This window comes from Cucumis melo, chromosome 3 (genome assembly GCF_025177605.1).
Source record: "Cucumis melo cultivar AY chromosome 3, USDA_Cmelo_AY_1.0, whole genome shotgun sequence".
Lineage (NCBI taxonomy): Eukaryota > Viridiplantae > Streptophyta > Magnoliopsida > Cucurbitales > Cucurbitaceae > Cucumis > Cucumis melo.
In genome coordinates, this window is record NC_066859.1 from 6,540,852 (window position 1) to 6,612,940 (window position 72,089).

At 34.5% G+C, this 72,089-nt stretch overlaps 2 protein-coding genes and 2 long non-coding RNA genes across 5 annotated transcripts; 1 reads left to right on the top strand and 3 right to left on the bottom strand.

The window, feature by feature from the left end:
* Positions 1–6,967: 6,967 nt before the first annotated feature.
* LOC127148588 (uncharacterized) lies at positions 6,968–11,455 on the bottom strand. The gene is made up of 4 exons (XR_007819690.1): positions 11,206–11,455; positions 9,791–9,854; positions 7,793–9,268; positions 6,968–7,178 (listed from the first exon to the last, which is right to left on the bottom strand). It is a non-coding gene; the product is annotated as an uncharacterized LOC127148588 (long non-coding RNA).
* A 17,050-nt stretch (positions 11,456–28,505) lies between these two features.
* On the bottom strand, positions 28,506–35,528 carry LOC127148566 (uncharacterized). Of its 2 annotated transcripts, none has more exons than XR_007819659.1 (2): positions 29,536–30,541; positions 28,506–28,750 (listed from the first exon to the last, which is right to left on the bottom strand). XR_007819659.1 is itself a non-coding variant. In XM_051082650.1 (2 exons), exon 1 carries the CDS (start codon positions 35,341–35,343, stop codon positions 34,486–34,488), a length of 858 nt encoding a protein of 285 aa, XP_050938607.1. In that variant the 5' UTR covers positions 35,344–35,528; the 3' UTR covers positions 28,506–28,750; positions 34,109–34,485. The 2 variants fall into 2 exon arrangements, 1 of the variants encoding a protein (XP_050938607.1); XM_051082650.1 differs by lacking the exon at positions 29,536–30,541 and adding an exon at positions 34,109–35,528.
* Positions 35,529–35,650: 122 nt separating this feature from the next.
* On the bottom strand, positions 35,651–37,686 carry LOC127148567 (uncharacterized). The gene is made up of 2 exons (XR_007819660.1): positions 36,681–37,686; positions 35,651–35,895 (listed from the first exon to the last, which is right to left on the bottom strand). It is a non-coding gene; the product is annotated as an uncharacterized LOC127148567 (long non-coding RNA).
* Positions 37,687–40,095: 2,409 nt separating this feature from the next.
* Positions 40,096–43,509, top strand: LOC103485672 (putative wall-associated receptor kinase-like 16). The gene is made up of 3 exons (XM_008443371.3): positions 40,096–41,046; positions 41,767–41,937; positions 42,248–43,509. Exons 1-3 carry the CDS (start codon positions 40,182–40,184, stop codon positions 43,291–43,293), a joined length of 2,082 nt encoding a protein of 693 aa, XP_008441593.2. The 5' UTR covers positions 40,096–40,181; the 3' UTR covers positions 43,294–43,509.
* Positions 43,510–72,089: the final 28,580 nt, after the last annotated feature.

Sequence of the window (72,089 nt, forward strand, 5' to 3'; positions counted from 1 at the left end):
CATCACAATTTAATTTTTCTAATTGTCTCGATCTGGTGTAATAAAAGTAATCTGCATATTTAAAATTCTGTCGGCTATTTTTCACCTTTGCCACTATATCAAAAAGCAGAATAAAATTAAATAGAAAAAGGGATAAAAAGGAGACTTTCACTTGTACTGTTGTCTCCTACTTTTATCCTTTTCCACGCAAGTTTCAGTTTTTCTATCTTATTCCTTCTTTAATTTTCTCCTCTCTCTACCTAATTTAAAGTTGTTTAATTGTGTAAACGTGCATCCATTTATAACCACATCCGAAACCAAAAATTAATGCATAATATTTGAATAATGATTTTTCAAAATGGAAAAACATTTACATGATATGATATTGAATAATTTTGAAAATGAAAAAGCTCACACGTACATAAATAGATTTTTTCAAATTTATTTGGTACACGATCGTTTATATTTTATCGATTAGATTTAGATAGCAAAATCTAAATTTTCTTTTTTCAAGATTTTTTGACACACAATCGTTTACATTCAATACATGATCGTTTAGATTTGGTAGTTTATATTTGGCTATTTTTGTACACAATCGTTTATATTTTGGTACGATCATGTACTAGTACCCAACATTTTTCAAGATCTTTTATATTTTGTAAACATAAATAACAATTTGAAAGAAAATAAAAGAAAAATAGATCTCAATTTCAAACTAAATAACAATTTTAACAATTCCAATAAAACTAGTACAATATTCATAGACATTTCTTACTCACTTGAGTGACAACCCCAACAAAATAACATTTCCATTTCAAGTAATTGAATGATTTCTATGAGTTTTTATTACGGTATTTGCTAATGATTTGCTTCTCATTCCAAGAGCCCCTTGTAGATTTCAAGGTTGAGAGTCATTTTTTTTAAGTAAGATTAATTGTTATGTAACCAACATCTATGAGTTTGCCAATTTTATTTTGAATTTTTGAATTGTGTACTTATTTTCTAGAAGATAAGGAGTACAAAGATTGAAAGGAAGAAAAAAATTGTACCAGATGAACATGTTTTGGTGAATTCGTGATTCAAAGTCTTTTATTGATATTTTGTAGCATACTTTTAAGATATGTTTGTGTTGATGATTGTGAACTTTGCTTTGTTTGATTATTTTTAGTTTAATGAATCCTTTGATCTATATAGTAAATTATGGAACTACAAACTTTATTATCTTTGCTAATATCCATGGACAATATTTTATTTCTATTTATTGTTGTCTGTACGAGTCCAATTTGAGTTAATCTTCTGCTTTCATACATTTAAAATCTAGATTTTTCACAGCAATCTTTCGATTTTTCTCTCTCAGGTTGTTCAAAGAAGAAACTTAATTATTGAAGATTGATTTTACAGATGAAGAAGAAGAAAAGAAGAAGATTAAGATGGAGGGAAGAAGATGATGAAGATTCAGAAGAACACACAAAATTTAGAGTGGTTAAGCAAAAATGCCCACATCCACTTAGAATGAGGTATTCCTTTTGTTTTGCTTTTCAAGTTTTGTAAAGATTTTAGGAATGAAACTCCTACCTCTCAATCTCTTTTATATGCAGAAATTTAAAGAGGAAACAACTGTTGGATTAGTTTCGAGGTTACAATAGAAGTAGGTAATTTTTTAAAAATTATTTTTATACAACATCAGATTACAAATGGTCAACTTTGAATATTTTTTATACAGCATATGCTAGAGGTTCTAATGGACCTAATGGTCAACTTTGAATATTTTTTCATGTATTCTATCCAAGTGAAATTGTTGACAATAGCTTAAGTTTTGTGTTCTCAATCCAACCCACGTCATTATTTTTTCTATTTAGAATAACTTAAGTTTTTTTAATTAGCAAACAATGGACGGGTCCTTTGAGCTAACCCGTAACATGCATGCTCTGTTACAGATCCTAAAGCTTTGTCATGCATTTGAATTAGTGCTCAGTTCTATTACTTCCTCGTGAATGTTCTTTTTTATTATCTATCTTGATTTTTAATTCATGAAAATATTTGATAGCTTTGTGTGTTTTGATAATTGGAAACATCATGTTGGGTTGTTTTTGGTTTAATGAGTTTTTATCAACATTTCCTTTAGGATGGAAGTTCATATCAACTATCTTTAGGTACGGTCTTTTTCCCTTTATGATAAGATAACAACGAAAAGGAAAAAAAGGCATTGAGACCTTATAAAATGGAAGTTGGTTTGGATTTGAATTTTCTGTCCTCTCTCTTATTGTATCTTTTTATCCATTTTATAAGGTCTTCTATAGCATGCGTATATGAATGTGTTGCAGTTAAATGAACTGAATGTAAACCTTTCTTATATTCTTATCTTGATGTGTACAGTCATACTTAAAATTTTATTTTGTTTTCTTACTAGGTTTTGCAAGAATCCATTGGAGTAGTAAAACCATATTTGCGGCAACTAATTGATTTATAGGTCTTTTTGTAGGTTTGGTAGCCAAATTTAGCTTGTTCGTACCAAAACATATATGTTCATTGCTTCATTGTACAAACACTTTACGAACAATTGTACATATATTAAAGTACATATTAAAGTGTTCACTATTTCTTTCCATATGGGTGTGTTGTATAGTACTTTGTGATTGTATTGGTGTGTAATGGCAGGGTGGCAAGAAAAACAATCATTCAATAAAAAAAATAGGGCAAGAAAAATAGGGACTAAAAATACAATTATGATATTCGAATCTAAAAAAAAACTATCATCGAAAACGTTTTTTTGATAGTTAATTAAAGTCATGGTAGGTGAAATGATGACTGTAATAAGTGTTGTAAATGAAATAATGACATTAATATCTGTCAAACAAGATTAATAATGACACATATTCTCTGTCATACAATATAAATAATGACAGTTATTATCTGTCATAAATAAAAGTAATGACAGTTATTATCTATTATTAAATTTAAATAATTACAGTTATAATCTATCATAAAATAAAAAATTCGTGATATTTATTTCTTGTCATGAAAAATGCATTTCGAGACAGTTTTGTAGAACTGTCATAAAATATTTTTCATGATTGCCACATCAATGACTATAAATAACTGTCACGAAATCTTTTTGCGATGGTATTTAACTGTCATCGTAGACCCTTTTTCTACTAGTGCAATAATGTTGTTCCTATCAATAACATTTAGATTGTTGAAGATCTCTCTCGACAGATGTTTTACACCCTCTTGGTTTCATGGTTCTACAAATTTTGAGAATTGGTGATATTGAAGCCCAACTATCAGACAAAAATCTCTTAAAGTAAAGTGCACTTTATGTTGTTCTAGATATGGAACACTAATTGTTCGTCATTGATATCTTTTTTAGATAGCGTACTTATTAAATGAACAAATAGTTGTCCTTGAAACGTACTTAGCCCAAAGTCTATAAAATATCCAAAAGCTCAACTTCTAAACGTGTTGTGTTTTTCTGTTGGGAGTGTTTTTAGCAAATTTTCTATGATTTCAATATTTTGATAGTGGTGAACTTTGAAACCGTGAAGCAAAATGTCCTGTTAAAGCATATTGTGACAGTTTATTAGATGTAATGAATATATATATGCATGCATTTGGGTAAAGTTAAGTACAATTTGTATGGTCTACTATAGTTCCAACAAAATACACCCTACTTTAACTTTGGTTGTCCCGAACAAACAGAAAATATATTTTACACACATCCATGAAACAAGCAAGGGATTCATACAGTAGCAAAGAGTAAGATTTCATCCAATCATGCTCAAGATTTTTGATGTTCTAAAAAGTTTAGCTAAGGTTTTTTACTCGTGCCTTAACAATTTATTGAAACCAAAGCAAAAAATCGTTCAAACATTCAAAAGATGCAATCAATCAATTGAGATATGATTTTAACGAAATTTATCCAGTGAGGTCATGTTCAGTTTTAAGATTAACTCGTACTTTGTTTTACTTAAGTAAAGGATAGGCTTCCTTCGTAGGGTTCGTACACACTAATTACATCGGATAACCCTAACTGATCACGAAGGAAATCCTATCGTTTGACTCATTCGTACGAAAATACTCTATCTTTTTATTTTTTTTATTTATTTACTTTGCGAGCTTTTCTACGCATTTGTTTGCTCTAACCTCACCTTTTTTATCCAACCAATTTGCATTGCCACTTTTTTTCTTGGACATAGTTTTCTTTTTATAGGTATCAAGCTTTTACTTTGCACCCGTCACACTAATCCTATTCTACAATTCACCTATTTAGATTCTAAACTTGACCGTCCTTTCGTAGTGAATTTAAGCACGTACCATTTTCTAAAGACTTCTAGGTTTGTTATAACTTGGCAAAAAGTTCACTCTTCAATGAAATGAAAAGATATAAAAGTTTTAAATCGACCTCAATGTCATAAAAACTCTTCATCCTATTTGAGAGATCAATTAGTTAGGCTAAGAAGAAGTGTATAATCGACATTCATCATAAGACACTTAGCAAACAAGAAAGGAGTGTCCATGCAAATACAAATCATTGTATTCAAACATTCGATACAAATCATGCAATATTTCTTTAGAAAGCAAAACCATGTGTCAAGTAGGTCATAGAGATATGAAGCAAATATTTTTACCAAAGAAATATCCACAAAACTGAGCTTAGTGCTCAATAGTAATCAGTCATGCTTTTTCTAAACTAGCAACAAAAAGAGCTAAGTCGTATGGTAAGGAAATAATTTCTTTTTAAAGTTTGGCCTACTTTTTACTGATACTCTTGTTTCAACATGCAAGTAAGTAAGCTAGCTAATGCTATAAACCCCACCCCCTACTTTTTTAAGATTTAAGTATGAGAATTAAAGATAACGGGAACAAAAAACTCCCTTGATTGGTAAGCTTGCATGGAAAAAAGCTCTTGAAAAATGAAGAAATTCTCTCAATTATGTGAAACTAAACTGAACTAAAAAACTAAAAATAAAAGATAAAATATAATTTAAAGAAAGTAGTTAAAAGATGTAAACATTTAAGGTTGGTTGCTCAATCGAGTTTTCACCGACTCGTCCAGGGTTGATGATGAGCGATTGGTTTCCTCCATTTATCTTTATTGTTGTTGTCTTTTCTTGCTTATGCTTTGAGTAGACATGGTTAGTAAAAGAAATAAGACAATCTATTTTATCAAAGATTAAAAGGTTAAGCAAACTAAAACAAGTCGAGGGTCTTCCGATGCTAGCATGTATTGGCGAAGATTTCTAGCGTCCAAAAACACTATTTCGATGTAAAGGATTTGAACTCAGGTGGAAAGGGGGTTGACAGTCAAAGTAACCACAGCTATTAATAAATATTAATAATTAAGTAGTTTTCTTTATATATATTATATAAAGACGATAAAGTTGAGCGGGAGCTCGAGCCCCCCTGGGCCTACGCTAAATCCGCCAGTGATGTCGAGATAACCCTTCTTTTGGTTGTAATTTGGCTAACGATGATAAAACATCGACACAACCTCGTCCCTGATGTGACGTCTATACGTCGGCAGTAGACCACCGTCGATGTCTCCTTTAGGAGTCGGGAAAAGGCTTCTCCCGATGTAGCAACAGAAAAATCTTCCTCGATGTATTGGAGAACACGTCGATGGAAGATCATCGATTCCAATGCTTTGGGTGCGTCGAGAGATATTTTAAATATATATTTTTTGTTTATTGAATTTTTCTTTTTTCAATTGTGCAGTATTATTTTCAATTCCAATTCGATTTAAATTTAGTACAATTGTAGAAAATAAGCAACAAATTACTGAATAATTATATAAAACACCAAATCAAAAATAAATATATTATAATTAAATGTTACATTGTTTAAGAATGTTTCAAAGAAATTACATAGAAAAGGAAAATTACATTTATCTCCTAATGGCCGTGGACACTATATTACAACAAGTCCACACCTTCAATGACAAAAAAGGAAATTTTGAATAATGCAAAGTAAACAACTTAAAAGTTGAAAAATACGTACTGTAAGTGCTCACACGAACACCCCACTGTGCCCGACTCATTTCTTCAATCATCTTCTTCATTTCTTCCATTTGTTGTGCGTGCAACTCCGACGTTCTTCTATGTTCTTCAATCATGTGTTTAGCTTTTTCAAGCTCGAGTCTTTGCTTTTCAATCAGAACTTTAGCTTCTTTGATCTCTCTAGATTGTGAAATTAGGTCAAAGAACTGCTAGTACAACTCTTACGGGATATAGGCTTGGGTCCGCAACGAAAACCTTCTGAATAGCTCGATCGTCTACTCAAAACAATTTCGTATATCTCGTCCTTAGGGATTGGCTAAAAACCCTCTGGGGTGGGTTTGGGACTAGAGTTACCGTTATCGAGTGATCATCAAATTATTCTTGTAATGGTATGTGTGTATGTAGATAGTATCATAAGTAAGTGTGCATATATATTTATTTATTTATGGGTCATAAATCCCGTTAGAGAGAGTGTTGATCGACCACTTACTCGTTAATCATGTGTTTATTAATTGAATTATGCTCATTTTAGTACTTGCTGCTAAATTTTTTTGTCATCTAAGAGAGAGACGTTCCACGTAATTGAACAACCTAAGTTAAATTTTGTATTGGTATTTGTTATTGGTTTTTGGAATATGACAATATTTTTACACTACAAGAAATCTGGCCTTTAATGTCGATTTAAAACCGACATTAAAGGCCTTTAATGTCACTTGACGACCGACATCTTTGCGAGCGTTATTAAAGGCCTTCAATGTCGGTTATAAACCGAAATCTTTGAAGGTGTTATTGAATGCCTTTAATGTCGGTTGATCTTTAATGTCGGTGGATAACCGACATTAAAGATATGTCTTTAATGTCGTTTTTAAACCGACATTAAAGACACATTTAATGTCGTATTTACACTAGTTTTTATGATGGCAAAACCGACATTATTTGGTTTGAATTATATATAATAAAATACAATTAAATAAACAACCAACAATTGTAAGTGAAAACTCGAAAATATAAAGATAATATATATAAGATCGTGATTATTAACCCATGTATATGTACAACAGAAAGTTCCTCCACTAAATACATATTCATATTTGTGGATGTAGCAACCTCAAATTCAAGGACTAACAATTAAATATAGAACATCATTCACAAAAATGAATAAACATACAAAAGTACTCATCAAGCTGTTTCCATTCACGAAGCCTGCAATACAAGAATAGGTCAAATAATCAGACAACAACTTTCAGAATTCATCTTCAAAACTACCAAACAAACTATGTCTGAACGGTTTTTCTCATATTTCTTTAGAATCTACAAACTCAATTCAATAATAAAAAAAATGAAAATAAACACAAGCTAAAGGATATTCTCCTCCACAGATAAAGAACAACAATAATAAACATGAGTCTTCTTTGAAAGCATGAGTCTTCTTTGAAAGCATACATATGTGAAAGGAAATGCAGGGATTCTCACAAATGAAACAATAAATAAATAATAAAAGAATCATCCATATTAGTAATAATTAAGGAGTTGGATAATCTAAAACAAAGTATTACAAAACAGTTCACAACAAAGTATATATTTATGTACTAAGACTTCTTGCAACAGACTAAGGGACTCTGAAAATGCTAAACAACAGTGGAACGAGAGACCAAAAGATCGAGAATATTTTGAGAATTACAAAGAAACATGGGCAAAGTAAAGATATTTCTAAAACAAAAAATTTTAATTCAACTCAAGTACAGAAATGTTTTCAAGTTGAGAAACAGTATCATTATATCATCACTGTGCTTCATTTAGGATGTAAGAAAAATTACCAACAACGTCAAATTCGTAAGCCGAGATTCTACCAATCCTTTCCAAGAGCACAGGTCGTCGACATCAGCTGCTACAATATCAATTTGAAAATATTTTTTGTAGCTTTAAAAAAACATTGGTATTGTTGAGGAAATTTTAAAAGATTCAAATTAAAACTATTTCAAATACAGTTCTTGCCATGTTGTTTAGTTTGTTTAAGGTACATGTGACTGTCACAGTAACAACTTTAAACCCACCATGAGACTTTTGCTAAGTGAAGTGCTAAAATTAAGTGGCAAGGACCAAAGACTTCTTATAAAGTTCAACTGCCAAATCTGGAAGCATCAATGGAAGAAATAGAGTTAATGGATTTATGCAACAAAATACATAACAAGGATTGAAGATAACTTGCATTTACATAAGCAAACGCAAACGCAATGTGTAAAAATATGAAAGGAGGCAGATAGCTAGCAAAACAACCCATCTAAGACAATCGAGATTCAAAAAAGAGGAAGCACCTAAGGTTTCCAATAATTGATTACAACTTGAACTTCTTTGCACGATTCCTGCATCCGTACAAGCGATTTACTTTAGTTCTAACTCAAATTCCCCAGTCAAATGAATTCCAAGAGGATTAAAAGCTCTCGTTGTAATCGATACTTTTTCCCCAATATCCTTCAAAATTTCAAGAACCAAATGCCAAAAATACAAGACAATTTATCACAATTGAAAATCAAGAGGTTACTTGACAAACTATTCATCCTCTTGAGTTTCTCACTTGTACATCCAACGATTATTCAAAACTGTTAACCACATTAAGACGACCCCTTCAAAAAAAAATTCCATATGGAACAACCAAAATCAACTTATTATTGATGCATTTCCAATGCATAGCATACCAATCTTTTTTTAGCAACATCTTTTGGAAAACCAATTCTAATCACATGGTTGGATGGTTTCATTTTTGTGGAACCAAATATGCTGCCCATATTTCACCTGCGGGTGGTGGTGGTTCAACCCAATGCCCTGGTATACGGTTGCACAAAATTTCATAGGAACATTCAATTAACATAACTCTCCCACCTCTCTAGGCTATCAATGCATTCAAATATTTAAATATATACAATTACGAAGGGAAAATGAACATGGAAATCAAGAAGAAATTGTTTGAATAAATGGGATACAAGACACCTCACATCAATAATCCCCTCTTTCGGAGCAATCTTTCACTTGCCAAGATCCCATATATTTACACAACATATAATACAACATCCATCATGAAAGTGAAAGTGATATATTTAAACTAGAGAAGTGACAAATATTTTGAAACAACATCCATCATGGTGCATGAAGGGAAATAATCAAGGAGTGATTCCCAAATTACACATAAAACTATCTTCAGTATACCAATATATATTCTGCTTCCAGCTTCTCTCTAGTTTCATGAGAAACGAGGATGATACACTACTTCCTAGGACACATTACATAATAAAAAACTGCAGAAGAAAGAGAAGGGGCAACATTACCCATTGAAAACATCTTTAAATCATAAAGGAACACAAGGAGGAAGAAGAAGAGTGTACAGTAAAAGCCTGTGGGGGGTAATAAAGTGCTAAGCATCATAAAGATAATTTAAAGATGAGAAGAAACAACCACAAGCTACTTTATATGTTCCCAAAATTGATATGCGTTAGGAGCATATTAAGAGTATACATAAATAAAACTATAAAATAAGAGTACTTAGTTAGGGTTTTTTTTTTAATCCCTGCAAACAGAAAAACCCAACAAATATTTGAAAATAGGGGAATAGCCACCCCGATCTTGTGATATATTGCAGATAAACTAAATTACAAGCAAATATGAAAGTTCTTAGATCAAGAAATAAGAACAATGCAATAAAGAAAACAAAACTATCCATCTCTTTTGGAATTTACAACTTGTTGAAAATCACATATTAGATTAACATTCGAGCAAGTACTAGAAGATTATATTTAAAGAGGAAAATTGAATCAACCAACCTTGTAGTTCCATCGAGGTTTTGAAACTGAAGTGAGACCTGAAGGAAGAATTTCCTGGAAAGCTCTTTCACACAAAACACAAAAAAGTAAAAATACAAAAAGAAAGACTAGAATGCTAATCAAAATGGAAAATGAAAGGTGCACAAATTAGAGTGTCATATTCCTACAACAATTAAAGCATTAAATCTCCAAATGAGGAAAAAGAAAATACTCACAAAAAATGAAAATCGGTACCACTTCAACACCATATAAAAGAATCTACATACACAATGTAAACTCAAAAAATTGAAAGATTTCTTCTTACTGGTGCAACAAAAAAGTTAAAAATTTATTGAAATGGCTTGCTTATTTAGTTTGGTTCAAAATGGCTAGATTTGTTAAAATCTATGAATAACCATCTCCATTAGCAGAAGCTTGAAGTCTAAAACTTCACGTGAAGAGCAAAACTATATTAATTCATTATGCATTTGTGTGGGACTACTGAAATTAATGGCATGATGCCACATTCAGTTCTCATAAGCTTACTGTATAAAGAACAGCAATCTAATAAAATTAGACAATTCGTAATGCTAATCAGTTGAATTAGAGATTTGGGATTTATAAGAATGAACTATCATCTACCAAGCAATACAATAAATTACTAACAAATTTTTCAGGTGGCATACCATGGCAAAGAGTTTAATCAATCAAATGAATCATCACTTATCAAAGGTTAACAAATGAAAGGTTGCAAATAAGTGAACCATGATCCTATGACAACACATGAATATCAATCTTTGTGTCTTTTTTAGATATTTATTACAAAATCATATTGGACTAGGAAAACAAAACAAACATAAATGATACACCTTTCAAAGCTCATCCCAAAGTTTGTAGAGATTGGCATTGTGAGGACCATGAAGATTATAGCAAAACTCGTGTAACATTGTATCAAAAACTTGATTGAATGGAAAAAATATCCATCCCTATTTGGCCTTCGAAGCCTTTAACTTCACACGAATTCCACGTCCCACATTTAACCCTAAAAGTGTTGGATTTTTTGGGCTGCAAATTTCTCGACAAACATAATGCACAACAACAGAAATTCATTACTTCCTTAGTTCACAAGACTAAAAAAGCACAGGAATAAACCAAGAATAAACATTTTTTGGAATTTGACTTGGTTAAACAAATTTCTCCTGTCATCATTCCTTGCAACAAAAAAACTAAATGATATGAAAAATGATATATCTTCAGTTTTCATTTCAAACAACCATCAAGAATAATGCCAAAAATGAATAGATATAGAATCCAAGAGAAAATGCAAAAACAACAACAATCCTTCCATTATAAGCAACAAGAAACAAAGTGATGGAAACTTCAGACTAAAAAAAATAATAATAAATAAAAAAGAAAGTTGAGTGCCTTGTAAGTACATTATATTTACCAAAACTGCAAAAACCTTGACTCGTCATTTATGTTCGACGGTGTTGGCGAGCACAACGAAGGTCGACAGATTGTTCGATGACTACAAGCTACTACAGGCTGGGCACGAGGGATGATGATGGTGGGTTATACGACGATTGGGTATGGGTTGGATACAAGAGATTTCTTCTAGTGGTGGTGGCGGCGGTGGTGGCTATTTGGAGAATAGAGGGAAGAAAGTGAGATGAGACTGAGGAGAAGGAAAGAAATTAAGAGGGATTGTGTGGCTTGGAGAGAAAAGAGTAAAGTAAGAGAGAGAAACCATTGATTTTTTTACAAAATTAAAAAATTAAAAAAATTAAAAAAATAAAAATGAGCTTTAATGTTGCTTTTCAAAAAGAGGATGTTTAATGTCAGTTTTAAACTCACATTAAAGCTCACTCTTTAATGTCGGTTTAAAACTGACATTAAACATCCGCCTTTTGAAAACCGACATTAAAGCTTCGTTTTTATTTTTTTCACTCGACATCAAAGGTTAAATTTCTTCTAGTGTTAGAGACGATTTTTATAATATATTTTACGAGGATTACATTCCTAAAAAAGTTAATCAATGCTTAAATAAAATAGATTAGAGGAAGAGAGTATAGAAAGATTTAGAGGCTAAAATAATGAGAAAAATAATTATGGTGTATTAGGGAGTGATTTTGAGATAATAAAAACACTTTTTCTCTTGCCAAAATCGCTTTTTCTTAAAATAATAGTGTTCGACAAGAACTAAAACTGAATTTAGAAAATTCTAGATCATTACAAATTGATTTTTTATCAATTAGTTTATAGGTGTTTTTTGTTAATTGATTAAGTGAGAATCAACCCCAATATGGTTTATCTAATTCAATTCCTTTTTTCTTTTTTTTTTGTAAAATATTGTTGGTAAGTTATTTATGAATTATTTTTTTATTCTATGTACCAAAGATGACAGACATGTCTGTCATTAAATTGTTGATAAAATAAATAATTTATATGTTTTAAATTTTGTTACAATAGTTATTATAATCATTCACCTTACTCAAAATATCAATTTATATGTAAATATTTAACAATAAAAAAAATAAAAATCGATATTTAACATGGTTATTTAGTTACAAAATTATTTCTCAAATAAAAGAAAAAGTACAACTTTCGATTATGTAGCCTAATTTTTTTTTTCAAAATAACTTATTTTTTTTTTGTTTAAACTCATTTTTGTGAAAATCGTTTAAAATATACGTAATAACAGTTTTGAGTAGTTCTTAAACACTTTCATTTAAAAAAATATATATATTTTCTAAATTAAACACTTGAAAATGTAATCCAAACATACCATTAGTTGCATTCAGTTATCCTGAATTCTATTAAAGCACCCGACCATAATTTGTGTTCTTAGATACTGTAAATTTTTGTTTATATGCAATATATGAGAGAATGATTTGTAAGATTGCACTTGAGTATATATCCTTCAAATTAATAATAATTAATGTATGGGAGAAAATTTATGGGAGGGATAAAAGATAATAACGAGAGAAGGTTCTGTTCCAAAATTAGAAGATTGAAAATTTGAGAGCCAAATACACTAAGGACTTGGTTGGAAAATTTCAAATGAATCATGTTTATTTGTTACCGTCAAAAAAATGAATGACTTTCCCAAGATAACTTTTCTAACTACAATAATTGTATTTCTTAAATTATTTTAAATGATAAAATATTTTAAAATATTTTTAGAAAATATAACAAAACATCTAGCATATCTACAATGAATCGTAATAAACTATCATATTTTACTATATTTTATAAACATTTTGGTTCACTTTTGTTATATTTGAAAACAATTCTATTTAAAGTCCTTGAAGTACAGCCTATATGGCTTAGAAGTAAATTGCTTACGTAGCTTACTCCTATTGATTCTAATTATTTTCCATTAACAAATCATGGTTAAATTAAAGTTGCTTATATTAGTAAACTTCTTTTAACTTCCTCGGTTTTGTTTTTTGGTTGTTATCCTAATACAAAATTTAAAGGAGCTTTTTGAAAGATATAACAAATCAAAAAAATATTTATCCTGTAAAGAACAATTTTGAAAATTAAAAAAGTTCATAGGCCCATAATAGAAAATATGTACAATATAAAGGAATGAAATTCCAAAGCGGAAGCGTATGAACGCCGTGCAAGTGAAATTCAATTTGTAAAACCAACAAATTCAAAGAAAAACAATAAACAAAACTTAAGCATGCTTCTCATAGAGAAAAGGGTGAAAGTAAACTAAGCTTTGTAGAACCTTAAAGAATTCTTCTTCCAAGCTTTCAAGACACCACAAAATCTTCCTTGTTCTTCTCCAAGTAAAGAATCACATAGAGTTGTGGGCTTCTGTAATTTTGCTGAGGGAAGAAATTTTGAGAGAATGTTGTTTCCTTGGGAATACAAAGAGATCGATAGGATAGTGCTTTAATTTTTTTTTTTTTTTTTTTAAAAACAAATCTTAACCATTATTGATATGGAGGGGGAAGTTATTAAATAACTTCCTCCCTCTTTCCCACGTAAAATAACTCCCAAGAGAGTTATTCATTCTATTTATTTAAAAAATATTAATTAAATTAAATAAAATCAATATAAAATTTAATTAATATATATATTATATCTCATATAATATAAAGTTTATATTATATCATTTATAATATAAACAATGGTTTAGATCTCTCATATAATCTATAGTTCTAATATGAATCGAATCCATATTAATCTTAACCTATAGTTTATTTATGAATCTTATTCATATTATTATTATTTCGCTACTAGAAAAAGACCCTTTCTTGACGGTTGGTTTTTTCTTTTATTGACGGTTTTTGGTAAAAACGTCAAGGAATGGGTGGTTTAATAGGAAAACCGTCAAGAATTTTGATGAAAAAGCGGAGGGGAGCCAATTTTCAGAATTCTTGACGGTTTTAAACCGTCAAGCAATATGAACATTTTCTTGACTGTTATAAACTGTCAAGGATTATCTTCTAAATTCTTGACGTTTTTAAAACGTCAAGATTTATTATAAAATCGACATTCTTGACGTTTTTCAAACGTCAAATAATATGTAATTATACTTGACGTTTTAAAAACGTCAAGAAATATTGATTACATTCTTGATGTTTGATAAACATCAAGAAATATCGATTAAATTCTTGACGTTTTAAAACGTCAAGAATTTTAATTCAAAGGCGGAGACTGAGAAATTTTAAAATTTCTTGATATTTTTAAAACGTCAAGTAAGAGAATTTTACTTGACGTTTCAGAAACGTCAAGAATTACTAAATTAATTGAAAAAAATAAAAACTATTTTTTTTTAGAAAACTAAATTCTTTTAACTTTTTAAATAAAAATATAAAATATAAAAATATTTTTTTTATTTCTCTCATTCTATTAAATAAACTTATTAAGATAAATTTATTAAAATAAAGTTATCAAATAAACTTACTAAAATAAAATTATTAATACAAACCTATTAAAATAAAGATATTAATACAAACCTATTAAAATAAATTTATTAAAAATACTTATTAAAAGTTAATTTAATAAAATAAATTTATTAAAATAAATTTAGTAAAAATAAACTTATTAAAAAATAATTATTAAAAGAAATTTATTAAAATAATTAAATTATTTTATTAAAAAGAAATTTATTAAAATTTTGGCTTCAAACCTTTCATCTCCCCCTTTCTTTCCCAAAACCTTCAATCTCTCCATCTCTATCTCCATCTTCAGTCACTCTATCTTCAGCGGCCGTCCATTACAACCCACGCAAATGATCCACTGCCAGCCACCATAGACGCGTGGGTTTCAGACGACATCTCCAGACGCGACGGGCTTCGTCAGATGGCATATCGAGACGACGGTCTTCGTCAGATGACATCTCCACACGCGACGGGCTTTAGACGGTGACCTCGACAGGCTTTGAACTGTGAACCACGGTCTTCTGACGACGACCCACGGACTTCCGACGGCGACCCACGACCTTCCGATGGCGACCCACTGCAGTCCGACCGCTCCCATACTAACTCCGACCTACGATCAGATCAGAACATATATATCATTCTCATTAATAATACCAATAAGCCTCAAATTCTAAGAGGTTTTCTTTTATTTGGACTCCTTTTTAACTAGAGTACATGCTAATGTTTTTTGTTTGTATTGAAGAACAAAAGTGACTAAATAATGGTTCTCGCCCAACCTAATTTTTAACTTGTATTAAATAAGAAAAGAACGAGGATTCAGTTTTTTGTTAGAAGAAGGAAGGATAATTCTATGTACTTTGTTATACAAACCCGCCGCTGCACCTAATGAAAGTTATAGAAGTAGTAGTGAAGAAAAAGAAACCGCTTAAACATCACACACTACGTATACTTTTCTTTATTTTAAAGCTGTTTGTAATTTTCTTTTTTAATGATGTATAGATTCCAACTGCATCTTTGTTGAATTATCATACACCATAGAATCTGAAGAAGAAGGAAGTTCTAGAGCTGAGGAGTTTTGGCTTTTTTTCCAGGTTAATTCTCTCTTCTGCTTGTTTCTTCTTTTCCGGCTACCGGGACGGTGGCGACTTCTATGAGAATTTTGTTGTTTGTATTTCTTCCATCGAGATCTTCTTCGACTTTTTTTGTTTTTCTTTAATTAATGGGGTTTTTATTTAGGAATGAATGTTAGGTTTTCACGATGTGGGTGTTAATTGTTTGTGTATAATCATGTTTGTTGGTTGAAATTTTGTCTATTTAGGGTGAAATGGGTGTAGATTGCTGGCTTTTTGTTTATGTATTCGAGATAATTGTTGTTCTTTGGTTATTCTTTTTTGTTTATTGTAGTACGATTTTTTGGGCTTTTTTTTATTTGAGACTATGTATATTGAGGAACTAAAGGAGGAAGGAGAGTTATAGAGTGGGGAAGAGGGAAATTCAGGTGTTATTGTTAGTAATTTGGAGAATAGCATTTTAGTTCTTTCAGGTTCAAGAAGTACAACCCGACCAACTAAAGAGGATGATGATCTTCGGGGTTCCATAGCTGCCCCTACTCCAAGAACTGTCTCAAAATTATTGAATGTAAAATCAAGTGCACCTACGACTTGAGCCAAGCCATTGTCAGCTGCAATTTTTACTTTCCATTGTTTATTAGAGTGAAATTGGTCATTCCCTCCATAAGTTGTATCTTAACCTTGATTGCATTCATAGTTTGATCTATAATAGCATTCTTTATAGTGCAGCTTCCTTTGCTTTTCTTTTTTACTTTTGAAGGAATATGATTTTGACAATGGTCGATTCCATAAGGGGAGACAATTTCACGCTGTAATAAACTTTATTCTTTTTTCTTCTTCTTTTTAGATTATCAGAAACATTTTACTTGATATGCATCTCTCTATTTTTCTATTAAATTAATGTACTCAAAGTAGAGAAAATTAGATTTTTGCATCTAAAAGATAGCAAATTCCATTAAATTCCATCAGATTGACTGTTCCAATATTTTATGGTGTTTATAATCATTTATGTATTGAACTAAGTTTTAAATAAGTGGAATACTATTTAAAGAGTTAATATATGTCTTATTTGGGTGAAGTGATAAGGACAACTATAGAATTGAGCTGTGATTTCAGCAAAGATGTAGAGACTTTGTTACTTGAGTCTAAGGATTTCAATCCTATAATGCTGTAGGATTGAGAAAGAAAGCATGTCACTCTTCAATAATTGTTACCTATAAAAAAACAAAATAAAAAGTCTGGAAAGGCATAACATAAAACATATTATGCTGCCATATATTTTATTTGCCCTTTCCTTTACTTTTTGATTTCCCCCCTCTTTTTGTAGCTTCTCCATTTCTTATGCATCTGTTCAGTGTACAGATGTGATTCAACTCTTCTTAGTTCAATATAAGGCATGGTTGTAGTATAGTAAACCTCTATAAGGTATGTTGAAAACTGGAATCACTTTTTTGTTGTGTCCACTTGAGATTATATTGAAAATGAATAATTGAAAAACAAGCAATGTTGATATTAGTTAGATTTCATTTAAATATCATTGAAAATCTCTAGATTACTCTACAAAGTTCATTCACAGAGAGTATAACCATTGATGTGATTTAAAGGAATTTTTTTTCCTTTTGATCTTTTGATTATTATGAATTTCAACCTTCGATACTTAATTATCTGTTTTGTATTTTCAGTTCCTTTGATGTTTATGCTCTGTTGCTTTGGATGTTTCTTTAGCTTGTTTTTCTTTTGATGTTTAATTCTGGTGGTCTGGAAGCAACTCTAGGCATTAAATTCATTATGGTTGTTGGAGAATAGAAACTGTGATTTTATTTGTGTAGAATGATCAGCTTACTCTTTATAGTTGTTAGTTAATTTCTTTGACCGAATAAGTTTTGAACATACTTTGTTGTTGTGATGTTACCTACTTCTTGTAGATTGGCTCTGCAGTTGGTGGTACTTATTTTGGCTCATGAATTGGAGGTAGTAGAGGATGCAGAATGCAAGTTCATTTGAAGCAAGTTTCATTCAAGGTCATTGAGTTAGATGTTTTGTATATGAAAATATCGAACAAATATGTAAATTTTTCGAAATGTTGATACATAGATGGTAAAATGTTAATATATGTTAAAGTTTTGGAATTGTGCTAGTGCATATTTATGTTTGAAATGTCATGAACAATAAATTTCTTGACGGTTCGCAAATGTCATAAACAACGAAATTCTTGACGGTTCCAAAATGTGATGAAAAAGAATACTCTTGACGAGTACAAAATGTCATAAACAATCACTTTCTTGATGGTTATCAAATGTCATGAAAAATGCACTGTTAACGGTTTTAAAATGTCATGAATATTCGTATTGTTGACGGTTTTTGTCATTCTTAGTCACATTCTTGACTGTTCTAAACTGTCATTAAAACTTATAATCTTGACGGTTATAAACTGTCAACGTTAACAATTCTTGACGTTTTTTACAACTGTCAAGAAAATTGTCTTTCTTGACACTGGATTCAACGACGGTTTTTAAGCCGTCAAGAATAATCATTCTTGACAGTTTAAAACCGTCAGAAAAATCAACTTTTGTAGTAGTGTTTGTATCATATTCAAATATTAACTTCTCTCATAAAAACTTTACATTATAATGTATCAAATACATTATATTAATTGTATCATATACAATTTATTCCCTTTAATCAATTTGAACAATTCAAATTAAACCAAAATAAATTTGATTCTAATTTATCCTTATTGAGCTAACAAGGGGACCTTATGGACCTACAGATTGAAGCTCCAATGAAATGAGATTAATTAATTAAACTCTTTAATTAAATTAATCTCTATTCATTAACTATTAGTCATTCCACTAAAGACTAATACTTGCACTCTTCTTACTGTAGATATATTTTTGTGTCCATTAGATATAACCAATCAACAGTACAATGACCCTTCACAAATTGCTCGTAGGTATAGCTAGGCCAAAAATTACCATTTTGCCCCTGTAGTTACATCTAACTCCTTAAGTACCACTGATTCCTCTAATGAACAAGAATTATAGTTCTACTATAACTGAACTCCTCTCAGGCCAAGAGAGGGTGTGGCGCCACATTGTTCAAGCCTTGAAATCCGCCCTTAAGAGATCAATTTAGCTGTGTTCCCAGCTTTCCAATCAGACGAATCCCCAAAATGGTAAACATATTAAGTCGGCTACATAGGACACTCTCACCCATACAAATGAAAGGATCGCCTTCATAGGCAGAAGTTCACAACTCACTCAGGATTCAGGTCAAGTCACCTATAGTCATCTTGGTGAAATGTAGTCTCAACTAGTAACGGTGTTAATAACAGAGACTATTCGTTTCGTGGTTCGGTCTTATACAAACTCTTTGTATAGAACACCCTCGCTCTAATGTCTTGACATAAATGATTATGATCAAATCATTTGTAGCACTTTAGAACAATTATAACAACTACAATGTAGGCCATTCGTAGTGTCACCAGGATAAGGTATCAAGCCTTATCCATTTACTACAGACCATTTAGGTTATCACTTAAACATGATCCACTTGTATGTTTCCACATACATGTTTAGGTTACAGAAGATAACCTTGGATGTTAGTTTATTAGTTTTGTGGATTAATGCAACTAAATGTCAAATAAAATAAAACACTTTGTTTTATTAGATAAATAAAAAGTTTGTATAATATATATAATTACAAACTACAAGATCACGAGATTTAGGGCATAAACCCCAACAATCTCCCACTTGTCCTAAAGCTAGTGGGGTGTACAACATAAAAATTAAAATACTATAATAGTACCCAAAACAAGAAACTAGGGCATACAAAACGCACCCAGTAAATCTCCCACTTGCCCTAGATTAAATGTGGCATGTCACGTAGACCTAGACTCTCTAGGTGACCCTCAAACACCTTGGCCGTGAGGGGCTTTGTAAACATATCAGCAACATTGTCCGTCGAAGCTATCTATGTGACGATCACGTCCCCTCGATGCACTATCTCTCGAATCAAGTGATACTTGCGTTTAATATGCTTTCCACGCTTGTTGCTTCTAGGCTCCCTAGAATTAGTCAGAGCCCCACTGTTTTCACAGTAAATAGTAATTGGCTTTGATATGTTTGGAACTCATTCCAAATGAGTCAAGAATTTTCTAAGCCAAACAGCCTCTTTGACAGCTTCACAAGCTGCGACATACTCTGCCTCCATGGTGGAGTCAACAATACATCCTTGCTTTATACTTCTCCAAAGTATAGCTCCTCCGTTAAGAGTGAACACTGAACCTGAAGTAGATTTCGTAGAATCTCTATCAGTCTGAAAATTAGAGTCTGTGTATCCTGTAAGAGTCAAATCCTTAGAACCATACACAAGCATGTAGTCCCTCGTTCTCTTAGGATACTTGAGGATAGTTTTAACGGCAGTCCAATGAGCGAATCCTAGATTAGATTGATATCTACTGACTATCCCCACCACATAACAGATGTCAAGTCTAGTACATAACATCACATACATCAAGCTGCCAACAACTGATGCATATGGGATATGTCTCATTTCCTCAACCTCTTGAGGTGTCTTAGGACACTGTTCCTTAGACAAAGTAACTCCATGCCTGAAAGGTAGTAAGCTTCTCTTTGAGTTTTGCATTGAATATTTAACAACCATCTTGTCAATATACAATGTTTGAGACAAAGCTAGCGTTTTGTTCTTACGATCTGTAAAGATCTGAATACCCAGAACAAACTGTGCCTCTCCCAAATCTTTCATTTGAAATTGGGCTGCTAGCCATTGTTTGATGTCGGTTAGTAAACGTACATCATTTCCAATGAGAAGGATATCATCTACGTACAGAACTAAGAAAGCTACTGAATTATTGATGATTCTTTTGTAGACACAAGGCTCATCAACGATTTGATCAAATCCATAAGATTTTATTGCGGTATCAAATCTTATGTTCCAAGATCAAGAAGCTTGTTTCAATCTATAAATAGAACGATTAAGCTTGCAAACCTTTTTCTCTTGACCTGAGATTATGAATCCTTCTGGTTGTTGCATATAGATGGTCTCCTCAATATTGTCATTCAAAAAGGCAGTCTTAACATCCATTTGCCAAATCTCATAGTCAAAATATGCAGCAATGGACAAAAGTATTCGAATAGATTTTAACATGGCAACAGGAGAGAGTCTCCTCATAGTCAACTCCCTCAACTTGGGTATAACTCTTTGCCACTAGTATAGCTTTAAAAGTTTGTACCTTACCATCTGCACCTCTTTTTCTCTTGTAGATCCATTTACAACCTATAGGTTTTACCTCATCAGGTGGATCTACAAGATCCCAGACTGAATTGAAGTACATAGACTCCAATTCAAGATTCATAGCTTTGATCCACTCATCTTTATCCACATCGTCCATTGCCTTCTTAAAAGTCAATGGATCCTCAATGTTGCACCAGATATGACGGTTAAGGTTTCAATTAAACTCATATAACGAATGGGTAAGTTTGTAACCTTCTCACTTCGTCGAAGTTCCCTCAACGATTGAGGTTGATGTGTTCTAGTAGATGAACCGACATGAACAACTCTTGTTAATGCACTAGGCTCTTCAACAACTCTTGTTGAAGGTTCAGTAGTTTCATTGGAAAGTTCATTTAATACTATCTTATTACGCGGTTTGTGCTCCCTTATGTGGTCCTCTTCAAAAAATGTAGCATTTGTTGATACAAACACTTTATTATCTTTAGGATCATAGAAGTAACCACCTCTAGTTTCTTTGGGGTAGCCTACAAATAAACATAATTTTGAACGAGGTTCCAATTTCTTAGGGTTATTATCAAGCATGTGTGTTGGACAACCCCAGATTCTGAAACGACGTAAACTACCTTTACGACCATTCCATAATTTTAAAGGTGTTTTAGAAACACTTTTAGATGGAATACAATTAAAATATAGACTGTAGTTTGCACTGCATAACCCCAAAACAAATTAGGTAGTGAGCGTAACTCATCATAGACCGAACCATGTCCAATAAGGTTCGATTTCTCCTTTCTGATACACCATTCTGTTGAGGTGTACCAGGTGCTGAGAGTTGAGATACAATTCCACATTCCATCAAATAGTTTTGGAATTTCAAATCCATATACTCTCCACCTCGATCCAATCGAAATGTTTTAATAGTTTTACTTAATGCGTTTTCAACTTTAGCCTTGTATTCCTTGAACTTTTCAAGGGCTTCCGACTTATGTTGCATTAAATAAACATACTCATATCTTGAATAATCATCAATAAAAGTGATGAAATATTCAAATCCTCCTCTTGCTTTAACATTCATAAGACCACATAGATCTGAATGTACAAGTTCTAGGGGTTCTTTAGCCTTATGACCTTTTCCAGTAAAAGGTCTTTTGGTCATCTTACCTTCAAGGCATGCTCACATACAGGTAAAATGTTTTCTTCTAACTCACTTAGAAGTCCATTCTTTACTAATCTCTCAATCCTATTGAGATTTATGTGCCCTAATCTTAGGTGCCAAAGATGAGCATTTTCTTTTGGAGAAATTTTAAGTCTTTTATTTTGAGTCACTGCAGTTTTAAACATTTCAGTGTTAAGAAGGGCTTTAGATGTTAATGATCTTAACACATAAAGATTATTTTCTAACTTTGCAGAACAAATCTCAACACCATTTTTGCAAATAAACACTTTATTTACATTAAAATTTAACGAGTTCCTTTTTAAATCAGGAACAACATATACATTTTCTAATAAAAGAAAAGATTTCTGTAAACAAAGTCGAAGCCCTCCCACTGCAATCGCTGAGACGACATGCCCAGTTCCAACCCGCATCGTCATCTCTCAAGTCTCCAACTCCCGCCAGGTACTAAGTCTCTAAAATGAATAACAAACATGATTAGTGGCACCTAAATCTATTATCCAGGCTGAATCAATATCATTTTCCACTACACAAGTCTCTAACACTAGTAAATCATATTTACCTTGTTTGACCTTCTTCTTTTCTGCCAAGTACTTAGGACAGTTTCTCTTTCAATGTCCCTCTTGGTTGCAATGGAAACATATTTCCTTTGCAGCCTTGGCTTTCTTGCTCGTTTTAGTAGCAGCAGGGTTAGCTTTATTTTCTTGGCCACCCTTCTTCTTCTTCCACTTCTTATTGCCAGATAAAGAAGGCCCAGACTTAGTTCCAGAGGTCGAACCTCTATGGAACTTTCTTGTGGAAGTAGCAACATTTGCCTCTCCCTTCTGTCCCGTGATTTTCATCAAAGACTCAAAAGTCTGTAGCTCGTTGAGAAGGGTAGTAATGGTATAAGCAATTTTATTCATAACAGCATTGCTTCTAAATTGCAGGAAACTCTCTAGCAGAGATTCCAAAATAAAGCTAACTTGACTGGCTTCATCAATGACAACCCTATTCATTTCTGCCACGTTGAAATGAACCATCATATTGAGAACATGTTATCGCACTGAGGCTCCCTCATTCATATGAGCATTACAAATGTATTTTAGAGCATCATGCTTGATCTGATAAGAGGCCTGACCAAACATCTCCTGCAAGGAGTCCATAATCTCACGAGCAGTGAGCATTGATTCATGTTTCTTGGCCAATACTTCAGATAAGCTTGCCAAGATGTATGCTCGGGCTTTTTTATTTGCCTTGGCCCAGCGCTCATATGCTTAGCGAATAGTTCGAGTTGCATTAGCAGCTGGGACTTGAGGACACTCCTCAACTAGGACAAATCTAAGGTCATCGATGATTAGCACAGTGTTGATAGTATTTTTCCAAGATGCATAATTATTGCCATTAAGTTTATCAGCAGCCAGCATATTAAAAGTAGGACTCGTCATTATCAAATTGTTGAAAACATACAATTTATTTATTTTAGTTATAATAGCATTTTCCATAACCAATCAATTTAGCAAAATTTTAATATATCCTAAGTGATATCTATTTTGCAATGATGCTTCAACGAGGTAGGATAAGAACTTCCGTAGGGTGATTAATTATCCCTTCACTAAATTAAGACAATCTTAACTAAATATTACACCAGAATAACTCTTATTCCTATAATAGTTAGTCAAGAAATGATTAACTTACTTAAAAATTTCTTGTAAGTGTAACCCTTCATTTTAGATTCTAGAATTCCACCCAAATGAGTAATCTGTAGGGAAAAACCGATTGAAGCAAAAACTAAAGAAATCCTATCCATTTCTGGAGTTTGAGTAAAATCTAATGCAAACACCTTCCATAGGGGGGACACAAGCAGAGGTGCCTCAAGGTCGAGCTTGAGAATTTACTAGAAACTAATGAAAGAGACCGCGGGATGTGTTGACACACATCCCTCTCCCACTTACTATAAACACTATCTCCATTCACCTTGTTATTGACTTACACAAACACCACCCGTAGGGAGACACAAGCAAAGGTGCCTCGAGGCCGAGCATAAGTCTCACGGTGTGAATGTTTAAGGAGAAACATGAAAAGAAAAATGAAGTATCATATACTTCATTTCCTCCCACTTAGTGTTTTACTTAAAAATTAATTAACTTAGAAAATACGGCTAATTATTTATCTATGTCCATTGTTAAATTGGCCCAATATAACTCGGCCCAATATAACTCTTATATTGGATAGATTAACAATATATGATTATTGCTCATCAAACACTTTGATAAATATAATCATGTATTGCATGCTTATAAAAATGTTTGACTAGTTCACTTTTCAGGTCAGTTCCCAAGTAGGGGTGTTCCGTTACCGTCAGCTTAAGTACCCCAGCCTAGATAGAACCTTCCTTAGATAAAGATCCCTTATAGACAAATATTTTATAAATTTAATCTTTTATTGATATCATTTTAATCCTAGTAAAACGAGAAAAGATTAATCCTATTTCTAATCTCATTAGAAACATTATTCATTAAGGTCTAGGTGAATTAATATTAAACTATTTAAAACTAATTGTGACCTTATGTTAGTATGAAACTCTTTATTATAGATTTTATTTCTAAATTCATAACTTATAACACTTTTAAGAAAAGAAAATAATTAAAACCTATAAACATGCATTTCTAATGTCATTTAATAAATATAATAATTATATTCACTAAGTAATGACATGCTCAATGCATTTTCATTTTTATCACACAATAAAACAATTATATTAATGCAATGAAAATAAACACATCCATCAATCAAACTATATAATACAACATTTTATATTAAATATGATGATGCATAGATATATTAGTTATACATGCTATCATATAATATAACAATTATATTAAATATGATGCATGAGCATGCTTAGAAAATCATGCAACTAAAATATAACACTTATATTTAAGAATGATGCATGATAACTATAATCCTAAGGTGGGATTTTAAACTATATGAAAAAGAAAAAAAAAACGAAAAACTGCAAGATCTGGAATTCAAAGCCACGACCTCCGGCAACAATGGTGGATGACAAGTCGCTGCACCAAAAAACAAAACACGATGCTTCGAAGACGTGCGTAAAACATATATTTGTTTTTTGTTTTTATAACAAACTCTGCTGCAACTCTGTACAGATTTGAATCTCTACAAAACTGGAAAAAATCCTCCGTAATTCCTCCGATAATCGTCCATCTTCTCAGCAACACTTGCCTCAAACGACACGGACTTATAGACTCGATTATAGAATTAAAATGACCAAAACAACAATCCCTTACATCAATCAAATTAATGAAAAACTGTAATCTAAGGTGCCAAAATTGAAAACATCTATTTTGCAAAACCCACATTGAACGATGTAGAGAGAAAAAAAATACCAACCTTTTTTTGAATTTGACTTCAAAAATTCAAAAAAAAAATCACGATTTGGCTCTGACACCAATTGAAGGAATGAAATTCCACTGCAGAAGCGTATAAACGCCGTGCAAGTTAAATTCAATTTGTAAAACCAATAAATTCAAAGAAAAACAATAAACAAAACTTAAGCATGCTTCTCATGGAGGAAAAGGTGAAAATAAACTAACCTTTGTAGAACCTTAAAGAATTCTTCTTCCAAGCTTTCAAGACACCACAAAATCTTCTATGTTATTCTCCAAGTATAGAATCACAGAGAGTTGTGGGGTTTTGTAATTTTGGTGAGGGAAGGAATTTTAAGAGAATGTTGTTTCCTTTGGAATACAGAGATCGATAAGATAGTGCCTTAAAAAAAAATTCTTTTTTTTTTCTTTTTAAAAAAAATCTTAACCCTTATTGATAATGGAGGGGGAAGTTATCAAAATAACTTCCTCCCTCTTTCCCACGTAGAATAACTCCCAAGAGAGTTATTCATTCTATTTATTTTAAAAAAATATTAATTAAATTAAATAAAATGAATATAAAATTTATATAATATATATATTATATCTCATATAATATAAACTTTATATTATATCTCATATAATATAAACTTTATATTATATCATATATAATATAACCAATGGTTTCGATCTCTCATATAATCTATAGTTCTAATATGAATCGAATCCATATTAATTTTAACCTATAGTTTATTTATGAATCTTATTCATATTATTATTATTTGGATCATATTCAAATATTAACTTCTCTCATATAAACTTTACATTATAATGTATCAAATACATTATATTAATTGTATCATATACAATTTATTCCCTTTAATCAATTTGAACAATTCAAATTAAACCAAAATAAATTTGATTCTCATTTATCCTTATTGAGCTAACAAGGGGACCTTATGGACTGATAGATTGAAGCTCCAATGAAAAGAGATTAATTAATTAAACTCTTTATTAAATTAATCTCTATTTATTAACTAATAGTCATTCCACTAAAGACTAATAGTTGCACTCTTCTTACTGTAGATATATTTTTGTGTCTGTTAGATATAACCAATCAACAGTCCAATGACCCTTCACTAATTGCTCGTAAGTACAACTAGGCCAAAAATTACCGTTTTGCCCCTATAATTACATGTAACTCCTTAAGTACCACTTATTCCTGTAATGAACAATAATTATAGTCCTACTATAACTGAACTCCTCTCAGGCCAAGAGAGGGTGTGGCGCCACATTGTTCAAGCCCTGAAATCAGCCCTAAAAAGAACAATTTCTCTACTTGCTCTATCTATAGAGAATGAGTAAATTTCTTCTTATGTAGTTGTGTTCCCAGCTCCCCAATTAGACGAATCCCTAAAATGGTAGGCATATTGAGTCGGCTACATAGGCCACTCTTACCCATACAAATCAAAGGATGACCTTCATAGGCAGAAGTTCACAACTCACTCAAGATTCAAGACAAGTCACCTATAGCCATCTTGATGAAATATAGTCTCAACTAGTAACGGTGTTAATAAGAGAGACTATTCATTTCATGGTCTGGTCTTATACAAACTCTTTGTATAGAATACCTCTGCTCTAATGTCTCAACATAAATGATTAGGACCAAATCATTCGTAGCATTTTAGAACAATTTTAACAACTACAAAGCAGGTCGTATTCGTAGTGTCACCATGATAAGGTATCCAGCCTTATCCATACAGACCATTTAGGTTATCACTTAATCAGGATCAACTTGTATGTTTCCACATACATGTTTAGGTTACAGAAGATAACCTTGGATGTTAGTTTATTGGTTTTGTGGATTAATGCAACTAAATGTCAAATAAAATAAAACACTTTATTTTATTAGATAAATAAAAAGTTTGTATAATATATACAATTTCAAACTACAAGACCATGAGATTTAGGGCATCAACCCCAACACAAAAAGCACCTCAGTCAACATGCAATTAATCGGCTACACGCCTGCATGTAATTCTTGTTCTAAACGATCATGATACGCGATCATGTAAAAAATGATACATGATCGTGTAGGTAGTATCAACACGGTGTAGTTTTTGTTAATGATGGAAAAAATGGTTCAAATATAAAAGATCATGTTGACAACACTAAATGATCATGTTGACCATCGTAAACGATTGTTTAGATCATATCTACAGGATTATGTCATTCTTTTGAAATGATGAAAAAATGACTTCAAATCTAAATGATCGTGTTGACCATACTAAATGATCGTGTTGACTAGGTAAACGATCATTTAGATCATATCTACACGATCGTGTAGTTCTTTTCAAATGATTAGAAAAGGGACAAATCTAAACGGTTGTGTTGACTAGGTAAGCGATCATTTAGATCATACTAAAGTGATATTTAAACGATTTTGATATTTTGAAAGAGGAGTGGGAAGAAAGAAAGATAATATGAAGAGAGAAAGAAAAATGAAGTTGAATAAAACTAGAAGAAAGAAATTTTGGAAGAGGAGTTGAAGAAATCGGGTAGAGAAGATGAATAAATTGCAAAGAAAAAGAAAGAGAAGTGACGAATTGTTCGCAATATCAACGACAAACATAAAATTAATGAATATATTTTACAGGCTTCATGAGCTTTTTTGTTTTTATTACACAGACCACAAATATTTTGGTGTTTTGTTACATTTTTTAAAATTACCCAAACTTGAAATATTTTTAGGGAAATTTTTATAAATATAATAAACTGGCAAAATATTTATGGTCTGTATAACAAAGCCCATATAGTTAATCATTCATTAAATATTCTAGGTTTGCCATTCCGTTATATCATCTTTCTTGTTTGTCTGTCTTCACCTCTTCTGTAACGACCCGACTCTTTATGCTGAATCGAAGAGGTTACTAAATCTAGGATCAGTGTTTAAGTCATAAAATCTGGTGTAAATAAATGCAAAGAAATCTAGCAAATTTATTTATGAAAGATAGTTAAAGTAACATGTAGAAATACGAGTTAAGTTTAAAATCCCTAAGCGGGCCCTATCTACATAAAGATGGTAAATAATGAAAGTACTCGAACTCAAGTGCGAAAATCTGAAATAAAGGTAAGCGGAAGCGGTAGCCCCTATGGCCCTTCACGGTCTCACTTCGAGTCGCTCGCCAGTTTGCCCTTGCCCTTACCTCGTCCTCTACCTGAAAACATGAAATGAAGAGAATGAGTATAAAAATACTCAGTAAGGGACCCACTACTAGTCCCACTAGGTGCCTGTTAACATTCCTATCGAGTCCTGAAACTAGTACCCAATCTCTGGCACGCTCCCGAACACGTGCAACATGCGCCCCGTAGGGACATAACTCTGGTCTTCGGTGTCCAGGGGACACTTAGGACCGTCGGGATGCGAGGACCCCGTCGAGTCGCTCGAGTCATATCTATAGTCATGCTGGACTGGCGCCCCGTCGAGCCTAACAGTCCTAAATAGGTGGTGATCCCGAAGGACACCCATGCAGGTACGACTCAGATAGGAGAAGTTAACAGATACCCCAATCCCAACATACATATGCATACGTCATCAAATTATCATCAGAAAATAACCACCATCTCATCCCCCACTACAGCTATCATCAAACAGTCACTAATAGTCCTCATTATACAGTCACCCACGTCATAAGCCCATCAGTCTTATCATACAGTCACATACATCATAAGTCCATCAGTCCTATCATACAGTCACATACATCGTAAGTCCATCAATCTTACCATACAGTCACATACATCATAAGTCCATCAGTCTTATCATACAGTCACATATGGTTCGAGGGTTCTCATTACTATAATATTATGCCGAAGTATGGCCATGTCATTCGTCAGATCATGATAAAATATTATCATACATCGTAAGCCCAACCATCATCGTATGTCACTGAAGGAACATGCAACATCAAATTCTCACATGGGGCTAGTAGTAGAAATCTCTTACCTCGAGATGTTGCTAGATGAGTTCCTACTGAGGAAGTCCTAAGCTGCAGCAGCTATTTGGTCCAATTTGCTTCTTGAGGAAAGTAATTAAATTAATTAAATTTCCAAATTAACTCATTTAATTACTGGGCAGGCTAGGGAATTTGGAAATTACCAAAAATTTAGGTGGAAGGAGCCAAAACAGGCTTGGCGGCTCGACTGGAAGAAGACAGGACCGGCTCGGCTTGGCGTAGGCGCGGCTCGGCTCGGTACAGGGACTTCGCGTGCGGCTCGGCTTGCTACAGGGAGGGGGCGCGGCTCGGCTACGCGGAACGCACGGCGCGGCGCGGCTGCACGCGGGGAGAGCTGGGCACGTGTGGCGCGGACGCGGGTTTCGGTTTCGGGCGCGCGGGCGGTTCCGGGTTCGGACGCGCGGGTGGTGGTTCCGGGTTCGGTTTCGTCCGTCGGCTGGAGGCAGGCGCGTTCGCGGCTTCGGTGCGGCTCGGGTGTAGGCGCGTTCGCGGCTCCGATTTGCAGACGCGTTCGGCTGGCGACGCGGCTTCGACGTGGAGATGGATCTCGGCTTCGGGACGCGACGAGTTTCGGCTGATCTGCCTCGGATCGAAGCGGCGCGAGGGGTGGCTTCGGCTTCCAGTCGTCTTGCAGACGCGTGAATGGACGGCTTCGACTCGGCTTCGGCGTGCGAGGAAGCTTGGACGAATTCTGGCGCGGCTGTGCGTGTGGCGTGGGTAGGCGGCTAGGGTTTCGCGACGGCGGCGGCGGCGGTGGCTCGCGGCGGCGGCGGCGGCGCGGCTAGGGTTTTCTTCTCTCCCTCTTCTCTTTTCTTTTCCTTTTCTTTTCCTTTTCTTTTCCTTTTCTTTTCCTATTTATAAAATAATTTCCCTCTTTTCTCTTCTTTGATTAATTCCAAGTTTCACCCTTCTCTCTCTAAAATTTCACCCAATTTCTCAACAAATCCCTCCTTTCCCTCAACTTTTAAATACGTATAAAAATCTTAAATACCAAGATAATTTCATTTGGGGTTTACTTAATACTTTAAAAAGAAAAATCCAAATCTTAATGATATAAGTTCCATTATTTAATTATAAATAAATAAATAAAATAAAATAAAAAAAAAATACTAAGAAAAATGGATACAAGATCATTGGGGCGTTACATACTTCCCCCCTTAGAAAGCTTTCGTCCTCGAAAGCTCTAATCCTCGAACATTTCTGGGTACTGGGCCTTTATGTCCTCTTCTCTCTCCCACGTGGCCTCTCCAACTCCATGGTTCTGCCAGAGGACTTTGACTAGTGGAATATCTCGACTACGAAGCTTCTTGACCTCTCTTGCCAAGATCTCGACAGGCTGCTCCTCGTAGCTCAAGTTCTCACTGACCTGTAGGGGCTCGAAGTCCACGATGTGCGTCGGGTCTGCGACATACCTCCTCAACATGGAGACATGGAATACGTCATGCACTGCTGAGAGGGATGGGGGCAAGGCCAAACGATAAGCCACAGGGCCAATCCGTTCCAGTATCTCAAATGGCCCCACGAAACGTGGACTCAACTTCCCCTTCTTCTCGAACCTCAGAACGCCCTTCATCGGTGCTACCTTCAAAAAGACCATATCTCCCACTTCAAACTCGAGGTCCTTACGTCGTACATCAGCGTAACTCTTCTGTCTGCTCTGTGCGGTCAGCATACGAGCTCGGATCTTCTGTATGGCTGCATTGGTAGTCTGCACTAACTCGGGGCCTAGCATCCTCTGCTCTCCAACCTCGCCCCAGCAGACAGGGGATCTACAGCACTTGCCATACAGAGCCTCAAACGGAGCCATACCAATGGTAGCCTGGTAACTGTTATTATAGGCGAACTCCATTAGATGCAGGTGGGAGTCCCAACTTCCTGAAAACTCTAGCACACAGGCCCGCAGCATATCCTCCAAAATCTGGTTCAGTCTCTCTGTCTGACCATCAGTCTGAGGGTGGAATGCCGTGCTGAAGTCCAGCCTCGTACCTAATGCAAGTTGGAGCCCTTGCCAAAATTTCGAAGTGAAACGGGCATCCCTGTCTGAAACGATGGATACTGGTACTCCGTGCAGTCTTACTATTTCCGTCATGTATAACTGCCCCCACTTGCTGGCAGTGTACGTGGATTTCCCTGGCACGAAGTGGGCTGTCTTCGTGAGTCTGTCGACCACAACCCAGATCACCGTGTAGCCCTTCATGGTCTTGGGCAGTCCCGTGATAAAGTCCATCGACACACTCTCCCACTTCCACCCTAGCACACTCAAGGGTTGCAACAACCCTGCTGGATGCTGCCTAGGTGCCTTCACCTGCTGGCACACCAAGCACCTACTGACGAACTCTGCTACATCCCTCTTCATGCCCCTCCACCAATAGACACTCCTTAAGTCCTGGTACATCTTCGTACTCCCAGGGTGCATGGTAAACGGGGAACTGTGAGCCTCAGTCAAAAGCTCTGTCTTAACTGCGCTGTCTTCCGGCACACACAGGCGTCCCTCAAACATAAGGCCATCATCAGAGGATATAGAGAACTCTTCACCTTGCTCCGTCTCTACCATACGACGTTTCTCTGCCAAGTAAGGATCACTCAGCTGAGCAGCAATGATCTTTTGCCTCAAGGTTGGCTGAACTGTCAACTGAGCCAACTGTGCGGCAACCTCACCTACTGAGACTGCAATCTCGGCTCTCTCCAAATCCCTGAGTAAGGGGGTCTGCTTCGTGATTAGCGCTGCTGAATGTGCAACCTTCCTACTCAGCGCGTCAGCCACTACATTTGCTTTGCCTGGATGGTACAGGATCTCGCAGTCGTAGTCCTTCACCAACTCGAGCCACCTCCTCTGCCTCATGTTCAACTCCTTCTGAGTGAAGAAATACTTCAGGCTCTTGTGGTCGGTGTAAATCTGAATCTTCTCACCGTACAGATAGTGCCTCCATATCTTCAGTGCAAAGACTACAGCTGCCAACTCCAAGTCGTGGGTAGGGTAGTTCCGCTCATGATTCTTCAACTGGCGTGAGGCATACGCAACTACCTTACCTTGCTGCATCAGGACACCTCCCAGTCCTTTCTTAGAGGCATCACTATAGATCACAAAACTTCCCGACCCATCAGGCACTGTCAGGACTGGTGCCGTCACTAGCTTCTGCTTAAGCTCTTGGAAACTACTCTCACATGCTGGGCTCCAGACAAAAGGGGTTCCCTTCCTGGTCAACTGGGTCAATGGGCTGGCTATGCGTGAGAAGTCTCCTACAAACCTCCTGTAGTATCCTGCCAGACCCAGAAAACTGCGAATCTCACTGACTGTAGACGGTCGAGGCCAGTTGGTCACCGCTTCGACCTTAGCTGGGTCCACCGAGACTCCCTCACTGGAAACCACGTGCCCTAAAAATGTCACCTTCTTTAACCAGAACTCACACTTGGAGAACTTGGCGTATAGCTTATGAGCTCGAAGGGTCTCCAAGACTTGGTGCAAGTGCTCTTCGTGTTCGGCCTCAGTCTTGGAATAGATCAAGATATCGTCAATGAAGACTATGACGAATTGGTCTAGAAAGTCCTTAAACACCCTGTTCATCAAATCCATGAACACTGCAGGGGCATTAGTTAAACCAAAGGACATCACTATGAATTCGTAGTGTCCGTACCTCGAACGAAAGGCCGTCTTGGGAATATCACCGTCCCTAATCCTCAACTGGTGATAGCCTGATCGCAGGTCGATCTTGGAAAAGACGGTGGCCCCCTGCAACTGGTCGAACAGGTCCTCGATTCTGGGTAAGGGGTAGCGGTTCTTAACTGTCACCTTGTTCAATTCTCGGTAGTCAATGCAAAGGCGCATCGACCCATCCTTCTTCTTCACGAACAACACTGGGGCTCCCCAAGGTGATACACTGGGCCGGATAAAGCCCTTGTCCAAAAGCTCCTGTAACTGGACTTTCAACTCCTTTAACTCGGCTGGGGCCATTCTGTAAGGAGCTCTAGAGATAGGGGCGGTGCCGGGCTCTAACTCAATGGCGAAGTCTACCTCCCTGGGAGGCGGAAGTCCTGGGAGTTCGTCGGGGAAAACGTCAGGGTACTCCCTTACTACTGGTTCGGAAGATAGGGAAACTTCTGGTTCTGCCATATCTACTACGTTCGCCAAGATACCCCAAGTACCCTGGCTAAGTAGCTTACTCGCCTTCATTGCTGAGATGACCTTGGGTATACCTACCATGCCTGCTCCTCTAAACTTAAACTTATCCCCGGAAGGAGGGTTAAAGACTACTTCCTTATTAAAACAGTCTATGGTTGCATGGTTAGTTGACAACCAATCCATGCCTAAAATTACATCGAAATCTTGCATATCTAGCACCAGTAAAGTTACATTCAAGGTATGGTTTGCTATTTCTACCCAACATGCCCTTATTTTTTCCTTAGACAAAAGGACCTCTCCAGAAGGAGTAGAGACAGACAAGGCACTACCCAACGGTTCTACTTCTAAACCCGCATGCTTGACAAAAATAGAGGATATAAATGAATGCGATGACCCCGAGTCAAATAGTACCAAAGCATAATGCCCCAAGATTGGGAGCGTACCTGTCACCACCGTACTAGCTCGCTCGGCCTCCTGCCGGTTCGTGGCAAAGACTCTCCCTTGCTGGGGAGCAGAAGGCTGACGTGGCGTCGTCTCTAAGGGTTTCCGAGGACACGCATCAGCGGTGTGCCCCGGCTGCCTGCACCTGAAGCAGACTCCACTCCCAGCTAAACATTGTCCTCCATGGACCTTCCCACAGGTAGTACAAGTGGGTAGCTCTCTCAAAGTTCTCCCAGCTGCTGCCAGCTCCCGACGGTGTCTCTGGAAGACACCTCCTGACCTCGGAGTCCGCTGTGGTATTACGTCGGGCTGCGCCTCCGCCTTCCTCTTCTGTCCCGAGGCTGACCCTGTGCCGACAACCTTAGATTGATCAGCTCTCTCATGCAGGCTCAGATCCAGTGCTATGCGTAGAGCATCCGCATGAGTGGTTGGTCGAAGAGCTCGTACAAAAACCCTGGAGGTCTAACCTGAGGCCATTAACAAATCTCTCAGTCCTGGCGGCCTCATCCCTTACCGCATCAGGGGCAAAACGGGACAACAGGTCGAACTCGGCATCATACTGTTCCACGCTCAGTTTGCCTTGCTCCAAGTTTAGGAACTCTTGGAGCTTGGCGTGCTTCACGTTGGCAGAGAAGAACTTAGCATAAAAGCTCTCCCTGAATTGCTCCCATGTGATCTTGCTGGCATCTCCTCCCAGCGCCCTCTCAGCAGTCTCCCACCAGGCAGTCCCCCTATCCTCCAAACAGAAAGCTGCACACTGCACCTTCTGGTCTTCTGGGCACTTCATGTACCTGAAGATCGTCTCTATGGATGTCAACCACAGCTGGGCTCTAAAGGGGTTGTCCAAGGATCCGTCGAAAGTCTTCGGGTTGTACTTCCTAAAATCCCTCAAGTGCTTGGCCTCAGCTGACAGTTGTACTGGCACCGGCTGAGCTTCCACCGGGGCTGGAGGGATGACGGGCTGGTCCTGAACAGGGGCTGGAGGGACTACAGGCTGGTCCTGAACAGGGGCGGCCTGGTTCTGCTGAGCAGCGAGGAACGGCGCTAGAGCAGCTTGCAGCATGGCCTGGTAACACTGCTCCATTGCGGCGAGATCCGCCTGAGTGACCGGTGCATTAGGGTTGACTGGTACGTCGGGGTTGACTGGCGGCGCGGCAGGTTGCTCCGCCGGTTGGCCACGACCGGCTCCTCTGCCTCCCCTGCCACCTCCTCGACGTGCACCTCTACGTGGCGGCATTCTTCCTAAAATTCACCAACAAATTTTTCACCACTAGAGCTCAATATTCTCTCTCTAAGTCTAATCTAATCAGGCAACATTATAATCTTAATATTTGTAAAGCTTTAGGCATACCTGGCGAGTGACGAAGGACCGTATAGCCATAGGGTGAGGTAAAATCAAAACAAAATGACTTACATCATAAGTCAGTCTACAGGACCTAAAACACTGCGCTCTGATACCAACTGTAACGACCCGACTCTTTATGCTGAATCGAAGAGGTTACTAAATCTAGGATCAGTGTTTAAGTCATAAAATCTGGTGTAAATAAATGCAAAGAAATCTAGCAAATTTATTTATGAAAGATAGTTAAAGTAACATGTAGAAATACGAGTTAAGTTTAAAATCCCTAAGCGGGCCCTATCTACATAAAGATGGTAAATAATGAAAGTACTCGAACTCAAGTGCGAAAATCTGAAATAAAGGTAAGCGGAAGCGGTAGCCCCTATGGCCCTTCACGGTCTCACTTCGAGTCGCTCGCCAGTTTGCCCTTGCCCTTACCTCGTCCTCTACCTGAAAACATGAAATGAAGAGAATGAGTATAAAAATACTCAGTAAGGGACCCACTACTAGTCCCACTAGGTGCCTGTTAACATTCCTATCGAGTCCTGAAACTAGTACCCAATCTCTGGCACGCTCCCGAACACGTGCAACATGCGCCCCGTAGGGACATAACTCTGGTCTTCGGTGTCCAGGGGACACTTAGGACCGTCGGGATGCGAGGACCCCGTCGAGTCGCTCGAGTCATATCTATAGTCATGCTGGACTGGCGCCCCGTCGAGCCTAACAGTCCTAAATAGGTGGTGATCCCGAAGGACACCCATGCAGGTACGACTCAGATAGGAGAAGTTAACAGATACCCCAATCCCAACATACATATGCATACGTCATCAAATTATCATCAGAAAATAACCACCATCTCATCCCCCACTACAGCTATCATCAAACAGTCACTAATAGTCCTCATTATACAGTCACCCACGTCATAAGCCCATCAGTCTTATCATACAGTCACATACATCATAAGTCCATCAGTCCTATCATACAGTCACATACATCGTAAGTCCATCAATCTTACCATACAGTCACATACATCATAAGTCCATCAGTCTTATCATACAGTCACATATGGTTCGAGGGTTCTCATTACTATAATATTATGCCGAAGTATGGCCATGTCATTCGTCAGATCATGATAAAATATTATCATACATCGTAAGCCCAACCATCATCGTATGTCACTGAAGGAACATGCAACATCAAATTCTCACATGGGGCTAGTAGTAGAAATCTCTTACCTCGAGATGTTGCTAGATGAGTTCCTACTGAGGAAGTCCTAAGCTGCAGCAGCTATTTGGTCCAATTTGCTTCTTGAGGAAAGTAATTAAATTAATTAAATTTCCAAATTAACTCATTTAATTACTGGGCAGGCTAGGGAATTTGGAAATTACCAAAAATTTAGGTGGAAGGAGCCAAAACAGGCTTGGCGGCTCGACTGGAAGAAGACAGGACCGGCTCGGCTTGGCGTAGGCGCGGCTCGGCTCGGTACAGGGACTTCGCGTGCGGCTCGGCTTGCTACAGGGAGGGGGCGCGGCTCGGCTACGCGGAACGCACGGCGCGGCGCGGCTGCACGCGGGGAGAGCTGGGCACGTGTGGCGCGGACGCGGGTTTCGGTTTCGGGCGCGCGGGCGGTTCCGGGTTCGGACGCGCGGGTGGTGGTTCCGGGTTCGGTTTCGTCCGTCGGCTGGAGGCAGGCGCGTTCGCGGCTTCGGTGCGGCTCGGGTGTAGGCGCGTTCGCGGCTCCGATTTGCAGACGCGTTTGGCTGGCGACGCGGCTTCGACGTGGAGATGGATCTCGGCTTCGGGACGCGACGAGTTTCGGCTGATCTGCCTCGGATCGAAGCGGCGCGAGGGGTGGCTTCGGCTTCCAGTCGTCTTGCAGACGCGTGAATGGACGGCTTCGACTCGGCTTCGGCGTGCGAGGAAGCTTGGACGAATTCTGGCGCGGCTGTGCGTGTGGCGTGGGTAGGCGGCTAGGGTTTCGCGACGGCGGCGGCGGCGGTGGCTCGCGGCGGCGGCGGCGGCGCGGCTAGGGTTTTCTTCTCTCCCTCTTCTCTTTTCTTTTCCTTTTCTTTTCCTTTTCTTTTCCTTTTCTTTTCCTATTTATAAAATAATTTCCCTCTTTTCTCTTCTTTGATTAATTCCAAGTTTCACCCTTCTCTCTCTAAAATTTCACCCAATTTCTCAACAAATCCCTCCTTTCCCTCAACTTTTAAATACGTATAAAAATCTTAAATACCAAGATAATTTCATTTGGGGTTTACTTAATACTTTAAAAAGAAAAATCCAAATCTTAATGATATAAGTTCCATTATTTAATTATAAATAAATAAATAAAATAAAATAAAAAAAAAATACTAAGAAAAATGGATACAAGATCATTGGGGCGTTACATCTTCGTCTACGAATTGTATCGTCTTTCTTTCCATTGTATTTTTCTTCCTTTTTTTCATCCAAGATCATGTATCAAATATAAGAGATTTATTTTTTTCAAACTTTTATTTGATTGTTCAAGATTGTGTACTAAATATAAATATAAAAGACTTGAAATAAACGTAGTTTAGATTTGGGTAGTCGAATAAATCTAAACAAATGTGTACAAAAAATAACCAAATCTAAACAATCGTGTACAAAAAAACCTAAAAATATCGTTTAAATTAGGGTAGTCAAATCTAAATGATCGGGTACAAAAAAATAAACGATCGTGTATAAAAAAATTGTGTAAACAAATCTAAACGATCGTGTACCAAAAGAATGTTAAAAAAATCGTTTAGCCAAAACTAAACGATCGTGTACCAGGAAATCTTAAAAATAATAAACGATCGCGTAGCAAAAAGAAATCGTTTAGCCAAATCTAAAGGATCATGTAACCAAATAAAACGTTAGTGTACAAAGCATTGAAAAAATAAATCGTTTAGATTTTGCTATCAAAATCTAAACAACTAAATCTAAACGATCATGTACCAAATATATTATTCTCATTATTGAGAGCGTGATTTAGGTATCATTTTTTGTATCTTCCATCGTGGGTATGTGGGTTTTTTTTTTTTTTTTTAAGAATTGTTCTATTCGGTATAAATATTTTGCCGTTTTTTTATATTTTTGGAAAAACCCTTATTTTTGTTTAAAAAGAATTAGTTATTTCTATCCGTGATATATAATTAAATTTGTCTTCAACCACATTCTTAAGCTTTTGGGTGAATTGGTAGTTTAATATGCCCTCCATCCCGGATTAAGCTTTTGATGAATTAATAGTTTAATAATTTTCAAAATTCCAAATCACAATTATTGAAAATAACTTTTTAAAATAACTTTTTAAACTTTCTTTTGAATCTCTGTAGTATAACCATGCAGAATGTACTTTTCCAAAAGAAAAAGAAAGATAATATATCCTTTTTCCCAAAGCAATTTTATATGATTTTTACCATACATTGCCCCTGAGCAATAATAATTCACTACTTGTGAGTGGATTTCTTGGCCACTCCTTTATCTTTAATTAAAAGACCAAAGACCTTAGCTTTATATCTCTAACACTTGTTCTGTCCTGTCTTCTCTTAATATTAGTTGTTCTTCAACCCAAGCATTTAGCCGTGCATATATGTTTTTTATTTATTTATTGTGAAGGTCTAAAAGGCTTACAAATTTTTTATTTTATATCTTTCGATACAAAAATGGGGTTTAATAAAACATTTTCTTTTCTTTTCTTTTCTTTTTTTTCGAAGGTAAACACTCCAAAAAGAAAAGCAAACATTCCACATGACTGTGAAAAATACTTTTTAAGTTTAATTGTAGACCATTTTCGTTTACCTATCAATAGTTTAAATTTCTCAATTTACAAATTATGAGTGTACTATACAAAATTCTCAAATTAAATTCTTCCAAAATTTTTGAAATATATGTGTGAACAAATAACTGATATCATTTTCTATTCCTTCTCTCTGACGAATATATGAAATAGAACATATTAATTTGTTAGCAAAATCCAACTCATTAATAAAAAAATAATCTACTTTTTCAGAGGGTAAGTATATAGAACATGTTAGAGTAATGAAACGAAAGCATTAATTAAAATTCTTTCTTCAGGTTCAAAATTACTTCAAACCACAGTTTTGATTAATAAGTATCAAAACCAAACACTAATTAATTTTATTTTTAAAACTAGAAAGACATCTTTTAGAATAATTTTAAATTTCGATAGTCCAACCGATCAATTTCACCCTCTTCCCTGATCAATTCAATCACAAAGAGAAAAAAGATTTGAAGAAATATTGAACACTAAGAAAAGAAAATTTGATCGTGTAGCAAATTTGTAATTAGGTACATATTTGAGTTAGCCGTTTTCTTAAATTGTCCAAAAAGTTTAAGTTAATAAATGAGGATAAATTTAATATAATATCTAATATAGTCCGTTAAAATAATTTTAATACCACTCCAATCCTATCAAATAATATATTTTTTCGTTAAAAGAAAATAGAGATTTTGTCTTGTCACCGTAAATTGTTTGAATAAGAATTAGGCTGAAAAAAAAAAAAAAAAAAAAAAAATATATATATATATATATATATATATATATATTTATTTATTTATTTATTTAAAATAGTGTGGCCCTATATTAATGTTTTGTGTGTGGGTATTCCAGTGAGGCAAAGGAAGGTGAGAAAAAAAAAAAAAAAAAAAAAAAAAGAACTTTGGTTCTTGCTTCTTCCTTGTGTAGTAGCTGCTTTTATTTGTTACAGATAATGGTTTACATATGGGATCACTTCCAACAAATAAGCTTTGTTCTACTCATGATGTTGTTGTTCGTGGCGGCATCACCGGACTGCGACCAACCACAGTACTGTGGCAACTTGGAAATTCCATATCCATTTAGTACGAAGGAAGAGTGTTATCTGAACGACATTTTCTTAATCACCTGCAATAGAACTCACTATAATCCTCCAAAGGCATTTATCGGGAATGGCAACGTTGATGTAACCAATATATCAATCAACAACGGCGAGCTCCACATCTCGCTTTTTGTAGCAAAAGATTGCTACTCAGGAAATGGTTCCCAGAGTGGCAGTCACAACGTGGTCACACTAGACACGCCTTTATTCACCATTTCCAACACCAAGAACAAGTTCATCGCGATTGGCTGCGATACTAAAGCTCTTATTTCTGGCAAAATCGAGGATGAATTGTATGAAGGTGGGTGCATGGCGTTGTGTGGAAACAGTAATAAAACTATAAGAGACGGACACTGCGCCGGGAATGGATGCTGTGAGTTGGAGATTCCAGAAGGCCTCAAATATTTGAAGTTGGAGGTTAATAGCTTCAAGAACCACACAGAGGTATTTGAATTCAATCCATGTGGGTATGGTTTTGTAATCAAACAAGACCAATTCCATTTCTCCTCCAAATACATTTCTAACTATGCACGACGTGAAGTTCCTTTGGTGCTTGATTGGGCCATCCCAAATGGTACTTGTTCTAAATCAAATAACAAAACCGATTGCAATAATATATGTGGACAAAATACCCAAAAGATTAGCTTTGTCAATGATTATCGTTGCCAATGTCTGCATGGTTTCACTGGAAATCCATATCTCCCTCAAGGTTGTCAAGGTAAAAGCCCTATTCTATTTTTATGCATCATTGAGATAACATGGGTTGTTAAAAGTAATTAAAAAGGTTGCATTAGAGATTTTAAGAAAAGAAAAAAACTTTTTTCCCCAAGTTTTGAAAATAATTGTTGTTTGTTATTCAAGATGTTGCATTTTTACGGTTATGTTTTGGATCTAAATTTATATTTGGTCTTTTATGTTGACATTTTAACTCTTTGAATTTTGAGTCTAATTTGGTTTTAGATTTTTGGTTTGTACACTTTTACCCCTGTATTTTGATTAAATATATTTAATTATACACAATTTCGCTCCTCGTTGATTATTAGGAAAATTGCATCAGATAATAAAAAAAATTAAAAAAAAAAAAAAAACAGTTCATAGCATTACTTTTTTACATAGTGCAAATATGACAAGTAATTAGATATATCAAACAACTATCAAAATGTTGTTAAAAGGCTATTAGAAGACTATCCATTTTTAAATTTACTACGTTTGCAATTTAGAAAATGTAATGACATGAGTCATATTATCATAAATCGTTTTACTATTTTTGCAAACGTCCCTTCTTCTTCTTATTATTATTATTATTTTAGGAAAGGTACGTGAGTTAAGTTATGTGCATGTTGGGTTAACTCTTTTATATATTAATTAATACATATAAGAAGATAAGTTTCGTGTAATCCATTTATCACTAATGCTCACATCTTGAGACATTTTTCAGATGTAAACGAATGCGATGATAAAATGTTGAATGAATGTGAATATAAGCACTTGTGTATCAACACACCTGGAAGATATACATGCCGTTGTCCTAAAAATTATAAAGTAGATGGAAGAAGCAATGGTAAAGGATGCATCCCAACCTATAAGGCCTTCGTTAAATACATCGTCGGTAAGTTTAAATTGTTCTTAAACTGATCATTTCATTGTTGCGAAACTTGTACGCTTCCTTCTTTCTATATGTTGTTTGGTCATCTTAGTTATAAAAAATTTTCGAACATCTGAACTCTATTATTTGGCCTTTTAAATAACCAAACATAAAATCTGACGTTTGGCCAAGGAGTCCCAAGTGTATTTGGCGTGATGTAGCTAACAACTTTTTGTGTCGATTTTGATTGTTTATGCTTTATTTATTTATTTTTTTTTTCTTTTTCTTGTCAATCTCATAACAAAAAATAATGTAATTAGTTGGAAAATTGCAGGATGTACGGTAGGGTTAACAGTTTTAGTTATTGGGTGCACATTGTTATGTTTGAGTTATGCAAAGTGGAAGGCCAACCACGAAAAGAACAAATTTTTCAAGAGAAATGGAGGCTTAGTTCTTGAAGAACATCTTTCTAAGTGGGAATCACCAGTGGAGATGTTCAAAATCTTCACCCATGAAGAATTGAAGAAGGGTACAAACAAGTTCCATGAAAGCGCAGTGGTGGGAAAAGGTGGTTTTGGCACTGTTTACAAGGGTGTCTTAGAGGATGGTTTGATAGTCGCAATCAAAAAATCAAAATTAGTGGATCAATCACAAACTGATCAATTTATTAACGAAGTCATTGTTTTGTCCCAAATTAACCATCGCAACGTCGTCAAGCTACTGGGGTGTTGTTTGGAGACAAAAGTTCCGTTGTTAGTCTACGAGTTTGTAACCAATGGGACTCTCTTTGAGCACATCCACAACAAAACTAAGCATGCCCCTCTTTCTTGGGAAATTCGATTGAAGATAGCTTCAGAAATTGCGAGCGTCCTTGCGTATCTACATTCTTCGACTTCTACTCCCATCATCCATAGAGATATAAAATCTTCTAATGTGCTTTTAGACCATGATTATACTGCAAAGCTATCTGATTTTGGAGCTTCAAAGCTAGTTCCGTTGGATCATACTCGGCTATCTACAATGGTGCAAGGCACTCTGGGATATTTGGACCCTGAATACTTGTTGACAAGTGAGTTGACTGAGAAAAGTGACGTGTACAGCTTTGGAATTTTGCTTTTTGAGCTTATAACGGGAAAGAAGGCGGTGCGTTTTGATGTGCCTGAAGAAGAAAGAATTCTAGCCAAAATAGTCCTGTGTGCGATGAATGAAGATCATTTTGAAGAAATTGTTGAGGAGGGATTAGCAACAGAAGCGACTATCGAGGAGATAAAAAAGGTGGCAAAGCTTGCAAAAGAGTGTGTTAAAGTAAAAGGGGAGGAGCGCCCCACTATGAAGGAGGTGGCCATGGAGTTGGAGGGGTTGCAAATGTTGCATGATTGACTTTATTTCAACATGTTGGCAATTAAGGTTTAAATTTGATCTGGAGGGAGGCATCCAATATTTGATCCCAAAGTCGATAGTAAATTATTCATATTGGTTGACACAAGTCAATTTGTTATTAACTAGTCAACAATATGTGATTCATTAGAACGAGGCATATGTAATGTTCATTCATTATCATGTGGTTTTTTAAAATACCAAATGCGTTGGGATAAACAATGATCGTTTCTAGCTATGACCTTTTTTTACAAAATCTGAAGCGAAATTATAACGACTCAACTTCTTATGCTAAGCGGAAGTTATTATTAATTAAAAATAAATAAATTTCATAGATAAAAAATATAGAAAATAAAACAAAACCTCAAATATTCATTAAAATTATAAACAAATAGTTGTAAAGATAAAATTAAGTAAATTCCTACCTCGGGCCCTATCTAGTTTTTAAAGAAAAATAAATAAAATAAAATAAAATAAAAAGTGCATCAAATCAAATGACATAAAGCGGAAGCAAAATGGTCCTTATGGCTCGCCAGCTTCCCTCTACTCTTACCTCTACCTCTGCCTGTAAAATTAAAAAAGAAAAAGTGAGTATAAAAAATATACTCAGTAAGGAACCCACTACTAGTCTAGCTAAGTGCTTGTTAACTTCCTATTAGAGTCCTATAAAGTGATACCCTTACTGAACACGTACAATCTGTGATCCCTAGGAACATGTCTGGTCTTCGGTGAATCCAAAGGAACACGTAGGACAACTAGTCTTTAGTGTACCCGAAGGAAATACTAAACAATCAGGTTGTGAGTGACCCCGTCGAATCGCTCATAATCATGTCTATGTCAATGTCATACTGGACTGATGATCCCATCGGACTACACAGTCGTAAAAGGCGATGATCCCGAAGGACACCCATTTAGGTACGACTCTAATATCTAAAGCTAACAGCACAACCTAACCATAGCATGCAACATAACATACATCATCATAATCATGGCATAAGTATCGATCATAACATCTAAAATCAAACATTGTCATCATAAACATAACACCGTAGTCATCCTTAAAATACTACCAGTAATAAACATATTAACAACCATCGTCATCAATCACAGAGCGTCATGACAGTCATTATCATTAGCATTAAGTCAGGCATCTTAGCTAACATTAATGCGTAACTCTAAAATACATGCGGTCCCTTAAATTCATTTCGAGGGTCTAGTAGTAAAATCTCTTACCTGAAAAATTAGTTAAATCGAGATTTTCCTAACAGTCGTAGTCAAGCATCTCAAGGGAAAAATCCTAAACCACAAGGGTAAATAACTAAGTTTAAATAATTTAACTCGTAGTTGATTAAGGATCCAAAAATCTAGTTGATTTAACTTACCCAAGAATCGAGGCCGAAATCGAATTAAACTTAGTTGGACCAATTCCTAGCTCGGTTTCCAGATGACTCTAGTCAATTTAATTCAACAATTGTTTAATTAGAGTCTGAAATTAATCTTTGATGGGTATGCCAAAAACCCAATCAAAACTTACCAAATTTTTAGGTGAAAAGAACAAAATAGGCTTGGCGGTTCAGGCTAAGGCACGCGGACGGCTTGGCGGCTCGTACAGGCGCACACGGCTCGGACTTCACGTGGGCGGCTGGCGCTGCTCGAGTACGGCTTCGGACGACTTGGGCAGAAGTGTGGCTTGGGTTTGCAGCATTCTCAAACACGGCTGGATGGAGCTCCAATGACAGATGGAGACAGCTCGACGGTGGTGGCTACTTGGCGATCGACTGACGGACATTTGACGACGAGGCGGATGTGGGACAGAGGCGACGGCTGATGAACCAACGAAGATGAACGGAGGAGACGCGACCACTTGCGATCAGAGACGAATGGAGGAGACGGTCGATGACGAGAGAAGACGCGGCGGCCTTTGTGGTTCGTCTGCCGCTCGACGATGGCCGACGACGTGTGAGATGAAACGCGGATGGCGATGGCTTGACTACTTCAGACGAAGATTCGGCTTACGACGGAGAAGTTGGTGGTCGATAGAGAAGGTGGCGGCGGCGGCTTGCTAGGGTTTTTCTTGAGGAAGATGAAGATGAATAGGGTTCACACATCCCAAAGCCTTATTTAATAAAAATAATTCTGTTTTTTTTCCTTTTTTCTCTTTCCCAAAAAATCTTCACACCCACTCACTTCATTTAAGACCCACCAAATCTTCTCTTTAATCTTAAATTTTCCTCTCTCTCCAAACCAATCACCTTTATCTTCCAAAAATAAATATTCTTAACTAATTATATTATCCACATAATATAATTACTTTAACTTTAAAAAAAAATCCATTAATTATACAATCAAATATAATTAATCAAATTCTTTCAATTACGAACAATTAGATATTTTTCCAAAATATCTAATAAGTTTCACTAAAATTCAACGATTAAATAACATCCAAAGATTAAAAAGTTAAACTTAAGATAATTAAAAATAAATTACCTTAAATTTGGGACGTTACAGAAACATCAAATATCTAACTCAATTGATAATAAATCGTTCATACTTATTAAGCTCCGTTATAATTTGTTTTTAATTATTTAAAACACACATAAAAGGTTCATTATTTGTCCTTGATTTAGGATGATTTTTAATATGGTTTGGTTGCATTTTGATATTACTGAAAGATTAAGTAATCATGCGGTAGAAGTAATTTGGATCAAATTTAAATATCATCCTAAATGCATCAAATTTAAGGATTATATTAATCATGCTCTTAAAAAAAAAAAAAAAAAACAAATTCAAGTGTTTATATCGTTAAAGCTCAAATTCACTACCAATTGTTATTGTAATTGGTAAGGACCATAACAAGGACCCACCTCTATATTTTGAGGACTTTGGAACTTGATTATGGAATTAAATTTGTGATCAATTTGAGAGATATTTTAGTGTGAGAGAGTTCTTTTGTAAGAGATACTTTTTAGCAAAATGCCCAATGTCCAAGAGTACTTAATCTCATTAAACTCATTTATAGATAGTCAAAAGGCATGCAAATCAAATTTGCACCTCAAATTGGCACTTAAATCATGCATGAGAGTGGATTTTGTGATGAGATTGTTAACACCTAACCAAGTTAGCACATTATTCACTCTTCAACTAAATGTTTTATAAACGCACTATCTCAGGTCAACGTATTAACTTTGACTCTCAAATTCAAAAAAAAAAAAAAAATCATATATTTAATTTAATTAAATAATTAAATAATTAAATATTTAATTTAATTTAATTAATAAAATTTATTTTGATTAAATAATATAATAAATAATAATCGTTGTAAAGATGAGTCACAATCAAAATAGGAAACTGATAATATAATATTAAAATAGCTATAATACAATATACATCAATAAATAATAAATAATAAATTAAGAAATTAAGAAAATTAAATATTTACAAAATTCTCAAGAAATCCACTATCTCCATTTATTTGTAAAATTCTTTGAGATGAGTGTGTATTTACAAATCTACCAAAACCCTCTATTAATAAAAAAAATGGCAAGTATGTGGCAGATTACTTGGCCACTAAGAGATGATGTCTTCGAGCGACATGTCAATAGTATTTGATGATTAAGTGGGTGACGCGTGGTGGACACTAAGCTTACTATTGGACATCTATATTAATAAAATTTATAATACTCTTCTTTAGATGTTCATTAGTTATATGAAATATGTCTCGTTTAAAACATTATTACAAAAAATCCAATGGAAAAAAAGTCCTAGTGAAAAGAAAAAAAAAAATACATATTTCATATAATTTATACACTTACAAAAATACAATTTACTCCACCTCGTGGATGCATCATTTGAGATCTCTAAGTAGCCACATTCCAATTTTTCAAAAGTTACGGTTCGTAATGGTTTTGTAAATAAGTGGGCTAGGTTATTCTTTGAACAAATTTATACACGTTAAGATCCTGAGTGTAGAAAAACTTCAGTGAAATATGCTTTGTTCTATTCTCTTTTAATATAATATCCTTTGATTTAAGCTACACATATCGTGTTGTTTTTGTATAATGTTGTTGGAAGAAGTTTACAAGAAGATAAACCCCATGATTCCCAAATGTGTTAAGTCGTCAATTTTAACCATATATACAAACTCGGCTAGCCTCATGAATTGCTAGAACTTCGACATAATTTGAAGAGGTGGTTGTTATGGTCTATTTCATTGATGACAAGGATATAATTGTTTTTCCACATGTGAATAGATAGCTTGTTTGAGATTTAGTTTTGTGTAGATAAGATAAATATCTATAATTTGCAAAATTTACTAGGTTAAAATTTGATTTACTTAAATAAAATAATCTCATATCAATTGTTCCTCATAGATAACAAAGTATATATATGTTTAATTCCATTCTAATGTCTTTTTGTTCGAGAAGCACTGATGTAGCTAATATATTTACTTAAAGTGCAATATCTGGTCTTATATTATTAGCAAGATACATAACTGCACTACTAGCAAGTTACAAATGGTACTTTTGAACTAAGGAGTTTCTTCATTATCATCTTGAGGTAGAAATATATCTTTCTTAGTTTACATCTGGTGGATGAACTTGCATTGGAATGCTTAATGGATGTGTTTAATCCATATAAAATATTTTCAAAACTTTTCATGTATAAATTGATTGACGAACAAATATCCCATCTGCTAAATGCTCAATTTGAACCAAGACAAAGTTTTGTTTCTCCGAGATCTTTCATCTGAAATTCTTTCTTAATGTATTCTATTGCCATGGATGATTCTATGGGTGGCACATGGTGGACACAAAGCTTAGTAATGGGCATTTATATTAATAATACTTATAATATAATAATAATAATAATTAATTACTATTTAATATCAAATATTAAATTATTATTTTTAATCACCTATCTTGATCAATTTTGTCACCCTAATTCGCATCCCTATTCAAATTATCAAGATTTAAATATCATTTCTCTCTCAATTCTCCTAATCATTAACTGTATCAAATATTATTCACGATTTATTCTCTAAATGAATTCTAACAATTTGAATTCCTTGATCATGCTAGTCTAAGTTTAATTCTATTACGAAGCTAGTGAAGAGATTTAATGGACCTGTACACCATAAGCTCTAATGACTCAAGATTAACTTATTAAACTCATTAACCTAATTAAACATCTTTGTTAACTAATGGGACTATCCAACATAGCCCATGGTTACACTCTCTTCATTGTAGATGTATTTGTTTCCACTTGATATATCCATGATCAATACGTCAACCCTTCACAAGCTTTTCATAATTTTGGCTAGGTTAAAATATTGTTTTACCCTCAAAATTACATTTTGTTTCTTAAGTCTCGCTGAATCTCTAATGAATAATTTGGTTTATAGTGTAACTACTAAATTGACTATAACCTAGTTCCTTTTTGGTCAGTGAGCAGGTTCGACCTTTTGTTCATTTTGGAGTTAGCACTTAAGGGCTTGTTTGGTAACGTTCCTATTATTTGTTTCTAGCTTGTTTCTTGTTCCTTATTCCCTATTCCTCGTTTTTTCCTTTTTTAGAACAAGAAACAGGAATATGTTTGATAACTATTTCTGTTTCTTGTTTCTTAAAAAAAAAACACATAAACAAAAAAATGTATTTGATAACTTTTTCTTGTTTCCCGATTTTCTTCTAGATTTATTTTTATTTTTTACTTCAATTAAACATTAAACAAAAATATAGGTCATCAATCAAACATAAAAAATATAATTATTAAAAGTTTATTCATTTAATACTAAGAAGTGCATGCACGAATAAAAATAATAACATAAACATAAAATTGTACCTATCATTCAAATGTTGCCAAATTTGATTGACAATATCATCTCTCACTCGGGCCCTTTCTCTTAGTTGATGTCGACTCACATCTTAATCCATCAATTTCAACAACCTCATTGACATTTTGCGACATCTAGAATGTAATACTAATTTTAAAGTAAGTTATTATGTCTTCAATATTAAGAATTGAAAAACAAAAAAACAAAATTTAACTTTTAACTTTGCTACCTATGATGATTTAGAGAAAAACCCACAATAAACACTTAGATTTGCGCAAAGAGGAAGACAAAAACTATGAATCTGGCGAAGAGGAAAAGTCAGACGAAAACTAGGGATCCAACGAAGAGGAACAATAAGGCAAAAACTATGGATCCGACAAAAAGAAACACTCCAGCGAAGAGAAAGAGTCCGGGTTATAGAGGAAGATGATGAGAGGCAAAGAGGAAGACGGTGTGCAAAGAAAGACGATGAGTGAAAGAGAAAGAGGATGGTTATTTGGGGAAGACGATGGAGATAAGAGAAAAAGGAAACCAATAAAAAATAATTAAGAAAAAATAAAAGGAAACAAATAAAAATAATTGAGAAAAAGGAAACCAATAGAAATAATTGAGAAACGAAACGAAATAAACTACATTTTTTTGTTCTCAATAATTCCTTATAAAATCATAAACGTTTTGACCAAACTGTAAACAAATGAACAACAGAAACAGGAAATAGTAGGGGTGAGCGTCGGACGGTCGAGGTCGGTTTTTCGACCAAACTGCCCCGAACCGACTACAAGTTTGCACGAAATTTGGAAAACCGGCTTCAGCCGCCGTTTCCAACAAAATCGACTGGTCCAACCGTCAGTCAGTTCGGTCAGGTTTTTTTTTCCTCTCCCTATCTCCTTCCTTCCTTCCTCTATGTGTTTCTTGCTTTCTTTGATAAATGATTTTAAAAAATAAGAATGACATTATTATGTTTTATTTCTCTATTTAATTTCAATAGAAAAATCTATGTCTCTACTCTCTATGATATATATTTTTTATTGTCCTAAAACCATATATTTATGTAAAAAAATAAAATGTAGTTCTAATTATTTCAAATCTTAGTTCATAGTTCTTACACAAATCAATAAAATAAACAACATAAAAATAAAAATGTAAACTAAGGGCCCATTTGGTAACGTTTTCGTTTCCCGTTTCCCATTTCTGTTTCTAATTTTTTAAGAAACAGACCTGTTTGATAACATTCTTGTTTCTTGTTCCTAAAATAATTAAGAGAGGTTTATGGTTTAATAAGAAATTTTTGGGAACAATAAGAAAGAGTTTCTCTTTGTTCCGTTCCTATTCTCTCCTTTCATTTCTCCTCTTCGTTCTTGGGCTTTCTTCTTCGATGATTCTTCTTCTCTCTTTATTCTCCCTTTATTCTCCGACTTTCGTGCTTTGTTTCTTCTTCGTTCTCCAACTAAAGGTATGGCTCTCAATCCCTCTTTATCTTGCCGATTTTGCTCATGGATTTTTCTTTCAGACTTATTTTCATTTTCATCAGATCTATCTCATTTGTGCTTATGTTAAGGGAAATCCATGGTTTTAAAAGGGGACGTTAGAAATCCATGGTTTTAAAAGGCTCTGAATCTCTCTTTCTTCTGATGGGTTTTTTTTTTTTTTTTTTTTCAGATCTGTTCTTTTTTTTTTTTTTTTTTTTTTTTTGTTGATGTGTGTTTCTATGTTTTTTTTATGGCTCTCAATCCATAATTACTATTACATTTTAGATGTCACAAAAATCGACTGAACAACTTTGTGTCAATGACGTAGTTGAGATTGATGGATTAAAAGGTGAGGGACCATGGTCAAATAAGAGTGAAGCTTTGTTTGTAGACTTAATGGATGAAGAGGTCGCAAAAGGCAATCGACCAACTTCAACATTTATAAAGACTAGTTTGAATTATATGAGAGCCAACTAAATGCTAGTATAGGATATAATTATTCTCATGGTCAATTGAAAAATAAGTTCAACAAATTAAGACAAATTTACAAAGACTTCAAAAAGATATTGAATGATATGACAAGAAATGGTTGGGATCCATTATTAGGTACCATCAATCTTGAAGAGGAGCAATGGGACGAGCTTTTTAAGGTATAATAGTTGCATTTTTTTTCTATTTCTAATCATCTATAGGTGAAAAAGAGAGCTAAAAAGTTTAGAAAAAGTGGCTGCCCACATTATGAAAAGCTCGTAAGGTGGTTATTGATGACTTATTAGTGAAAATAGAATATTATAATCTTGAAACCAATAAACTAAGGTCGAGAAGCTATCTAGTGTAGACTTGAACTTTATGTAGAGACATAAACTTGGATCAAGTTCGAGTATATAACTCAAATGGTCTATAGTGAATGAAGAAGGTTGGGTGCCTTGTTCTGGAATCGTTATGGATGCGGCTCACTTTGTAGTTAGTACAAATAAAGTGATCCTAAATCATCCATGTAGAGACATGGAAGTGGAGGCAACCTATGTAAAGAGTTTACATAAGACTAGAACCATGAAATAGTCATTTTTAAGTTATAACACCATTGACTATATAAATTGACTATTTCTATTATGATGACCTAGGTAACTTAATCTTAATCCTGAGCTAACTATGAACTTCTGTTCAACCGGTATTATTCTTAGATTTTCATAGGTAAGGGCAGCTCAATGGCGCTGGCCCAATAAACCTTCCATTTTGGGGCTAAGACCGGGTGGATGGCTAGGAACATAGGGTGCAAGATGGAATTCTTATCTACCCACTTTAGGGTTAGTAGATAGATTGTTCTCTTAAGGACTGAATCCAAGTCTTGAACAAGGGATCCCGCCCTCTCATTGGCTCGAGAGAGACTCGGTTTATAGGTTCGACCTTAAACCAAATGTTCAATAGTGAATCAGTGGGACTTAAGGAATAAGAAGTAGTCTCCGGGGTAAAACGGTATTTTGACCTAGTCTTGGTTACGAACAACCTGTGAAGGATTAACTTACTGATCATGGGTATACCAAATGGACACAAATATATCTATAGTGAGAGAAGTGCAGCTACGAGATTTTAGTGGAATGACTCGTTAGTTAACGAATGTTGATTAACTTGGTCTAAAAGGGTTTAACCAGTTAATCTCTGATCGTTGGAGCTCATGATCTATAAGTCTATTAGGTTCCCTTGCTAGCTTACATGGAATTAACTAAGAACAACTTGTTGGAATAATTCGCATTGTTAGAATTAGGTAGAGAGAGAGAAATCGACGAATATATGTGATATAGTCGTCGGTTATAGAGCTTTATAGTTTAAATATGATTTAAATATTAAAAATATGAATATGAATTCATATTTGAAAGCTCGGAATTAATGGAAAAAGTCAAAGTGTTGACTTTTGACTTTTGAAAGTCAAACTTTAGCGGGCTTTATATTCAAATATGATTTGAATTTTAGAAAAATGAATGCGGATTCATGCTCGGGAAGTCAAAATTAGTCAAGACGAACAAAATGGTAAAAAATCAAAATGTTGACTTTTGACTTGAAAGGGTCAAAGTTTGACTTTGATATTAATGGTCAAATGACCATTTTGCCCATTTGCCAAAGATTATTAGATAATCCCACCATCTCTTAGTGGGTCATGTGGAAGCATATGGTGATGACACCAAGCCCACTAAGAGATAATGAAATGGTGATTAATTCCACTAAATGTTAGTGAAATTGCATGAAACTAGTCTATTTAAGGGGTTGTTTTTCAACTTAAAAGAAGATTTTGCAATTTTGTAATTTTGAATTACAAAATAAACCTTTTCTCCCAAGTTCTCAAATTGCATTCATCCTTTACCTCCAATTTCAATTTCTTTCTCTAATTCCTTCAATCAACGGGTCCCATAACCTAGTTCTTAGTCCGGAGAATAACGAGTCAACTTTAGTAGTGGTCTCGGGTTCATGAAGAAGAAAAATTAGGGACGTCGCGAGCTTCAAAGGTAAAGAATTCTCTTTTAACCCTAATCAGTGTAATTAGGGTAGTTCATAGCATGTTAATCAGTAAAATGTTTAGTTGCATATAGAGTAATGTTTGATCCTATTTTCGCTATGTTTATATGCTTGCCATCATTCTTTAAGTGTGTCACTTTTCAATATAAATCAACACTAATATATCGTCATTGTAAATGTTTCCTTACACATAATTCTTGTCAAGAAATGTGCTTTGATGACACCGTTTCTATTTAATAAAGGCTTGTATGTCGACACATGTTTGGTGTCGTTATTCTTCATTTTTGCAACACATATTTTTCTATCGTATATTTCTTTTTCTAAAAAAAATTAAATACTAAATTTCAACTTTACCCACATATGTTTGAAAAATATTTATATTGATAATACAAAATGTAATTACATTCTAGGTAAAGGTTTTACAATAATCCAAAAGATAAATTAACATTAACATTACATCTATGTGACCTAATGTAATCAAAGTGACGCATAAATGAACTTGATTGATACCATGGTTCATGGATTCTTCAAGTACCTGCAAATTTGAAAAAAGTAAACCTTAGCCAACATTCATTACTAAAATGCATAAGGCATAAACATAAACATTAAGTACATGTCAAACAGAAATCGCCTTCTTAATAAATAGACTATGAACTTTTTAAAATAAGTGCTTAAGGTCCATACAACCGAGGTTTTAATAAAAGATCTGCAAGGAACGCAAAAGATACGCATAGTATACAAGTGTTGTAAATATATGTTTCGATTTAATCTTTCTAAACCCAACAATGTTCTAGTTTGTATCAACTTGAAACTTAAGCATAAACTTGCCACCCCCCCCCCCCCCCCAGTCATACAACCAAGTTTCTTAATAAAAGACCCAAAAGGGATGTAAAAGAGAAATAAAAACACTAACTTCATAAGCATAAGCACTAGAACAAATTTGGCCTTTAATGTCGGTTGAAAAAAATGAAAAAAGAGCTTTAATGTCGTTTTTGAAAAGGCGGATGTTTAATGTCGGTTTTAAGCGACATTAAAGCTCGGTTTAAAACCGACATTAAACATCCTTGTTTTGAAAAGCGACATTAAAGCTCCTTTTTAATTTTAATTTTGATTTTTTATTTTATAAAATAATGACTTTCTCTCTCTTACTTTACTCTTTCTCAATCACCCACATGATTTCATCCTTCCAATTTCTTCTTCACTCTTCATTCTCATCTAACAATCTTCTCTTTCTTTTCTGAACAGTCGCTGCCACCACCTCCACCATCGTCCCTCGTGCCTAGCCCGTGCCCGCCACCACCGTCGTCACTCCTCACTTTCTTCAAACACTGTTATGCTTGCCACCACCGTCGGGAGTCCTTTTCTTCAACCATGTTCATGTCCAGCCCTCGCCACCACCATCACCGTCTGCATTTATCTCACAAGATCCAATCTGGTTGGCTTGTGGCCAGATCTGTTGCAGAAGAGTCAATTAGCTATTGCAGATATATGATGTTTTTTGCACTTTACTACATCGGCGAGCTAGATCTACAATATACTTAAGAAAATTTAATATTCCCCCTACTAAACTTGCTTCATATGCTGCAGATTATGCTGGGAAAAGTTTGGGTGGGAGAACTCGAAGGCAGATGAATTGCTTTTGTCAGTCCTGAAAGAGTACAACAAACATGAGGTTAGTTACTTTCACTTATAGCTATTATGTTTGAACGATTTCCGTTGTTCTTTCTTATGTTTTTCACCGTTAACTTGAGTAGTGTTGCTGTCTATAACTGACACTGGTCGTGGAGTTGGGGTTTAGTGTGTGTGGTGTGGAAGAAATTGAACTTATTGCGCGGAGGTAGAGTTTCGGAGCTTGGAGAAGTGACATTGAAATTTTAGGGTTTTTGCTTTGGGGTTGTCGGCGAAAAGAATGGTAAGTTTGACTTGGGAATTTTGCTTACTCTTTCATCTCTATATGTTGCTTTGTGTAAATTTAATTCTTTTGAAAGACTAATTTTCAGTTTCATGGGGTTTGCGGATACTGATTTATCACCAACATTTTCTTTTTCTCAAAATGTGAAGCTATGAGCATCAAACATGTTTGTTAATTTTCAAATTCTTTTCTTGGGTTTGTAAGCTACTTTGGCTGGCTCCTTTCTAGCATATCTTGATGAACTCTCTAATGAAAACAAGTTTCAGGTTTTTAAAGGCTTTTTACTTCTCCGTGGCAATGAAGTAATAACTATGCTGGTTGTTTTGTAAGTGAAGTCTTTAATTTGTTTGGTTTACTTGGTGACTTTAATTTGTTTTGTTAATTTGGATGGAGTTAATTGTTGTAATGTTTATAAGATTTGACCTTAAACATAGTTTTGTAGCTATATTTATTAGTTCTTACTATAGCAAATAACTTTCTTATCTTAAAGTTTTGATGAGAAATTTTCATGAGCTTTTATTTTGACGATTGTTTATTTTTAAGTACTTTTCATAACTTAGTATAACCTTTTTATGTAGTTAAGGTGTTTGAAAAAATATCTGAGAGATCTTCACTAGATTTTCATAGTTACTAATGTGGCATCTATTGGGTCTCATTAAAGTTTAACTTTATTTTGAGATGTATTTACGAAACTGTGAACAATAAAATATGTTTTCTTGTCATGTTTCATAAGTAGAAATCTTCATGGAGAGTTTGAAGACTTGTCACAGACTTAAGCTAATACAATTTCGTACTCATCTTTTTCATTAGAGTTTGAAGTTTAACTTTCTCATAGGTTGTTCAAAGAAGAAGCTTGATTATTGAAGATTGATTTCACAAAGATTGACATGTTCTTAAAGTGTCAAAATGGACAATAACAGCTGGAGTGAGACAAATCTAATCACAAACTTTCATAAAAATCTTAGGTTGCCCTTATAAATATGTTGGCATGTATGCAGCTGAAAGTCCATGGATTTTATACATTTTCATGCAAGCCATATAATTAAAAACTTTAGTATATATTACTTTAGGTCCTAAAAGATGTATTTTAGTTTAATACTCAGAACTTAACTTCTAAAACAGAGTTGAAATATAGGTTCTTATTTATGAAAGAAGTTAAATTACAAGTTTAGTCTAAAAATGTGATATGGTGGCCATGGGTTCCTTTGTTGTTTGTTTTGCTTGTTCATGTGGTCCCCAATTATTATTAGTCATTGAGCTCTTTTCAGGAAATCATGTTTCTCTTAAGTTCAATTCTGCAGTTAAATTTCTATAGGCTGTGAGAAGATTTTTTTTTGGTGCAACTCTACCTCGTCATGTATACTCTCATCTTTCTTTGCATTCAGGTGCTCTCTATTTGCACTTTGCCACATCAGTTATTGAAGAAATGAAAAATTCTTTGGGAATTCACTGCTTCAGGTGAGAGAAAACAAAGCCACGTGATATAAATTTCTGCAAGTTACCAAATTGGAAAAGTACTAGGATTCTCTCATTTATTGTCTGGTTCAAACTATACCGTTTATGCACTTTACTTGTACATGTTGATCAATTTACTTCCACTCCACCATGATACAAAGGTTTTATCTTATGCTTGGAATAACTGAAGCTTGAATATATCATACCAGATATGCACACTGCTAGCACTACTTGTTTCTCTTTTTCTAAAAGGAACTTTGATTTCATGTTTCTTTGAATAATTGTACATGGAGAAAGCCTGTTTGATTGTACTTTCTTTGGCTAACAGGATAATGAAGAAAGAAAGCTGAAATCCGTATGTTATTCTGTAATGGTATGCCCTTGCTTCCATTTCTTATCGACTTGTTAAAAGCTAAGGTGTTCATAAAGCAAACCATAAATGTTCTTATTAGATATTTTTGATCTCTGACAGAGTATTGGCTTCAATTGGAAGGAACGATGTATTTAGCCACTTCAGAACCTCGGCTGCCTTCAAGTAGATTGTACATTGTAGGTTCAAACTTCCATACTCTGTTATTAGAAGTTGATTCTAAGATTCAAGAACGTATTTTCTTTTTCTTTTTCTGTTTTTATTTCAATATATTGAGGTTGTATCATATCATTCTTTGACAAGTTAGTAGAGAAGTATTGATTATTCATTTGGCTGGCAATACTATGAGTTGATCAATTACATGAATTCATAGGTTGGCACATCTTTTCTATTTTTTTATTTGAGAAAATGATTGTATATGATTTCATCTATGGAATATTTCTAATATTACTTTTGACATTACTTTGTGAATAAAAGATTCCTTATCTCGTAATTTAATTGGGATATTGAAAACTTGCTTTATTTGTCTGATTTTCTATGCCATCGTTGAGTTGAGTTTGGAAGTTCGTATCTCTCATTGTATCTTCTCTAGCATTTGTAGAAAAGCATATTTTCCCTCTCTTTCCATTAGCTTCCAAGTCTTCATCCACTCATGGAGAACCTGAAGAAGTCAGTGATCAAAATCGTTTACAGCAGAGACCATGCTGACCTCTCTCATCTGCATCGCTCTTTCATCCCCTTCCTCTACATGGCGTCTTCTCTCTACAAGCTCGCTTTCTCCCTTCGTCACCGTTTCTACCTCTACGGCATACTCCGCAAGCATCGGTAAGAATGGGATTTATTTTGAACTGTTTGATTATCACTTCTTATTCTTATTACTATTCGACGTTAGGAGTAGGCTTACTCGTAGAAACAAATTTGGTTTATTATTCTGCCAATTCCTAGTCTGGATGTTGTTTTCTGTTGGGTTTCTTAGTGGCAATTTGGGGTCATGATTGAGTTACTTGAGCCCTAGGTAGTTTGTTTTTTTTGAATGATTTTGCACTGTAATAGGGAAGGAAAAAGCTCGAGATTAATGCATTGGATTGAATTAATGTCTATTTGGATATTGTTTGTAGATAATTGAAGTCATATCGGGTTGAAAGCTAAGCGATTGTGCAGAGATGGCTAAGCGACCGTTGAAAATTGAAGATTGAGAAGGCATTTAGGATTTTTAATTATTTAATTCTTGTATTAGAATCTTTTTTCATGTACTATCGTAGAATGTATATATAAACATAATATTAAGATTTTATTTTGTGTATGTAAAAGACAAATATTATAATTTCTAACATAATATGAATTTCATTGATTTGTTGGCATGTGAAAAACATATTTATCTACATTGACCCAATGTCGGTCTATAGGACAATAATGTAACAATTAAATAAAAATAAATTTGTAAAAATGAATCCAAAAGCTAGGCTTTAATGTCGGTTTTAAACCGACATCAGAGTTCAACCGACATTAAAGGGCTTTAATAACACTATCAAAGATGTCGGTTGAAAACTGACAAACCGACATTAAAGAGGCCTTTAATGTCATTTTTAAATCGACATTAAAGGGCTTCAATAACACCATCAAAGATGTCGGTTGAAAACTAACATTAAAGGCCTTTAATGTCGTTTTTAAACCGACATTAAAGCCCAACCGACATTAAAGGCCTTTAATAACGCTCACAAAGATGTCGGTTCTCAAGTGATATTAAAGGTCTTTAATGCCAAAATTCTTCTAGTGAAGCAAAATATATAAGTGTTACAAATGTAAGTTTCGATTCAATCTTTAGACACCCACCAATATTATGGTTTGCATCAAGTTGTAACTTAAGCACAAACGTACACTTATCCCCCCCCCCCCCCTAAAAAAAAAAAATCATTATTAAACTTAAGCATAAACTCAGCACCTCACTCCCTCCTTCCAAGGTCATTATTAAACATCCTTCCATGGTCATTATTAAACATAAACGTATCACTCCTCGTCCCCCCCCCCTCCCCATCCCTTCTATAGTCAAGGTTGAACTTAAACATGAACTTAGCACTACCACCCCTCCTCCCCCTTTCAAGGTCATTATTAAACTTAAACATAAAATTACCACCCGTCCCTCTCCCCACTTTCAAGGTCATTAATAAACCTAAATATAAACTTGCCTCATCCCCTCCATAAACACCTACACTACAAATAAAACTTTATAAGCAAACAAAGTCAACGATAAATTAACAGCACAAAACAATGTACAAAGATCCTAAGTACATGTCAACAAGATTCCTAAAACATATGTGTAAGCAGATCGAACACAATAGCTAGCTTTTCAATGACTACTATAACTGCAGGATAGTCAACGCAACTATGAATAGAATCCCTAAGTACATGTCAACATGATTCCTAAAACATATGTCTAAACGAATTGAACAAAATAGTTTTTCAATGACTACCATAACTGTAGAATAGTCAAAGTAATAACACGTTATGTAATCAAACGCACACAAAAAAAGCATATAAAGTTATCTATTTTACAAATTTTACATTTAAGATTGAGAACAGAAAAGATATTAGTTTACAAATTCAACCAACTCCATTCTTACGACATCTAAATCATCCTACGAGTATTTTGAGGTTGATCCTTCCATTTATTCATCATTTAAAAACGATTTGATATGCAACAATTGTAAACAACATAAGTAGTTCAAAAAGGTAAAATGAAATACTTACTACTTCAACGATTGTCTTCTTACTTGACAATATTGTATCACGCACGAATCACATGACATAATACCCGCACTCCACAGTACCACTTTTCTTCAGACACTATCCATCAGAGAAAAAAAGAACGAAATACCTATGTTATAGTTGCAAAACATAAAGCACGCTTACCTCTTTCTTTTACTAAATCCCAACCCCTCATACCTTGATTACCCTTCAAAGTGCCTTCTTCCTTCTCGAAAGTTCGAAAGGCCTAAGAATGAATAGCAAACTACATAAATTATTCAATTATTGTCTCATATGCAACATATTAACTCATTATTGTTTTATCAAAAATTAAAGTTCCAATATACATCCAACATGTGGTGCCCCTTTTGAAGTCAATGGCAACTAGACACCAATGGTTTCTATATTGACATATAAGTGTGAGTTAAACTTAGAATGAAGGCCATGTAGTTCATTAGGTGCATTAGCTAAAATTTTTTTTGCACATACCCCAAATTATATGGAAACATCCAAATCTGACAATGGTCAGCCTCAAACAATCTAGCATTTAGGACTTGTGCTCAATCTTCTTTACTTGTACCAACTAATATAGAGCCAACATCCACAAACTTGTAGGATCCTAACGTTCTTTTCTCTTCCATCACTTTGTAAAGGTGACTACAATTATGGACAGCATAATGGACTTTAGTGCTTGGTACATGTTACTATATTACATTATTGATGTACGAAAGAGGTAACTTACAATATGAATGCATTAATGCATTGGGATGATATAGGCTGCATCTAACAAAATTCTCGGGGTATCTTGAGGAATATGCAACATTTCCGTTGATACTGAAAAACTCTAGCAGGTATGTGCATTTGATTCTTCGACCCATTGTCCCATAGAAATAAACTCCACCAGTAGATGTGCATTATGATTAGTTATACCGCATTACATGTTGCATTATTGGAACTCCTATATATTATTCCTTGTGTACCATCTCTTCAGCAAGGTTTGCACAACCTTTTACGACATTTGCTGGTTATACTTGTTGTTCCTTATTCGCTCACGACCCTTATTGCTAACCATCTTCACACACAAACCACTTTTTAGCATAATTACTGTCATATATGAATGAAATGAATGATGATTAAAATTACCTCAAATTGTTCAGTTAATTTGGAAGTGACAAATATGTTCCAATGCTCATGATCGATAAATCAATATTCCATTGGTGGGTTTTCAATTTGTCCAAATCTTCCTTATATGGTAAAACATGCTTTGTAGTTAGCGGCGACTTGAAATTCTAAAAACAAACATATACATCGTAAAATACTTTTTTTGGATCTGGGGTCTACTACGAGCCACCCTATTACATGACATTACATAATGAACGTTAGTGACAAAAAATACGGACATCGTTACTAACTAAGGGTGAGAAAATTACCTCGATTAGTGTGTAAATTTTATCTTTGAGCTCCGTAGGTACATCCTTCCAGGAATGGTAAGTAATGGGAACATGAACTCACACAATCGTTGCAATGAAACTCTTTAACTTGGTTGTGCTCTCACTAATGGGCTAAACGAGCTCATTGTTTTCAACCACTCTTATGTATCCATCACAATTAACCTGGGTGACCTCAGACGTCCCTCTAGGTCCACGATTACCTTTACCTTTAGTACTGACTCCCTCGATAATCTATGCACTCGAGCAACCAACTTCCAATCTACCTTGTTTTTCGAGTGCCATTGTTTGGTAAGTAATGGTCCAATTGCATGAAATGACACATAATTTTCAATGTAGTACAATATTGATCAACATATCATAAACAACAATAATGCATTAGTAGAGGTCCATTATAAAGTTGATAGAACATATAGAATTAACATACATGAAGATCTACTTAGTTTGTTACAAGACATAAAAGAAAATGTTTACCACTATCATTAATCGCTTAATGAAAATACTAAAAAATGGAGATAATAACTGCCAAGTGGACATCAAAATTAAAAAGTTGGTATCCATTGTCGCATCTTTCGGTCTGGAAATAAAGTTCCTTGCAAAGAAATAAACAATAACATTATTTAATAGGCTTAAGTTAATGTTTTTCAATGACGGGAAGCTTTGGAGGAACATTATATTACCAAATGATTATGTGTTCACCAAAGTGGCTTCATAGTCGACCCTGATGTATGTGATCTCTTTATCTTCCCTAGTCATACCTACTGGACATTCTAAAATTAACGGGTAATTGAGGGATGTATCGCCTAGCTCATCGTTTTGACAATTGTCAACAAATTTTTTTTCTTGTGGCTTCACAATAATGAACCATTTACCATCATTGGAATCTTTAACATAGAACACTTGTCTTGCCTGTGATGCTAAAATGAAGGAATCTAAATAATGATGGATACGATTAAGGTCAATTAGTGTGAATCCAAGATATTCTACTCGTATTCCATTCTTTGTATCAACCCAATCAAATATGAATAATGTAACCTTAAAAGTTTTGTAACTGATTTCACAGATTCCTTGAATCATATCATACGACATGTCAACAATTATTGGCTTTTTGTCTTTAGCACTAGCCACATGCGTTATCGATGCAATGAACATAACCCTATTGTTTTAAACTGTTCTGGTTTCATCACGGGGCTTTATGTTGTAGCAAATCTCATTGAATTTATATCCCTCATATGTCATCACAATAGGATGTAGGCCCATGTGCAATCCATCTAATCGTCGTGCTCACGATTTGACTTTAGTGGATTTCACGCATGACCTATTATGGTGACCATAGTTAGACACGGTTGTTCTACTTGAGATTATGTGTCAATAACATGAAACTACATCTAAACAACATACCTTGTCTCATGTCCAGTTAGGGAGTGATTGATTGTGCTCATCTCGTAACCATTTCTCATTTCTCGCCTTTCATGGGTTGGAAGATTTCAAGATTTTCATATGTCGTCTATGTAAGGCCAGTCGACATAAAGTAGTGAGTGTCGTTTATTTAAAAGAATGTAGATAAGAGAAAATTTTCATATTAAAGGTAATGAATCATATTCTCTATACGGCTGAACTTCTTTAATGTTTTCTAGTATGTGTACATGGGCTTGTTTTAGTAGAGGTTCACTAGGCATAACAGATGATCCAATAAATAACGGTCTTTCGATCCGACCTTCCTCTCAAGATTTAAGTAAACCTAGTCCAATGGGGTCAAATCTAGATAGAAACTTAGAACAAAATTCAATAGCTTCCTTACATATGTGTGCTTCTGCAATCTCCAGACGATTTATATTGCAGACATAACTTTTTAGCACTTTCATATATTTTTCAAATGGCTACATTCATCGTAGGTATATAGGTCAATAAAGTTTTGCCTCTCACACAAGGTTAACGCATAGATCTACCATAATGGTGAAAATGATATCGAAAAACCGGAGAGACAGTTTTTAAAGTGTTATATGACAATTGGTAACATGTGTAATGAGACAGAAAGTGAAAAACATTTTTTTTTACTTTTGCAAAATGTTCACTTTTGTTTAGTAATTATCAAAATTAAAACTTGTAAAATCTCTTCGTCAAAACAGTTAACTTTTTTTGTTTCAAGTTATTTTTAACATGGGATGAAAAGTTATACTAAAGTGTGTTTGAAATGAAATTACCTTATTCTAAAGTGAAAAAAATACGGGTGAGATTTCTAAAAATAGTTTTACAACTATGTTTGATAATGAATCCAAAATTTTTAAAACATATAATTTTGTACAATTAAAACTACAGTATATTTTTAAGCATCAAAGTTTCATTTTGTTCACAACATTGGACGATGAGTTCAACACTTTTTACATTGTTGTCAAATTGAAAGTTATGTACGTCTCAAATGGTGTCAATGTAATTTTTAAAACACTTAAAAGCGAGAAACATATTTTTTAACTTTTGAAAAGCAGAAAAATAATTTCAATGCAATGTTCTAATTTTTATTTCGTTCCAATTAACCAAATTGACACCTATGCTACATATGAAACATTATTACAAAATAATGGGAAATAATTTGATACTCATTTTTTTCTTACACTAGTGTGACTCGATTAACTGAAATTCTTTACATTGGGATGCTAATTTTCAAAATAAAATCCAACTCTATACATGTAAGAAAAATAAATAAATTCAAAGTTTGAAAGCATACGATAGAAAATAATAATACAAAAATTATTCAAAAAGTGAAATGTCCATAGAAATTTCCAAAATTTCAAAAATTACAAAACCAAAATTTCCCCATAACAAATATAATTAAAGAAGAAGAAAAATGTCTGAAATCAAAGGGAGTTCAACTCGAACGATGCTATACATAGCCATTTAAACTCTGAATTAAAAGAAAATAAGGAGAAGAAGAAGAAAGCAGAAGAAACGAGGGATCAGTGATGAAAGAAAAATTGAAAAGCCAACACAGGTTAAAGATGGGTGAAGACAAGTTGAATTGGGAAGTGAAGACGCGGAGTTTTCGACAAAATGAAAGAGAAAGAGGAAAGGATTTGAGGGATAAAAACGGGTTTATGGAAACCCTAAAACTAGGGTTTTCATAACCCTACATCCAAATGGGGGTTAGGTTTAACTTAACCTAACCCCACAATGTTAACACTAACACCAAACACCCTCTAACGTTTTGCATGCATCGTCTCCATCTTAACATCTTCTTCCTCATCTTTCAACCCTAGCTGCCACGTGAATAGATTGTCGACTGTTGCTACCCACTACACAGTCGAAGTTGGTTATCGTCATCTCTCCATCGTGAAGTCTCTCTATTTTGTCTGCAGACCAGCCAAAGTCAAACACTTCATCTCCATTCGTGGATGTTAAGCCCCATGTTTCCATCAAGGTTCACCGATTTTCCCTTTCATTGGTTGATCACGAAGCCAGTCTCTTTCATATGCATCAGATCTTCTCCCTTGTCCACCGATCTCAGGCGCAGCCAATGTTTCTTTCTATGTGAGGTCCAGCCGAGACATGAGTCTATCTTCGAGCTGCGAAATTCGTTTCATTGTTCAGCCTAAACCGTAAGTCTTTCCTCTCCTAATCGAGCCCCAAAGGGTTCTTTCACCCTTTTTATTTTGGCCGTTTGAGTTGGTGAGTTTTTGGATGGTTTTGATGGGTTTTGATTATACCTTAATAATTTTCCTAGCTCGAAAATAAATTAATTTTAGATTTAAATTGGAGTTTTTGGTTGAAGGTTTAATTGGCTAAATTCTCGAAAGAGTTAAGCTGTGGAATTTTCAAACTCATCTTTTGGATTTGTTCATTAGAAGGTTTCGATTGTTAGCTAGGGAATAAACTTTTGGCTAATCTCAATTTAAAGGACTTTTACTACTGGACTTGAGATGGTAGTTGAAATGTATTGACTAAGATGGTAGTTGGAATGTGTAGTTTAGAAAGTATTGATGGATTACACTAGTTATTGTACTGAGATGGTTTAACTGTTATGTGTAAATTAAAATATATTGATGGATTGTACTATTGATTGAATTGTGCGTTAGCATGTTTATTTTCAGTGGTTATGTGTAGAGAAGGAGTTGGTATTTTTAATTGTGCTTTAATGTAACTATCTTGGACTATTTAGAATGGATTGAGGGAAAACTGTTAGCTTTATCTATCGATCTATATATCGGGTAGTATATCTTGCAAGTACGGTGTCCTTCAGGATCACCCCATGTTGTGCATCATTTGGGATCAAGAGACAAATATGTGTGTCCTTCGGAATCACTAGATGATATGTGCATCCTTCAGATGCATCCTTCGGGGTCACTAGACTTATATGTGCATTCTTTGGGGTCACTAGACTGATATGTGCATCCTTCGGGGTCACTAGAGTCATATGTACTTCCTTCGGAGTTACTAAACTGATATGTGCATCCTTCGGGATCACTAGACTAATACGTGTATCCAGGAGGATCACAAGACTGTTATGTTGCAGGGTACCTCCTAATAGAAAGCTAACCGCTTTTATCCCTAATGATACTTTTATATGCACCCTTTCATGTTTAGCTTTTTTAGGCAAAAGGTAATACAAGAGGCAGACCGACGAGGGACAAGAAGGACTCGTGAACGCCATATGGGATAATCTTTTAAATCGCTTCAGCTTACCATTTTATTAGTTTCTTCTTTTGAGTTTTGTCCATTGAAATGAATTTATTGTGTACAATGACTGATTGTTTCTTCGTGACTTAAAATACAATACTTTTGAACTTTTATTTTTTTTCTTGAAATAGGGCCCGACTAAACTTTCTTTGATGTTTATCTGTTTTTAAACAGATTTTACAATATTTTATGTTTAAACAAAATGTCTTTGTGTTAAAGTAATGACTCCTATTAGTTTAAAAAGTTGGGTCTTTATATTCTATCAACGATAAGCATTGATAAACTATCAAAGATAGACAATAATAGAAATCTATTAGTATCTTTCATTGATACAATCTCAAATATTTGTAAATAGTTTCAGCAGTTTTGTTGTTTACAATAATTTTCCTTCCAATAAACAATATACACTAATATATATATATATTCTCCGATGTATATTGATATTTATATATCATTATCTATAATTTTGATAGATAGTTGCATTTTGTTATATTTGTAAATAAAGGTTCTTATATTTGAAAACAACCTTGATTTAGAGTGAGTTCGGATTGATTTCTAAAGTGTTTAATTTTTAAAATAATTCATTTTAAGATAAATTGAGGTGTTTGGCAAAATAATTTAGAAAATTTAGATTATAAAATAAATCATTATAGAGAAAACACATTCAACCGGATTTTAACAATATAAATGTTTATTTGGTGTTTAATGAAAAATCCCTCCCAAATATCTATTTTTCTTCTATTTTTTTATTCTTTTTAGTATCTATTTTTCACGCCGTCATTCTTTTTGTTTTTTCATTTTAAATATTTTGATTATTTTTTAATGTGTGTTCGTATACATACGTATGTATACAAATATAGGGATTTGCAAATGTTTCTCTCCCAACCAAATCTACTTCATCTTAACATTTGTGAAAGAAATCATGAGAACGTCAATGAAAAACATGATCATTCGACTCATGAAACTAATAAGAATGAAGAACGTGATCGAATTGCACATCTTCTTGTCTAATTTATATTATATTGTCTAGAAAAAATTATTTATATTATTTATATTTTGGTATTAGAAATCAATTATTTTTCTTTATGGTTATGTATTTACATTTCAAGATATTTGTGTTTTTAAAATTGAATTGTCCAAAAATATTAATATAAGAAAAATGCAATTAATGTTTAATTTCAAGTAACTAAAAAAATAATAATTTAAAGATAACGTGCAATTAATTTTAAAATATATTTCTACAAAAAGATTCGAAATGTGTGTATGTCTTTCAGAAATTAATTCATAATTTTTACTAGTCTTTTATGGTAATTTGATTTAAGCATAAACATTGTTAGTGTAAGACAAATCAAATACAATTTTTTATATAAACATTTATAAAGAAGTCGATGTTAAACTTATTTTACAAAAAAGTTGTTTAGAAAATATATCGTTAAATAAATATTTTTTTTAATAGGCAATCCAAACGGACCCTTAGTTTTAATTGTAGTTAAATTCTTGTTTCGAACGAATTATATTTGAAATCACGTTAGATGACTTTCATTAATTAGATTTGAACAGTTAAAGCATTCATTGCACTCGAGTTTATAATATCATGATTAAGCTTGGTTAGTTCTGTACCATAATACTATTAATTGTTGGTAGAGTTTTGCATACCTTTTTCTTTTTATAAATTGAAGTTTGGTATTTTAACTACAAAACTTTTGGTTATTAGTATATACAAATGCACATTTGAATAGAAGACAGAGTTTTAATTTGTATAATTTATTGAGAGGTTCACCGCCACAATTTTATAATTTAGTTATCTAAAACGGAAGGTTAGTTAAGTGTTAAAAATTGAATCCCATGAAAATGATAAATTTTTTACCACAGAGATAACAACTTTCAAAACTAAGAGGAAGTAATTGAAAATGAAATATGTTTTAAATAAATAAGTTAAATATGTTTTAAATAAATAAGTTATATGTGAATTGATTTATGAGAGTTAAAGAAATTAAAAGATATGAGTTAAAATATTAGAGTTAATTTAGAAAGAGTTTCACATTAATTAAATGTATGATTTAAATTGTTGTGTTTAATTGTGATATGAGTTTGACAATCTTATAAATAGGATTGAAATGTTATAATCTAAATCATTCAACTGTAAAGTAGAATATACACAAAAAGAGTTAAAGTCTTCTAATAAATTTGTTTTTATTTCCTCTCAAACATTCTTTGTGGTGATTATTTATTTGGGGTGTTCATCACACGCTTCCAACAAAGTGGTATCAGAGTTTGAGTTTGATGTTTTACAAAAAATTGTTTTTTCAAATGACAAACAACAATTTAGTTCCCTTCCATGTACCTTGACTTACGAAAGAAAATTACAGCAGTTGGTATATTTGAATGAAAGCTCTACTTGATTTACAAGATGGGTAGGACATTTTGTTAATAATGGTTATGAAGAACCAGAAAGTAATGTAGCTTTGAGTCAAGCTCAACGGGAAACTTTACAAAATACAAGGAAAAGAGATCAAAAAGCTCTCACCATCATTCATCAAACCATTGAGGATTCAGATTTTGAGAATATTTCTAGAGTAACTACTGCATATCAAGCATGACAAATTTTAGAAAATACGTATAAAGGAGTTGATCAAGTCAAGAAGGTTCGTCTTAAAAATTTGAGTGGTGATTATGAATCAAAGCATATGAAGGAGTCTGAAAAGTGAAAGTGTCACTTTGACTTGGTTAAATGACCATATTGCCCTTGGACTAAATTTAATGGGAAAATCCAATATTTTGTTTGATAATAGTGTGATGTAAACTACAAGCCCACTAAGATTAAGTGGAATGAGAGGTGTCTTTAAAAAATGATGTTCTTTCATGCATTTTGCATGTAATGATTTTATAAAATTGGTTTGAATTTTATTTTTTTTTTAAATAATGTTAAAAAATTATTAATTTTTTCACAAATTCTCTTGCCTCTCTCACTTAACCAAAAAATTGGTTCCCTCATACAATTTCCATCCCTCTCTCTCTCAATTTTTCTCTTCACTTAACGAGTCCCACAACCCGGTTTTAAGCCCGGAGAATAGTGGGTCAACACTAGTGGTGGTCTCGGTTTTTGTTAATGAGAAGATATCGAGGATCGGAAGGCTTCCAAGGTATGTATTTCTCTTAACCCTATTTTGTTAATCACTAAATAGTTTAGTTGCATCTAAAATAAATTTCGATCCATTCTTTCACTAAGCATGTCTCGATTTTCTATCATATTCTGTGCCTAATAAGAAGAATAACAATTGAGTTTAGGACAACTCTTAGAGAAAGGTTATAATATTTTAATGAAGGATTGTAGTCTTTTGATTAGAGATAATCATGGCAATATGATTGCTAAAGTGCAAATGACGAAAAATGGAATGTTTTTATTAAACATCCAAACTGATGTTGCTAAATGTTTAAAGTCACATTTGAAATATTCAAATGGGATCTGACACTTGAGATATGGGGATTTGAAATTTGATCGCTTGAGACTATTAGCAAGAAAGAACATGGTAAAAAGGTTGTTGTATGTCAAATATCCAGATCAATTTAACCGACTTTACAACAAACAATCAAGGAAGAGTTTTCCACAAGCATCATCTTCAAGAGCAAAGAGACTACTAGAGTTAGTCCACTCTGATCTTTGTGGACCAATAAGAAATAATTTTTTTTTCAATAAGAATAATTATTTCTTATTATTTATTGATGATTTCAGTCGAAAAACTTGATTTTACTTTGTCAAGGAGAAATCATAAGCATTTGGCATGTTTTCAAGAGATTTAAGACCCTTTTTGAAAAAGAAAATGGTTATTACATAAAAGCTTTGAGATCAAACAAGGACGGTGAATACACTTCAAATGAATTCAAAACTTTTTGTGTGGAAAGTTGAATTCATCGACCTATGACAGTTCCATTTAGTCCTCTACAAAATTGTGTTGTTGAGAGGAAGAACCGAACAATACTTAACATGGCTTGAAGCGTGTTAAAGAACAAGAAGATGCCAAAAGAATTTTAGGCACAAGTTATTGAAAGTGCTGTGTACTTATCAAATTATTTCCCTACTAGAAACTTATGGAACAAAGCTCCTCAACAAGCATGGACTGGAAGAAAACAATCCATTGCTCATTTAAGAGTATTTGAATGTATGTGTAAGGCCCTGTTTCGAAAAACGGAACTTCTGTTAAAGACGACACTTGCTTGGAAGTTACCTCAGATAACTGTAAGTATGGGGCACCCTACGAGGAAGGATGCGAGAAGAGAAAAGGCAATGCAAAGAGAAATGTTTTAGTTTAAGTTTGATCGCTTAGGGTAAGCGATGCGATAAGAATAGCTTGCGAGAAAGAAGCAGATGTTGGATGCCAAGAGCTAGGCGTTTAACGTTGTAATGCAGGGAGAAGTACCTACGCCTAAGAGAGTGTGGCGAGAGGTAGGTGTTCTGGTTACAAAACTAGACGACTCTCTAGGGAAAATAAATTTGTGTTGCTTTTCGAGAAGATAGGAAGAGTCAGACGATTAAAGAGTTTGGCTTTCTAAGGAAATAATGTTGGTGTCTCAAGGAAACGTCCAATCGCCACTAACATTTCATCCAGTTTGGGTTGGTTGCATGGTGCGATGAATCGGTAAGAAGACACGTGTAAAGCGACGAAGTAACCCTTGGATGTAAATGACCACTATAAATAAGGTCAAAGGCAAAAGGAAAAAGAAATTTCTAGAGATAATATATTTTATAATGAAAACGACGAGAGGAAGTTTTGAATACTGAATGGTCGATTGAGAGAATCACAAGACAAGAATAAAAAGCGGAAAGCATAGAAGGAAGGGTTGAGGCTAAGTCTTTTTGTAAGTGATCCTTATAAATGATTAATTGTTTATATGTGACAAAACGAATTTCAGAAATGGTTTCTAATGTGTTACATGTATTTAAATGTTTTCTATGCTTGAATATGAGTTTATGAATAAATATTGTGAAGGATTCTTTCTAAAGTAAAACAAGTATTTCTGTACGATTTAATCATTGTTTATAAGGGAGACATTTGCATCTATGACATTTGTTTTGGAAATTACTATTTTATAATTGTTGTGTTACAAGTATTCTTTCATAACCTCATGTTTATTCTTATTGCGTGACTTTGCTATTTCTTTGATAATCTGTGATAGGGGTAAGTTGTGAGCTAATACTCCCTTGTTATTAATCATGTGGTTTGATCTATGGCAAGACACTAGTGAAAATCTCAGGTCACTCGTATGACGCTGGTTGAGTGTGAATCCCAAGTCTATGCGAGGGAAGAATCCCAGGTTAGGGCGAGTTATGTTGGCATCTTGACGCTAGATGCTGGTTGAATATGAATCCCAGGTCTGAGAAAATATTGAATATGATGAGATGCTAGTAGAATGTGAATCTCAGGTCCAAACGAGAGGAGAAACCCAGGTGTTGGTGATGAGTTTGAAATGTGTGATGGCTTGAGTGTGTGGAACTTTTGTGCTTGTGGTAATGGTTGTTGTGGTTTGACGTGATGAGAATCATATGTTTGTAATATGTTCTTGTTATTATTTATTATTCGAATCTTGTTGTTTTTTCCAAAAGGTTTTTCTCAAACTCATCACTTACCAAGTCTTTTTTACTTACATTTTATGTTTTCTCCTCCCCTGGTTGTCAGGCATTGAAGCCAAGTGAAGGATCATTCTCAGATGTACAAGCCAAGTTAATGAGGGAAGTAAGAGTTGTTCTGTAAGCTCATGTGGCATGCTCGTCGTGTTATCTTATCTTACGTCTAAAGAGCCAGTTGGAAAGCACATCACTCCTTAGCGTAGATGGTCCAACTTAGAAGGAAGGTGAGCGCAACACACAGGTTGGTTATAAAGCCAAGCCCAGGGAACCAGAGAGGCAAAGAGCTGAGTCAGGGAGCGGTAGCCCTAAACGCTATCTGCAGAGTTGGGTGGTTAGGTGACTGAGGTGAAGAACGAAATGATGCCTTTACACCTCTAGGTATCCTGTCTCAAGAAGCAACGTTTGGCGGTAAAAAAAGGAAAACGAGTCTTATACTCTAGAACACCTTGGCCCAAAGAGCAGCACCTTGGTGGAAGAAGAAAGACGTGAAGATCAAACATGGTTTTATTTAATGTAAGAAAGAAAATGATGTATTTGTAATTTGAGAACTCTGTGTAAAGTGTTAAGTTAATAAATAGAGGAAGTTGATTCTTTTATTTCATTGTATTTTATCTTTGTACTTTTCACATAGAAGCTGAAGTTTTTTAAGGCTAAGTGTTAAGTATTAGACGAAGGAGCTCAATTTAGGAGTTTGTTTGCTGCAAAGTGTTATGAAGGTTTCTAAGGTTCAAGTAAAGAATATTGTGGAGAGATAAATGAAGG

Excerpts from the sequence above, each read along its gene's own strand:
- LOC103485672 (XM_008443371.3), top strand. The coding sequence starts at position 40,182 with ATGGTTTACATATGGGATCACTTCCAACAAATAAGCTTTGTTCTACTC. Across the intron at positions 41,047-41,766 it reads TCTCCCTCAAGGTTGTCAAG|ATGTAAACGAATGCGATGAT; the intron begins GTAAAAGCCCTA and ends GACATTTTTCAG. Across the intron at positions 41,938-42,247 it reads CTTCGTTAAATACATCGTCG|GATGTACGGTAGGGTTAACA; the intron begins GTAAGTTTAAAT and ends GGAAAATTGCAG.
- LOC127148566 (XM_051082650.1), bottom strand. The coding sequence starts at position 35,343 with ATGCCGCCACGTAGAGGTGCACGTCGAGGAGGTGGCAGGGGAGGCAGA.